General features: G+C 70.6%; 4 protein-coding genes across 4 annotated transcripts in view; 1 reads left to right on the top strand and 3 right to left on the bottom strand.

The window, feature by feature from the left end:
• TMEM255B (transmembrane protein 255B) overlaps positions 1 to 10,786 on the bottom strand; it is a gene marked incomplete at both ends in the record, with an annotated part of 14,780 nt that extends 3,994 nt beyond the window's left edge. Inside the window, 8 exons of the mRNA XM_084234930.1 lie at positions 135 to 278; positions 499 to 658; positions 1,067 to 1,152; positions 1,808 to 1,888; positions 2,511 to 2,600; positions 6,589 to 6,651; positions 7,642 to 7,784; positions 10,732 to 10,786. Of these exons, the coding sequence (XP_084091056.1) occupies positions 135 to 278; positions 499 to 658; positions 1,067 to 1,152; positions 1,808 to 1,888; positions 2,511 to 2,600; positions 6,589 to 6,651; positions 7,642 to 7,784; positions 10,732 to 10,786 (822 nt within the window). The remainder of the gene's footprint in view (positions 1 to 134; positions 279 to 498; positions 659 to 1,066; positions 1,153 to 1,807; positions 1,889 to 2,510; positions 2,601 to 6,588; positions 6,652 to 7,641; positions 7,785 to 10,731) is intronic.
• Positions 10,787 to 19,299: 8,513 nt separating this feature from the next.
• On the top strand, positions 19,300 to 23,101 carry ATP4B (ATPase H+/K+ transporting subunit beta; the record flags this gene model as incomplete). Its single annotated transcript, XM_084234929.1, has 7 exons — positions 19,300 to 19,411; positions 20,284 to 20,412; positions 20,561 to 20,674; positions 20,742 to 20,941; positions 21,694 to 21,750; positions 22,491 to 22,592; positions 22,892 to 23,101. The coding sequence occupies 7 exons, from the start codon at positions 19,300 to 19,302 to the stop codon at positions 23,099 to 23,101; spliced, it is 924 nt and encodes a 307-aa protein (XP_084091055.1).
• A 2,397-nt stretch (positions 23,102 to 25,498) lies between these two features.
• On the bottom strand, positions 25,499 to 27,981 carry TFDP1 (transcription factor Dp-1; the record flags this gene model as incomplete). Its single annotated transcript, XM_084234997.1, has 7 exons — positions 25,499 to 25,646; positions 26,285 to 26,363; positions 26,553 to 26,719; positions 26,783 to 26,934; positions 27,321 to 27,385; positions 27,623 to 27,770; positions 27,868 to 27,981. The coding sequence occupies 7 exons, from the start codon at positions 27,979 to 27,981 to the stop codon at positions 25,499 to 25,501; spliced, it is 873 nt and encodes a 290-aa protein (XP_084091123.1).
• A 13,441-nt stretch (positions 27,982 to 41,422) lies between these two features.
• TMCO3 (transmembrane and coiled-coil domains 3) lies at positions 41,423 to 50,729 on the bottom strand (the record flags this gene model as incomplete). Its single annotated transcript, XM_084234928.1, has 12 exons — positions 41,423 to 41,952; positions 42,455 to 42,604; positions 42,846 to 42,925; positions 43,978 to 44,128; positions 44,264 to 44,459; positions 45,327 to 45,444; positions 46,218 to 46,404; positions 46,972 to 47,064; positions 47,543 to 47,671; positions 48,379 to 48,570; positions 49,135 to 49,314; positions 50,286 to 50,729. The coding sequence occupies 12 exons, from the start codon at positions 50,727 to 50,729 to the stop codon at positions 41,839 to 41,841; spliced, it is 2,034 nt and encodes a 677-aa protein (XP_084091054.1). The 3' UTR covers positions 41,423 to 41,838.
• Positions 50,730 to 67,243: the final 16,514 nt, after the last annotated feature.

Here is a 67,243-nt window from a genome sequence, read left to right as displayed (position 1 = left end):
TCACAGAGGGCGTGCCTCCCCCACGCCCCCCAGCCCCCGCCCCTGCCTCCCATGTCCACCCAGCCCCCGCACCCCACATGGGGAGGGGCACCGTGTGCCAGGCTCCAGGTGCTGTTGGGGGACACGGGGCCTACCTGGAGGGGCAGTGGATAGGACGAGCAGCTGGGCAGGGCGGTGGGCAGCGGGCAGAGGCCTGCATAGGCCAGAAGCTGCGGGGCGGGGTTGTAGAGGGTCTGCGGTGGGCAGGGCGGGCCGCAGGCCAGCGGGGCTGGGGGGGCCTGCATGGAGAACGGAGGCATGGCTGACCGGGGCTGGCCCTGGCCTTGTGCCGCCATGGCGCCCAACCCTCCAGAAGCGCAGCAGGGGCTTGAGACAGCAGCAGGGCCAGAGCCCCAGAGCATGTGGGGCGGGCCCCCCGAAAGTGGGCGTGGGTCCCCTGGCGCCTCCCCACAGCACTGCCCCAAGGTTGGCCAGGCAGGCGCGAGCACGGGCACTCACCGCGTCCCTGAGTGCTCCCAGCACAGCGGCCGTGGCGACGCCCAGCAGCAGCCCCAGCACATTGAGCGCAGCCGAAGCCCAGAGCAGCCGCAGCAGGTGCAGCACCTCCTGGCAGCCACTCACGCCCACGAACTCGTAATAGGCGGGGCTGCGCCCGGCGCTGTGGGGACATGGTCAGCGGTGGCCCACCTGGTCCCACAGGACAGCCCAGCTCCCCCCACGCTCCTGGGGCCCAGGCGGGGGAGGACGGCCAGCTGGCCCGAGGCCACAGAGGGGACCCAGCAGCCGTCCCTGGGAGCTGGGGTGTCCCCTGGCGCAGGGGCCCCGGCGTCTGGCAGGAGGGTCCTGCCCGCTCCCCACACTGCCCAGCAGAGGGCGTGGGCCCACCCAGATGGCCAGGGCCAGCAGAGGCAGGGGGGAGGGCAGACGCCTTCCGCCAGCAGGACATCGCCCTGGGGCAGGGCCCTGGGCTGCCTGGACCAGCCTGAGCCTGGGGAGCCACGGTGGCGTCCAAGCCCCCAGGTGGAGGCTGAGCCTCTCTGGGGGCGGCGCCTGTGCAGCCCCTCACCTGTGGCAGGCATAGAGGTCACAGCAGTAGCAGGTGTTGCTCTTCACCTTCAGCTGGCATTTGCCGTGTGGGGAGTGACATGTGACCTGTGAGCAAACGGTCGTCCCGGGGGGCTCAGGCACCCTCCTTGTCCCCACCCGGTGCGGTTCCCCCCACCCTGGGCCGACCCCCCTCTTCAATCCCACAGCCGGGGCCGGCGCTCTGCTTGGAATGGAGGCTGGAGGCGGGATGCCACCCCAGGGCCCAGGCGGCCGCCAGATGTTGGGCGGAAGGGCCTGCTGGCCCCCAGGGTCTAGGCGGGGACGCTGGGTTGAGGACCCTCCCGCCACATGGCAGCTGGCCCCGGCTGAGCAGGCTGCGCCCAGCACTCCCCGTGGCTGCCCTTCAGGGCTGGAGCATTTGGGGGCCCTTAGGCCTGGAGGCACAAGTGCAGGCGCCCGCCCCGCATGCCCCAAGGCCATGGCACGGACAGCAGGGCCAGCCTGGGCAGGCGCCTGGGCGGGTGGCACAGTGTCCTGGGTTTCGCTGCAGCTAGTAAGTCAATAAAAAGGCTAATCAGAAAGGTCGCGCTGGCCGGGCCAGGACGCCAGAGCCGCTTCGGAGAGGGCGCCTGGCTCCAGCGTAAACACCGCCAGAGTGCTCGCCGCGGGCTGGGAGCCCTGTGCACGCAGAGGACAAGGCGGCGTCCAGGCTCTGCCCAAGGGCATGCAGACTGGGGCGGTGAGGGCCGCACCTGCTTACCTCTGCTTGGTGGGCGTCATGTGGAAACCCCACCCCACTGGTGTAAAACTGGCACCTCCCCGCGACGAGGGGCCTGGGTTCCTGTGACAGAGGGACCTGGTGGAAGTGGACAGCCCCCATCTGGAGCGGCCAGTGCGCTGGGTCTGGGAGCAGGCCACCCCCAGGGCCACAGTCAGCTCAGGCCTTGCCAACCCATGGGCGGTGGCCCTGGGCCAGGGCCTGACAGCTGTCCAGCTCAGGGACGATGCCCCTCACAACGGCCTCGCAGAGGCCTTCCCAGGAGGACACAGGGCCCGGGTGTCCTCCCAGCTGACCCCGAGCAGGCAGGCGCCTCCTGGCACCACAGTGGCTGTCGCAGCACAGGGGGTGGTCAGGATGCAGGCCATGGCTGGCGGGGCACGCGGATGGCGGGTGCAAACTCTGCAGCCTCCGTCCCACCCCACACTCCCTCTTCCTGAGACCTGATCGCTAACACCCAGTGACCGCAGTGTGGGGGCCAGCATGGACCTATGCAGCTGCACGCATGAGCTGTGCCTGTGTGTGGAAAGTGAGTGCACGCGTGTCCCCGTGCAGGGCATGGTGTGAGTGCACGCGTGTGTGCAGGTGCAGAAGCCGCGGGGCCGCAGGGTGGGCCGTGAGCTGCAGGCGGGGCCGGCCGGGTTCAGCCCGGTTCACGGCCAACAGCCGGTAGGGAGTGACTCACGATGTGGCGAGCCGCGAACACGCCGTCCACCACGGCGCAGCAGAAAGCCGCCAGCACGCCGAAGCTGATGAACACGACGGCCGCCACCAGCTGGGGAGACAGAGGCTGGCGTTAGGGCAGCCAGTGCCGAGCGCCCCCGGCTGTCCCCCGCGAGAGTCCACCCTCCCTGCAGCCCACACAGCCCCCCGCGCAGGGCCCTCCACAGCCCCCACAGGTCCCGCCACGCCCCCCACACCCCAGACCCTGCTCAGGGCTAACCTCCCACATGAGCAGCAGCCCCCCGCTGGCTAGGACGGCTGTCTCAGCAGGGCCAGGGGTGGATGCCAAGCACCGCCCCCTGTCGCAGACTGCCTGAGACCCAGGCTCATCCCCCACGTTTCTGGAGGGCTCTGGCAGTGGACAGGAGCCCAGCCTGTGGCCATGTGCCTGGACTCCCAGAGCCCTCGCCGTCCCCACAGGGCTCTGTCAGCCGCACCCCTTGCATCCCAGACAGCACCCGTGTCGCGAGCCTCGGGGCCAGGGTGTCACTGGTGGGGGGCCCACTATGAGCTTCCCTCTGAGTGGGCCAGGGTCAGCCGTGCTGCCCACAGCTTGCGCGCAGGAGGAGCAGCACAAGCAGCATCGCTGGGAGAAAAGCAGACACCTCCAGCTCTCTGGGCCTCAGGGCTGCCGGGAGAGCCTGGAACTGCGGCTCACGGAGAGGTGGAGCGGGCAGTGCCCCTGCAGCTGGACGTGGCTTTCTTGTCTGCCTTGTCTGTGCAGGCATGGCTATGTGTGTGCATGCGTGGCTGTGTGTCTCTGTGTGCAGGTGTCTGTCTCTGTGTATGTTTTGGCATGTCTATATGCACGTGTATCTTGCATGTGTCTGCATGTCTCTGTATGTGCATGTGTGCATGTCCGTGTGCGTGTGCATGTATGGCTCTGTGAATATTTGTCTGTGTATACATGTGTGTCGGTATGTGCATGGTGGCTGTGTGCACACATCTCTGTGTGCGCATGCATGTGCACATGTGTCTCTGTGTTCCCTGTATATCTTTGTGCACCTATGTGGACATGTGTGCCTGTGTCTGTATGTACCCTGTGTGTCTGTCTGTCTGTGGTTGTGTGCATGTGTGCGCACATGTGTGCGTGCATGTATGTTTGCATGTGCATGCACGTGTGTCTGTGTGTCCTGCGTGTGTGCATGTGTCTTGTGTGCATGTGTATGCATGTGTGTCTTTATGTACCCTGAGTGTCTGTGTGTCCATGTGCACGCACATGTGTCTGTGTGCACGTGTAGTGTACATGTATGCCTGTGTGCACGTGCATGTCTCTGTACTCACGTGTATGTGCACATGTTTCCATGCATGCACACACGTATCTGTGTGTGCACGTGTATGTGTACTTGTGTGCCTGTGTGCACTGCATGTCTGTGTGTGCACATGTCTGCATGTGTCTGTACAGCTGTGTGTGTCCGCCTGTCTGTCCACGTGCGCCTCACAGGGGGGCTGGCCCTTGAATGCACTCTGGTCCTCAGTGCCAGTCCACCTGGGGGCCGCGCCAGTGGCGGGGGCTGAGGCCACAGGGCTCAGGTGTGCAGAGGGGAAGCAGTGGCGGCTTGCCATGGACCAGACGGGAAGCTGAGTTGCTCCACGGCTGCGGCCACAGGGGCAGGCAGGGGACATGGGCACCCGACACCGGGCGACAGGTGGGACGGGCGCTGAGAGGGCCAGGCACACTAGGGCGCCCGTTCCCCCCCCCACCCCCGAGGCCACGCTGGAGGGAGAGGCAGTGAAAAGGAATCACAAAAGGGAAGCGTCCTGCGGTCGAAGCATCTAAAATGCCCCCTCTGGACTTGTCCTCAGCCCTGTCTCCAGCAGCAGCCCAGCTATTCTGGCTTCAGGCCCCCCCAGGTCCCCCCACCCTGAGGCAGGGCGTGGACACGGGATCCCAGGAGACACAGCCTTGTCTCCATTTGCCATAAACAACGGAGACAGAGCCAGGGAAACGCCCCCACACTATGACTCAGCAGAGGGAAAACCGAGGGACAGATCCCCCTCCCGGTGCTTGCAAACCCCAAGGCCGCAGAGAGGTGACGCATCTCAGGGAGGACACGGTGTGTGTGTGGCCTGCCCAGGTGGCCCAGGGTGCTGCTTCTCAGAGGAGCATGGGCCCTAAAGCCCATGCAGAGCCCCGAGGCTGCAGGAAGCGGCCACCTGGGCACTGAGGCTGACCAGCAGAGTGCCTGCCGGGCCCGCTGTTGCCCAAGAACGGCCCCCTGTGGGGTGGAGCTGGGTGGACCCCAGGACTTTGGGCCAGCTCAGGCTCCACCCCCCGAGACCCAGGTGTGGGAGGCAGAGACGAGTGAGGGCGGACTGCCCCACTGTGGGATCCCCCCCAGCCCCCCGGGTCACAGCCAGAACAAGGGAGGATGCCCACATCCCCACTGCACCTCCTGGATGCGCGGAGGTGGCAGGCGGCCCGTACCCAGGCCCTCTCCTGCTTGGCGGGGAGCCTGAGGCCCACACATTCGCCCCCCTCGGTGGCCGTCTGAGCTGGGGCCCCTGGAGGCCCTGCCCTGCGCCCAGCGGGGCAGCCGCAGGCGGAGCGGGCAGGCGGGCGGGGGGCATCGGTGTTGGGTCCTGTGCCCACCCAGCGGGCAACAGCCGGAGCGGGGCCACCAGCAAGCACGGCGGCCTCCTGGAGCTCAGGGTGAGCCCCAACTTCAGCAGGTGCTCGCCAGCCCCTTCCCCGGGCGCCTGCTCAGCCGGGCCCTGGCTCCGGGCGTCCTCCCCGGGCGTGGGCCGGGCATGGGCGGCCCCGCGGCCTCCGGAGCCGGAGGGCACAGGGCGCTGGCCCCTCCCTGCGCACCGCCCGCCGCGAGCACCCGGAGGGCCCTGCCCCGCGGCCCCGGGCCCGGCCAGCGGCGGTGCCAGGCGGCCGCTGCGGGCACCCGGCCGGGCAGGAGCCGCCGGCCGCAGCCCCAGCACGTGGCTCCCGCCGGCCGCGCGGCCGCCGACGGGCTTGTCCCGGGGTGGACCCGGCCCGAGCGCTGGCACAACCCCCGGCGCCCAGGGGACCCGGCGGGGAGGAGGGAGGGAGGACCGTCTCCGGCCCCACCCGCTTCGCCCCACCCCACACCCGCCTCCGCACCTCGGGGGGAGCAGTGGGGTGCGCCCGGGCCTGGGGGCGGCAGGGCCAGCGTGTGGGCGGGGCCGGGTGTGGGCGGGGCCGGTGCTGGTAGGTCGGGGGTATGGGCGGGGCCAGGGGTGGGTGGGGCCGGTGCTGGTAGGTCGGGGTGTGGGCGGGGCCAGGGGTGGGCGGGGCCTGTGCTGGTAGGTGGGTGTATGGGCGGGGCCGGGTGTGGGCGGGGCCGGTGCTGGTAGGTCGGGGGGTATGGGCGGGGCCGGGTGTGGGCAGGGCCGGGTGCTGGTAGGTCTGGCATATGGGTGGGGCCAGGTGTGGGCGGGGGCCAGGTGTGGGCGGGGCCTGTGCTGGTAGGTCGGGGTGTGGGCGGGGCCGGGTGTGGGCGGGGCCAGTGCTGGTAGGTCGGGGGTATGGGCGGGGCCAGGGGTGGGCGGGGCATGTGCTGGTAGGTCTGGGGGGTATGGGCGGGGCCGGGGTGGGCGGGGCCGGTGCTGGTAGGTGGGGGGTATGGGCGGAGCCGGGTGTGGGCAGGGCCGGGTGCTGGTAGGTCTGGCATATGGGTGGGGCCAGGTGTGGGCGGGGGCCGGGTGTGGGCGGGGCCAGTGCTGGTAGGTCGGGGGTATGGGCGGGGCCATGGGTGGGCGGGGCATGTGCTGGTAGGTCTGGGGGTATGGGCGGGGCCGGGTGGGCGGGGCCTGTGCTGGTAGGTCTGGGGGGAATGGGCGGGGCCAGGTGTGGGCGGGGTCAGGTGCTGGGCGGGACGGGGTGCGGGCGTGGCCGGAAGGTGGGCAGGGGCGGGGTACTAGGTGGGGCCAGGGTGTGGGCGGGGCCGGTGCGTGGGCGGGGCATGGCGGGTGTGGGCGGGGCCGGTGCTGGCAGGACTCGGCAAAGCTGCAGCACCCCAAGGGGCACCGCTCCCACACCCCACAGTGAGCAAACAATGTCCTCTTACCATTTGCCTTCTGTTCTCCACCAGGTTGATGCCAACAATTCCTAAGAAAGAGCCGAAGCCCAGCTGAGAGCAGAGGAGAGATGGAGAAGGCGCCTGTGAACCCCCCACCCGCACCCCAAGCCCGGGGCCAGGCCGCGCCCCCCCCCCCGCAGGAGGCCCCCACGCAGCGGGGGGCGTCTCAAGCTGGGCCTGAGGCCCGTGGTCAGTGGAGAGGTCCGGAAGCCAAGACCAAGGCCACTGCGCTGGGGGCAGTCACCCCAACAGCAGAGGGACGGGCGGAAGGGGCCGGGAGGGGCTGGGGAGGAGGCGGGCTGGGCCTGGCCCCAGAGGCAGTGACGCGGGGTGGGCCGGCTTGGGGCTGACCCTGCATCAGAATGAAGGGTTGGGGCCGGGCATGGGGTTCGGGCTCGTCGGGCCCTCCCTGGCCTGGGGCCAGCAGACCCTGTGACGGGCGGCTCTGGAGCCGCAGAGGCCCTGGCATCAGACTCACGCCTGAGGCCCAGCCCTGCCCCGGCCAGCCCTGGACAGGACTGGAGCCCTCCTGGAGGTGGGTGCTGGTCTCCACAGGGCCCCCCAACATCGCAGGCTGCACCGTGGCAGTGCCTGCCCCAGGGGGGGCGTGACTGGAGCTGCCGCCCAGTTTGTGCATTTGAAAACGAATCTCCTTCCACCACAAGCGCTGGTGCCTTCCTGCAGCCTCCCCACAGCGGGGCTCCCAGAACCCACTGCTGTCCCCAGTGACCAGACCAGGCTGGGGGGGCGGCCGCACATGCCAGCATCTCCGGCCCGTCCACCCTCCCCACTGGGCTGCTGGAGCAGGCAGGGGCCACTTCCCCGGCTCCTCTGCCAGGCGCTGACCCAACCACCACCTCGGTCACTGGAGAACGCGGCCCTGGCCGTGCAGCTGGCCGTCCGCAGGGGAGGACCCCGGCCTGGGGGCTGCTGCCTGTCACTGCCAGTGGCGGACATTCCCTCACTGGGCCCCAGCGTTAAAGAGTGGGACCGGCAGCCCCCCGCCACGTGACGTCGGCTCCCAGCAGACCCGACACTCACGATGACGCCGGGGTAGTAGCCCCCCACGGCCACGTTCTCCGTCCTGGTGGTGGCGACAAGGCCGACGATCAGGATGAGGACAGACAGCGCCAGCAGAGCCCCCACGAGCCAGAGGGAGGTCTTCTTTCTCTTCACAAACCCTTCTGGGAAGAGAGAGCAGGACTGGTTAGTGTGGGGTGGGGACAGCCGCTTCTGGCGCTCTTCCCCAAGCATAGCAGCAGAGACCTCAGAACCCCACCGCCAGGGCCTGACTTCTCCCTCCTTCACCCCGTTTCCAGGGCAGGAACTCAGGGTCACCTTGCCATGATCTCCTAATAGCGCCCGACCCTCCTCTGTCCCCCTGCCCAGCCCCCCACCGTCCATCTCCTGCTGTCAGAAGCAGGAGCCCCCCCCGGACCCGCGGCCCAGACACGCACTGCCGCCTCTCCGGGGTCCCGGCCTCTGGCCCTCAGAGCCGCTGCCCCAGGCCACTCAGTCGTGGGGCCGCCTGCACCCCAGCCAGGCACCAGCTCGGGCCGCCGTGGCTGCCCCGGAGGCCAGGGTGGCCCCAGGGTGTCGGGGGGGAGGGGCAGTCAGGGCCCCATAATTCTGGCAGCGCCCACTTGCCCCTGTACCTGCCCAGCACCCAGGTCCCTGCTGCCCAGCTCCAGGCCTCATGGACACAGGCCCCTTCCCAGCCGCCTCCTGGGGCCAGCCACAGCGCTTGGCGCCGCCCCGACACAGCCCAAGAGGCTCACCTGCGGGCCAGCCAAGGGGTGTCCCTCCAAGGCCGCGGCCCCCACCGGCCAGAGGGGGCCAGGCCCTTGCACGCAGCAGGCCGACCTGGGCCCTCCACCCCACCGCCCGGAAGCCGCCTGTGCGCAGGCGTCGGTCTCGCTTCAGCACCGCTCCAGCGCAGAGCCAAACGGCGAGTGTGCGCACGCGGGAGGCAGGAAGAAAGCGTGCGGGCGGGCGTGGGGAGGCCCCTCCCCGGTGGTCCCCGAGCTGCAATGGGGGTGCCCCACTGCAGTTGGCACTTCCCATGGGCCTCAGCAAGCCATGTGGGCCAAGGCCGGGCCTGCGGGACCCGCTTCCTGGGACCTGCCCCTTTTGCATTTTCTGTCCTCCCTGCGCCCGGGTGTGAGCGTGAGGGCAGAGCCCAGCAGCCTTCGGCCACGCCGGGCTGCGATTCCAGGCTGCATCACAAGCAGAATCGACTCTGGGCCATGCCCGCTCTTCGGGTGCCCGGTGCAGTCCAGCCCTCTCTGTCAGACTTGCAAAAGCAGTGTCCCGGGGGGCACAGGGGTTAGTCTCAGCACTGCCAAGCGATTGCCGGCCACTGCAGCCTGAGTGCCATCCCCGGCCAGGGAGCTGCCCCACGACACAGCAGACCTCTCCTGTCTCCTGCTGCTCCCTCAGCAGCGTGTGTCAGTGGATCCTCCTGTTCTGCTCCCCGCTCTGTCTCTGGGGAGTCCTCCCACCCCCGCACCTCTGGCCTGCACCCCAGCTGTTGTGTGCATGAATAAATGGGATAAGGTCCGTCTGCTGGACGTCCGGAGTGCCCGTTTCGCCTGCTCCCGTGCCTGTGTCCCTGGCAGGGACAGGGCTCTCTGGGGCTGGCCCACAGTGCCACCCACACAGGGCCCCCCACTCCCACATGGCGTCCAAACCCCGAGACAGGCTCCGAGCCCAGCCAGACTCCGCCATCCTGCCTGCAGCCACACGCCTCTGACTCAGTCTTCAAAGCGCACACCGCGTGTGCATGTGTGTGCAGCATGTGCCTGCCTGTGCGCATACCTGTGAGTGTACGGTGCACATTAGGTGTGCTGCACGGCACACACATGTTGGTGTGTGCTTATGTGGGGGACTGTGTGAATGTGTGTGCATGCATAACTGCGCGTGGCTGTGTGTGGGTATGTGCGCTTGTGCGCGTGCACAGTGTGTGCTGCGTATGTATCTGTGTGTGAACCCATGTGTCTGCACACATGTGTGCCTCTGTGTATGTCTCTGTGTGTGTGCACCTGTGTGTGTGCCTGTGTGTTCATGCCCATGTGTGTGCCCGGGTACACATGTGTGTGCGCATGTCAACAGGGATTGTTGCATGGCTGGCTCTGGGCACGGCACAGGGGACGCCTGAGTAGTAGTGACCGGGTCTCCACAGCCACAGGCTCCCAGAGCTACCTCGGCCAGCACAGCACGCGGCTCCCCGCCCAAGCCGCAGCCCCAAGGACAGGCCACCCCTTCGGAAATGAATCTCAGACCTGCAGACCATGGCGGAGCAGAGCCGGGCGTCCGGACGGAGACCGCGTGTCACCGCTCACCGACCTGGGCAGTGGCGCGGGAAGGACACTTGGCTCCCGGGCCGGGTCAGCCGCACCCTTCAGCTAGGGAGGCGGGTTGTGCTGCTGCGCGGTCAGGCCTCTGTGCCCACTGCCAACCCCACCAGGCCCCGAGGGCCCCACACCACAGCACCAGGGTCGGCCCCAGCCCCGCCTCTGTCCCGAGCCAGCGCAAGCCCTGCCGGCCGGGAGCGCCCAGGCCGAGGACGCCTGCACGCGGGCGCTGTGTGAGGGCGCACGGCTTTGTTCTGGGCCCAGACGCAGGGTCCGGAGCGCAGGAACCCTAACAAGAGCAGCCCCCAAGGCCGACCCGTGCGGCCACCGGAGACCCCCTCCGCGCTGCCCAGCCCAGCAGGGCGCAGGGCAACCTCCCTGCTTGGTCCTGTGCTGCTGTGCCCCAAAATGCCCCCCGAAATAAAGTCTGTCTTTCAAACACAATGAGACAAGTATCTTCATAGATCAATCCTTCTGCCGCCTCTAATTACTCTTTTAGCATAAATTCACGACGCGGGGGCACCGGGCTGGGCCCTCCAAAGCGCCGGGCCTTGGCCCCCTGGGGGAGGACCCGCCGACCTTGCGGGATCCACTGTGATGGGGAATGAGAGAGGGCCACGCCGGCCGGAGAGGGGCGGGGAGACAGGAACGGGGTGCAGGGCTGTGAGGAGGCACAGTGTGGGGAGGAGCCCGTGGAGGACCCCTGCACTCTGGGCCTCACCCCGGCTGGCGCCCATCCCCGACCCCCGTCCCCAGGCGGGCGCCTGCCCCTGCTCACCTGCAGTGTCCAGCAGGGCCAGCGGCCCGGGCACTGGGGGTGCGGGCGGCTGCATCTCCAGGGACCCCTTGCCACGGCCCCGGCTGCTCCCCAGTCTGACAACCGTCAGGGGGCCCACAGTGACCAAGGTCCGGCCTGGCCGCCCCTGCCCTACCGCCCGCCTCCGGCTCAGGTCCCAGAACTCGAGCTCCAGGCGGGAGCCGCAGGGAGTGCGGACAGACCCGGCCGCCAGCTGGGGTGCGGGCCACGGGGGCGGGGCGGGCCGAGGCTGGCTCCACCTTCCCTCTCGGCTGCAGTGAGCTGTTCAGGGGTCTGCCCTCCCGCCTGCGCCCTGCAGTGGACAGCGGGGTGGGCAGAGGGACGGGGTGAGCGGACACACCAATGGGCGAGTGCCTCGATCACTCGTCAGCCATCCCTCAGCCCCGTTCTCCTAAGCACCGCGCTGAATTCTCCGGAGTGAGACCATGGAGGGCGGCTGCGGGGACGCGGCTTTGGGACGGCCCGGCCGCAGCCAGGCATGAGGCGGGGAGGCCGTGACCCTCTAAACGGTGTTTTGAGCGGGCTTCGCGCTCGGCTGCACGGGCTCAGAAGCTGCTCCCCCCAGGCCCCCGGCCAGAAGGGCCCCGGGCGGGGCGGCCAGCAGGGGACGGTGTCTGGGAGGTGGTGGGCGGTGTGGGGCAGTGTCTCTTGAATCCTGACCCCCATTGAAGCACACGGTCAGGTGCGGGAGAAACTAGTTGGGGCAGGGCCGCAGGGTCTGCTCCGTGGGGGCCCCCGAGCCCGTGGGAACACCGCCTTAGGACAAGAGTTGAAGGCACAGGAGGGGCGCTGGCAAGGGGTCGGGTGCCCTGCAGGCTGCATGGGCACAGCCGGCCCCCCGGGCACGGCCCTCAGGAAAACGCCCTTGTCCCTGAGTCCTGGCCTAGCTCCCTGCGGGCCCGGATGCGTCGAGGGGGCCCCTTGCAAGGCCCCAGCCTCACAGCGCCTGTTCCCGCAGCAAGAAGGGTTCACGGCGCCCCACAGCCGTCAGCGGCTCTGAGGACCAGGACGACCAGGCTGGCGGGCAGGGGCTGGGCTCAGGTGTCCCGAGCACGCAGGACGGGCCCCAGCGGCTCCCTGCCCTGGGCATAGACCGTGCACTCGGCTCCCTCGGGAACCCGATCCCCGACACCGAGCAGGGGCTGAATAATGCAGGAGGGGCCCCAGGGGCCTGGGTGCGGGGGAGTCGCTGCGTGGGGAGTTGCTGCAAGGGGGGGTCACTGCGCAGGGCACGGGGGTCACTGCGCAGGGCAGGAGCTGCTCCCGACGGGGCAGAGGGCAGCTGGCCGAGGACAGTCCCATCAGCTGTGGCACAGCGAGAGCCCTCAAGTTGCCCGGGGAGGGGCCTGCACCCGAGAGGCCCCCAGAGCAGAGACCCCAAGGCCATGGAGAAGCCGTGATGAAGAGCTGCCGAGGTCAGCCAGCCCCGCTTTGGGGCCCTGCACAGCGGGGCGCGGCCCAGGCTGAGGGCCCTGCTCCTCCCGTGCCTCTGGCGGCCGCCCGGTGAAGTCCATCCCGGTGCTGACCAGGCGGCCCCAGCGAAATGTTTGTGAAACAAAAGTGAAGCCTCCCCAGGGTCTCCGATGGTGTGGGGGCCTGGGCCCCCCAAGGCGCGATTTGCGGGGCAGAGAGCCCCCTCCCGCAGGCCCGGGGGTGGCTGCCCTACGAGTGTGTCCAGCCCACGGGTCAGGCCCCAATGGCGCAGGTGGCGCTTCCAGGCTGGGCTCCTGGCGCCGGCCCCCCTCTCCCAGTGCTGTTGCCTGTCCACGTAGGCTGGGCGGCCCCCGCCCCTCTGGGCTCCACTCCCGCCCAGCCGCCCCTTCTCCCCACAGCCACCGGGGAGCCCAGCTAGGACAGCAGGCACACCCACCCCAGGTGCGGGCACCTCCCCGGCTGCGAGCCCTGCATGCCAGCGGGCATCTGCCCGTCCGGACACCGTCTCGATCACCTCCTGCCAGGGGACAGGCGGCGGCGGGCAGCGAACTCCCGGAAGAACTCCGAGTCGCTCTGGCCGAAGGCCACGCCCTGGACCCTGGGAAAGGATCCTACATCCTGGATGTAGACGCCTCTGCAGCTGGGGATGAAGGGCGGCACCAGCGTCCCTGCCACACGCAAAAACACACGGAGCAGCTCCTCGAGGGGCGCAGACACCGCCCACCACCTGCAGGCCATGCCATCCCGGGGGTCCTGGGCTGACGGGCGGCACACCAGGGGCTCCTGAGCCCCCAGCCTGAGGTCCCTGGCAGCCCCACCCCAGGATCCCGGGTACCCTCACCCCAAGGTCTCAAGTACCCCCATCCCAAGGTCCTGGGTACCCCCACCCCAAGGCTCTGGGGCACCCACAAAGTACGTGGGTGCTTCTGTGCAGGATGGTGACAGAGGAGACTTGTAGAGTCCGGCCTAGACACACAGCTCACACCCGTGCTCTCCCGGGCTCTGCCCAAACCCGCCTGAAGGTCACTGTGAAGGTCAGTTGCTGTCACCCCTTGCCCACCCCTTTGCAGACCACAACCCCGCTCCCAGGCCAGCCTTCCCAGCACCCCCATGTGCAGGCTGGACGCTTGGTGCCGGACACTCCGACTGAGCCGCACACCTGCTGGCCGGCTGCCCGGGGCTGCTCAGCCCAGTCTGCTCCCTGGATACCGAGTCGGGCAGCCCGGCCCTGCCCACACTGCCCCTGCTGACCGCACTGACTCATGGGAGCTGAGCAGGGGCTGGGGTGGCCCCAGGCCCCACACTCCCCGTCCCCCTGAAGGCTGTCCGGCCTCTGCCCGAGACCTGCCTCTGCGACCCTGGGGTGAGCCACGCTGACGTGGCAGAGGCAGGCCCCCCCCACAGGCCGATGTCCGGGAGCCGGCCACCCCCAGCCCTCCCGCGGGCAGCCGCAACACCGCAGGACCGGCCCCTGGCCGCCGCTAGCCGATGCCCCTGAAGAGGGCTGGTCACGGAGCCGTCGCAGCTCCCGCCGCAGCACCCCAGGCGCTCCTCGGGGCCCTTCTCCAGCAGCTCCTGGCAGAAGTCCCTGCGGGCCTGAGCGGGCGGGTACTGTTAGGCCCCGGCAGGGCCCTCTGCTGGGCTCCTCGCTCTCTGCCTGCCGGGGGCGCCCTGAGCTCCACCCCGTGAGGCCATCGCGCCCCCGCCCGGAGTTGAGAGACGCCCCTCCCGGGGCTGCAAGGGGCGAGGGCACGCATCCCCTCCGCGGCCCAGGGCGGACCTGGCGCTCAGGTGGGGGCAGCTCCGCAGAGGGAGGGTCGGCCCCGGGGCTGGAGGGATATGGTCATGGGGACCGGCCGGGAGGCCCGCCTGGCGTGGTCACCCACAGGCACCTCCTACCTTCTCCCCACATCGGGAAGGGCCCTCTGGCCACGATCGTCGCGTACAGTGTCACCCCAGAGCGAAGCCGTCCACAGAGAGCCGTGCTCCTCCCGCCGGGGGCTCGGGCCACGGACCCTGGCGGAGAGCGGTCTGAAGCGGGGTGCACAGCGGCCGCCCCGGCGGAGGGCGCGTGGGAGCGGGGTGCCGGTGAGGGAGCCACCGCTGGGGGTGGGCGCGCGGGGTGGGGACCCACATGCTGGCCACTCCCTCCTGCCCTGCGGCCACTCGTGCCTGGCTGGACTCCCAGGGCCAGGCTGGCAGCAGAGGATGGGGACGGGGCTGTGACTTTGCTGGCCCCGGCTTTCCCACACCCTGACTTTATTTTTTATTTTAATTTTTTTGTGTGTGTAGAAGAGCTGGGGAGCAGGCCAGAGGTGCGGGGGTGAGAGGACGCCCCAGAGACAGAGTGGGGAGCAGAACAGGCAGACTGACGAAATCCACTGCTGAGGGGAGCAGCGGGGGGACAGGAGAGGTCTGTGCGCCCTGGGGGTACCTCCCTGCCCAAGGATGGACGCAGGCTGCAGCGGTCACAGCCTGAGACTAACCTGTAGGCCACCGGGGAGGCCCATTCCAGCCGAGCCCTTGCCAGCAGCCCTCGGTGGAGGGGGCGTGGCTGCAGCAAAGTCGGGGCGGGGGTGGGGGGGTGCGGGGCACGGCTGGGCGGGCCCCGTGCCTGCACCAGTGGGGTTCATCCTGGGCCCAAACCTCTAGGGCTGACTTCCCGGTTGAGGTCTCTGGGAGGTCCCCCGATGATCCTAATACCCTGAGACACTCGAACCCAGGAGTGGGACCTCAGGGAAGGGAGCCGAGGACCCACGGAACTCAAGACAGTGCCCTCCCTAAAGAAGCAAGGGGGAGGACGGACCCCAGAGGACAGGCCCAGGGGCCCAAAGCAGCAGGACGGGGGTTCTGGGGCACAGAACAGACCGGACGGTCCCAGACCCAGGCAGCGGGCTTTGTCCCCAGAGCCTGTTGAAGGTTTGCGGAGAGTCCTACAGCAGTGCTGGGAAAGGAGGCAGCCAACCCGGGTGAGGCCAGCGGGGCGCCCCAAAAGCAGCAGCGAGAGCCGTGCCCGCAACGAGGGCATGTGGGGCCGCGCTCACCTGACTGCCTGCGGCAACGAGGCAGGGTACGCGGCTGCGGAGGCGTTTAAGTGTACGCACACGCACTGACACGCCCACGTGCACACGGCACTGCTCTCGGCTGGACACGCGCACCGCCCACACGCGTGCAGGAGCCACAACAGGGCAGCCCCGGCACAGCCCCACCCGCACCCGCCACCGCGGGAGGCCAGCTGCCGCGCCTCGGCCCCGGGGCTGCAGGACGGGCGCTCGGACGAGCCCTCTGGCTCCGGCACACGCCACCGGCCAAGAGCCAGAGAAGGGGCTGCTTCCCCTGGAGGTCACCTGCCGGCCCAGCCGAGACTCTGGCGGGGACCTCAGTCCTGATGCCCCACCCTGGCCAGGCCAGCGACCCGGGCTCTGCCACCCCCACGGCCGGCGCGGCAACCCTGCCTCTCCGGGCTCACCTGGGTCCCAGGCCGCTGACCACCTGCACGGCGTGGAGGACACGCGTGGCTCCTCCAGGCCAGGGCGCTCCTCGTTCATGCTGCAGATGTGGTGCCAGGGCGGCTGCAGGGCAACAGGGCGGGACGGAGGCGAGCCGCGGGGCAAGCGTGGGGTGCGGCGTGGCGGGGCGGGGCGGGCGTGCAGGAGCAGCACCCGCCGAGCAGGGGGCCAGCCCGGCCAGGCCGCAGCGTCCAGAACGTGGACAGGGAGTGGAGCAGCGACGTGGGCAGTGCGGTCAGCCCTGCGGCACGGCCAGGCATGAGGCGGTCGCAGAGGGCCTGGTGGGCGTGGAGGAGCGGGCAGCGGGCGGGGCGGACGCCCAGGTGCGGGCTGAGCAGGCCCGGCGGCCGTGCTGCGGCCAGTGCAGGGGGCACGTGGGAAGCGTGAGGCCGCACAGGCAGCGCACGTCAGGAGGTGTGGCCTGGTGTGCCGCTGCCCACCCACGGAAGACCCGCAGGACCCCGCAGGACCCCCAGGCGCCCGCCAGGACCAACACCCTCCTGACAGCGCCAGACAGCTGGGGCTCAACCACTCACTACAGGGGTGTCCTGCCGGCTGGTCCCCTCTAGAGCCCGGCCCGGCCGTGCCCAGCCCCGCCCCAGCCCCGGGCTCGCGGACCTACGCCAGGTCGCCCCCGTTCGTGGTGGTCATCACCGGGCAGAGGCCGGTTCTGGACTGCGCAGGCTGGGGACCCCACAGGCTGGGGACCCCACGAAACTGCTGTGCTCTCTGGCGGCAACTTCCTCTCCACATGGCGGCCCGGGAGGGGGCGGCAGCTCGGCTGGGGTGACGCGCCACGTGCCAGCGCCCCAGCACGCGGGGAGCCGCCTGAGAGGCACGCACACGCATGTGCACACGTACACACACACGCACACACTTGTCCACATGCAAGCACAACCAAACACGCCCTCGCGCAGAGCAGCAGCAGGGAGCTTCTCCGCAGCCCCCGCCGCCCCGCCCACCCCTCCAGCCTGCCCTCTGCCACGGGGCACGCCAAAGGCACGCAGGGGGTGCGGCCAGACACTCGCACAGGGCAGCTGGGCCCGCCCTGCCCACCTGGTGGCCTCTCCTCGTGCTCAGCCTCTCCTTGCTGAGCCTCCTGCAGGCGTGCCCGGCTGGCCCCTTCGCCTGGCACCCCCAGACCTCCCCGAGGCCGCCCCTGCCCAGCACCCGCAGGTCCAGGACCCAGCCCTGCCCCGCGGGCTGTGCCTCCAACCACTTCCCCTGCAGGAAGCGCAGGGAGCACAGGCTGCCCAGGAGCTCCTGGAGGGCGCCCGCCTCAGGGGGCCAGCGTGGCCGTGGCAGGGCGCACAGCAGCTGCTCCCTGTCGCCCCAAGGCCCCTGCCGGGCCCGCACCGCCTTGTCCTCGTCCAGGAAGCATCAGAAGAGCGTGGCCTAGTGGTCCAGATGGGCAGCCAGGATGGCCCGGGCCTTCTGCAGCCGGAGCTTGGCGGCAGCCACGCCACGGTCCTCGACGTACCCCAGAGCCCCAGGCCCGTGTGGGCCTCTCCTCGCCGCTTGGGAATTGCCGGAAGAGCCACCTGCAGTGGGCTGCTGGGCACACACGCTCTCCCAGGCCACGTCTAGGCTGCCCCACCGGGCCTCGCAGCGGCTCGGCTGGTGCTTCCTGCCCTGGGCGCAGCCGCCAAGGCTGCCCCAGGCCGCGATGAGGCCGAGTTGGCCACCACCAGGGACCTGCAGTCCCTGCCGGCACCGGACCCATCAGGCAGGAGGGGTCCTGGCAACGTGTCCTCCGGAGCGGGCCTGGCCTGCTGGCCCTGCCCTCTGGGACACGCAGGACACGTCGGCCCTGCAAGGGTGACGGCGCCGCGTGGGCTCGGGGCCCAGCACTGCCATGGCGCAGGCCAAAGCCGGCCAGGCCAAGGAGGATGCTCGGGCAGCCGGCCGGTGCCCGACACAGACGATCCCCCGACCTGCCCGAGGGATTAGTGGCCGGTGGCCGCCCCCGCTCCCGTGGCCGTCGGCACAGCCGGTCAGGGCTGGGCAGCCGTGTCCGCAGGGACGGGCAGGCTCGCCCCAGCCCGCTTCACTTTGAGGAAACAGCGGGTGACCATGGGGCCTGGGGGAGGAATGGGGACAAAGTGGGAGCCGCGCTGGGGGACCCCCGTGGGAGCTGGTCGGGATCGAGGTCTGAGGCTGGGGCGCCCCAGGCCTGGTAGCTTCGGGTTTCCCTCCCCTCCCCTGGGATATGCCCTGAAGCCAAATGCCAGGGAGCATCAGGCAAGCGGGACTGGGGGCAGCAGTGTGAGGGCGGGCAGGGAGCCAGGCACCCAGCAGGCACACCTCACCTGGGGCGCACCTCACCTGGGGCGCACCTGAGGGACACCTGGAATGTACCTGGGGTATCTCTGGGGATATCTGGAATTCACATGGGACTCACCTGGAACTTGACCTGGGGTTACTTGGGGGGCACCTGGAAACACCTGGGAGATACCTGGCACACACCTGGAGGCACCTCAGGCAGACCCGGGACTCACCTGGGCACACCTGCCTCTCCGCCCCACAGAGGAGGTAGCCCGGCACACACCCCACGTGTCTGCATCTCAGAGGCCATGGGGGGCGGGTTCCAGAAAGAGCTCACATCCCACTCCTGGGGCAGCAGTTTGGTACCTGCCAGGCACCCGACGCCCCGATGGGTCCCGGCCTCCAAGTCCAGCCCAGTCCCAGGCCAGGCGTGGCAAGGACAGGAGCACCTCCCCCGCCCCTGGGCCCACGCCCAGTGGGGCCCATCCAGCAAGGCGGGGTGCGGGCCGTGGCCGGGGGAGCGGGGCCCCGTGTAATGTGCACCGCCGGGAGCGTCCCCGCCCGCAGGGGGGAGACACAGGTGCGGGCCTCATTCCTCCCAAGGAAACCCGCAGGTGGGGCCGGGCCCTCGGGCGGGACGCGGCGGAGTGAAGGCCCCGTCTCTGGGCGCAAGCCCCCGTCGAGGGCCTCAGCTGAGTGTGGCCACCCCTGCCCTCCTGGGGGGTTGGGGCTCAGCTGCTCGGGCGGGCGCTTGCCGGGGAGGAGGCCGGCGGCCGGCCTGGCAGGACCAGGAGCCCACCAGCCCCCGAGCGCCGCCCCGGACGCAGCGCCCCGCCAGCCGGGCCGGGGCCGAATCTGCCCCTGGAAGAGGCAGGCTGGGGGCCAACCCCCCACAGGCCCCGCCGGAGTCCGGGGCGCAGGAGTGTCCCCACTGTACCCTGGGCCCTCGTCTGCCCCCGGGGAGGCCAGAGCCACGGGGGCGCCTGGGGCCCCGCAGGCCCTGGTGGGTCTCGGGGCGCCCCCCCAAGGCAGCACGGACCCCACGCTCGGACCAGGAAGGGTGTGACCTGCCTGGGTCTCACCCCGCCGGAGGAGCCCTGGGCGTGCAGCTCGACGCGACCTTCGGCGGGCGACCTTCGGCGGGCGACCTTCAGGGCGGGCGCGGCTCCCCGGCAGGTGCGGGTGGGGCCCCGATAGCCCAGGGCTGGCGTCTGTGGACACGGGCTGATAAGCCTCGCTGCCCGGCTGTGGCACGAGGGCCTATAAAGGCCGTGGCTGGGCTGTGCGGCACGGCTGGGCGCGGGCTGGGTGCGTGGGTGCCATGGCGGCGCTGCAGGAGAAGAAGACGTGCGGGCAGCGGATGGAGGAGTTCCGGCGCTTCTGCTGGAACCCGGACACGGGCCAGGTGCTGGGCCGGACGCCGGCGCGTTGGGGTAGGCCGCAGCTGCCCTGGGCCTCCGGGGGGACCCCCGCCCAGGCGCGGCCCCCCAGTCCCCCCGAGGCTGCACAAGGGCTGCCGAGAGGCCGCTCCCGAGACCGACCCCTTGAGAGCGCTGGGGGTGCTCAATGGAGGGAGCGTGGCTGGTGCCTCAGACCAGCCGCTCTGCGGTCTGCTGCTCCGACCCTAGAAAGCAGGGTGGGGCCTGCAGAGCCCCGAGGTAGCTGCCAGGTTGTTCCCCAGACAGGGGGACCTCGGGGCTCCAGGTGCTCTTTGCTGGGGCTGCCTGATGCGCCTCAGAAGCGCCCTCCAAGGTGTGACCTGAGCAGCAGAGCCCAGGCGACGCCTGCCCATGGCTGCCCCCAGCACCCTCCAGCAGGCGGCAGACCCTCCCCCCTCAGAGCCCCCCATGGAGGACCCCCCTGCAGAGGACCCCCTCTTGGAGAACCGCAGGGCACACTAGAGGCTCCCACGTCCCTGCTAAAGACGCTGCCCACCCGGGAAGGCCAGGCCTCACTACCCAGGGCCACCCTGTCCACACTGCCCATAGGCCCCTCCCTGCAAGTGGGGAGATGCAGCCCCCCAGGAGCACAGATGGCCTTGAGCGGCTCCAGGGCCCTGAGGGTGGAGGGGGCGGGGTTGCCCCGTCATGGGGTCCAGCGGGAAATCAGGAGGTGGTCCCGGGGGCTGTCGGGGCGACTGGAGGGACAAGGACGCTCTTGAACCGCGTGGGAGCGTGGACGGAGAGCGGCCCCTAGGGTCGCCAAGCCCCACGGGGTCGCCTGAGCTCCACGGGGTCACCTGGGCCCCAGGATGGGGGGCGGCCAGAGCTCTGGGGTCGCCTGAGCCGCGCCCGTGCTCCTGCAGTGTGGATCAGCCTCTACTACGTGGGCTTCTACGTGGTGATGACCGGCCTCTTCGCCCTGAGCCTCTACACGCTGATGTGGACACTGGACCCCTACACGCCCGACTACCAGGACCAGCTGAAGTCCCCAGGTGGGGCTGGGCCACGGGCTGCGCAGGGGGGCTGGGGGCATGTGCGGGGACAGAGCCGGGACCTGGACAGAGTGCGGCCCGCGGGGGCGCCCCAGCCTCCCCTGGGCAGCCTGACCCCGAGACACCAGTGCCCAGTGCTCTCTTCCAGGGGTGACCCTGCGGCCGGACGTCTACGGGGATCGGGGCCTGGACATTTCCTACAGCGTCTCCGACAACCGCTCCTGGGCGGGCCTGGTGCTCATGCTGCGCGACTTCCTGGCAGGTACGCGGGTGCCCTGGGCCGAGGGTCCTGTGCCCAGGGCAGTGCAGCAGGTGCTGTCTGTCCACAGGCTACTCGCCCGCTGCCCAGGAGGCCAGCATCGACTGCCACACCCAGAGGTACTTCATGCAGCACCAGTTCCAGGCCGCTAACCACACCAAGTTCTCCTGCAAGTTCACGGTGGACATGCTGGGCAGCTGCTCAGGCCGGGTGGACCCCAGCTTCGGCTTCGCAGAGGGCAGGCCCTGCTTTATCATCAAGATGAACCGGGTGGGTCTCTGGGGCACGGAGCCTGCCAGGGTGGGAGTCCCAGGAGGCCAGGGTGGGGCTGGAGGTCAGGGCCCCTGCGCCTGCCCCGCCGGACTCCAGGGGCCACTCACTGGATGCTGAGCCCTGCCTGCCCTTCACACATGCCTGGAGCCAGCTCGTAAGCTCACCACTCCCAGACAAATTCAATGCCACCCTCAACCCCTGCGCCCACACAACGCCGGCGGCACTGGACCCCAGCCACCAGCGCACTGTCAGGGGGGTGGACAGGCCAGCCAGGATGCAGCAGGGGCCGCCAGAGTCTGCAGAAGGGTGGGAGTGGGCACAGGGCCAGGCGTGCAGGCCCCTGGTCTGGGCACGAGCAAACCCGGGACTCTGCAGGTGGCAGAGGGGCCACATGGGCCAAATCCCAGAGGGCAGGAGGGACAGGGGTCTCTGGGCACCCGTGGGCGCATGGGAGGCCGCGTGCATGGGCCGGGACAGGCCTGCGTCCAGCTGGCTTCTCCGCTGCAGGCCTGTAATGCCTGGGGGAGGGCATGTGGGGCAGGTGCCGCCTAAGGCCTGCCCGGCAGGTGTGGGGCTAAGAGGGTACGGAGTGGGGCAAGCACACGGTGGCAAGCCCTCCTGTCCAGGGCCTCCCCGTGCCTGAGACCACAGCCCTCAGTCACCGTCCCAGACCCGGCTTCTCCATCCCCATCTGTCCCGGCCAGCGTCCCCTGGCGCTCAGGGCCGCCCTGTTCGCCTCTGCCTTGCAGATCGTGGGGTTCCTCCCCGGCAACAAGACGGTGCCCAGAGTGGACTGTGCCTTTGCGGTGAGTGCGCACCCCAGGCAGTCCCATCCCACCCCACCCCCACTTCCCCTTCCTCCCAGCCCCGCCCTGGGCACCCGCGTGTGCCTTTTTAGCCACTTGGGTCTCGCAGAGGGCTCGCAGCACTCACGGGGCAGTGCGCCGACATGAGGCCCAGGGGAGCTCCCGGGTTCTTGCCCAAGCGCCGCGCAGGCCCAGCCCGGTCAGCACACGGGCCTCCTCTCACCTGCCCTGGCGCAGACACAGTGCGTTCCCCTGAGGAGTGAGGGAGACGGCCACGGGCATCACCCCAGGGGGACGCAAATGTCAGGCCGCAAGTTTGGTCACTTCGCTCGGACTTTGCAAGTGACAAATTACACCCCTAAGGGGCTCAGCGTTGACCAGGAAGAGCAGGTCTGGGTTATGCCGATTGCACAATAGAGTGTCTACACGGCCACCCGCACGGTGCACACACACATGCACACGCAGACACGTGAACACACGTGTGCTTACACAGACACGTGCACACACAGACATGCACACACATACACATGCAGACTCACGCACACACAAACGTGAGTGCGGGACAGCAACACGCCTGCAGACACATGCACACGCCGCCACACACAGGCATTTGTGCAAAGGAAGGCAGACCCCCGTGCACTGACACACCAGCAGGAACGGCCGCAAAGTGTGTGCGCGGGGTCTGCAGACAGGCGTGTGCGGTGGGCGCGCACACTGGCCTGACGAGGCCCTGCCTGCAGGACCAGCACGGCCCGGACGCCGCGCCGCTGCAGGTGGAGTACTGGCCGGCCAACGGCACCTTCAGCCTGCACTACTTCCCCTACTACGGGAAGAAGGCCCAGGTAGGTGGCCCGGCTGCCGGGCCGCCCGCAGCCAGGCTCCGAGAGGACGCCCGCCGGTCCCCTGAAGGCCGGGCGTGGCCCCTGGTGGCCTGCAGGCCTCCCGCCGCGCTGCTCTCGCGGGACGGGCCTCACGGCCCTGCCTCTCCTCAAGGCCTGCCCCAGCGCTCCCGCCCCGCCGCCCTCGCCCCTCGGGGCCACGCCTGTCCGCGGCTGGGCCCGGCCGAGCGGCCCCCTGGCCAGCGAGGAGGCGCCGGCCTCGGGCGCGCGGGGCGGCGCGTGGACAGGTCTCTCCGCCGCAGCCCCACTACAGCAACCCGCTGGTGGCCGCCAAGCTGCTCAACGTGCCCCGGAACCAGGAGGTGGTCGTCGAGTGCAGGGTCCTGGCTGAGCACGTGACCTTCGACAACCCGCACGACCCCTACGAGGGGAAGGTGCAGTTCAAGCTCCGCATCCAGGAGCAGGAGCCCACGGCGGGGCCCACGGCTGCCGGCGCCACGGCCCGGGCCTGAGCCCCGCCCCGCCCCGCGCCAGCCCCGCCCCCGCCCCGCCCTCCACTCCCAGCCCCGCCCACCCAGCACCACCAGAGCCCCGCCCCCGCCCCGCCCTCCACTCCCAGCCCCGCCCCCGAGCCCCGCCCCTCCCGAGCCCGCCCCCAAGCCCAGCCCCGCCCCCCGAGCCCCAGCCCCGCAGCCCCGCCCGGCCTCGGTGCCCCACGTGGGCCCCACGCACCGCCCGCGCTGGGGCTTCTCTGCGCGCCCGCGAGCCGCCCGCCCGGGGCACGCGGACGCCCCGCCGGCTGGGAGACCTTGAGGCGGCTCCTCCGAGGGCCCCGCGCCGGCCGGGGCCAGGGGCGCAGCCGAGGCGGGGCCGGGGCGGGGTCCTGCTGCCCGCGGGGCCCAGCTAGGGCGGGGGGTGCAGGCGGCCACTGCTCGCAGGTGGACACGCGAGGGCCCAGGAGGGGCGGGTGGCGGCGCAGCGAGGGCGCGGCTCGGGGCTGGGCGGGGGCTGCCGTGGCCGAGGCGACCCCCCCCCCCCACTGCACGCCCCCTTGCTGCCTGGACCACGGCCGCCCAGGGCCAAGGCGCAGGGCAGAGGGCAGCGGCTCCGTCTGGGCGCTGTCCCCAGCAGACGGCCCTAGGGCCGGCTGCGCTCTCTGGGGCTGGCGGGGCGCAGCCCTCGGGCCTCACAAGGCCGGCTCCTCAAAGACCCTGCACCCACGCCGCACCCACGGCCAGCTGCCCGCAGGGGACACGGCCCGCAGTGGCCCATTCGGGGACACCAGGACCTGGAGGTCCACAGTGGGGTGAGCCCTGCCTTCCCCCAGGGGCCTGCCCCAGGGCCGCCTCCCGGGTCTCAGCGCCGCCAAGGGCCTGGCTGACCCACCGTCACCCATGAGCCATGCCCCCAGCCCGCCGCCCACCCCAACCACTCACCCGAGACACTCACGGCCCACAGCAGTGTCCAGCCACAGGAGGGACGCACAGTCCCCCATCCACCTGCCACTGGCCGGCCCCTCGCCGGCGACTGCTGGTCTGTCCAGGCCCTGACCACACGCCTGCAGCGTTCCTCTCCCAGCTGCAGCCTCTGGGGCCAGGGCCCCAAGTGAGTGTGGTCAGAGCCAAGGCCCTCCAAGGCCCTCCAGGCCCATCACGCTTCTAGTGGCTGCCTGGTCTCCCCACCCAGCCGCCCCCCTGCTCTGCAGCGCTGGCCCCTGCCCCTCCCATGGAGTCTGCTCAGCTGTCAGCGTGCCCTCCACAGCCTGAACAGCCCTCCCTGCCCTCCCCGCCGTCCATCTGCCAACTCACAGCTTTCCTGAAACCGAAGCCCCAGATCAGAATCTGAGCGTGGGGAGAGGGCGTGAGGGGCGCCCTGGGCCCGCCCGGAGAGGCCCCAGCCCAGCAGACGCGCAGCCCCACCCCGCCGGCACGAGAGACACAGCTGTGTAAAATGCCCATGCGCGTTTTATTAATAAAAACTAACAGTGCCAAGTTAAACAAGTCAAACAATTAAAGTCTCTTTATATTCCATAAAATATTACAGAAAAGTTTATTTGTGTTTCAATAAAAAGACTTCTTCGGAGCAGGCAGCGGAGCGGCCACGGCTGCTGCGGCCGATTCCGGGAGAGAGGCCACCGCCGGTCCAGAAATTCCTCTTCTTTTTGTAAAAAAAGAACTATTAAAAATGATTGACAAATTTTGAGTTAAAAAACTGTTAAAACATTCTCTATATTTAATTTCAACTTTATAATAGATTACAGGAAGATGCTTACGAAACAAAGACGCTTGTTTCCGTATGTGTCTTTAAATGATAGGCTTATATGTAAACAACTATATAATAAAAAGTTTCCAAATGCTGCCTGTAAGAAATCAGGCAAATTTTACCAAAAGCAACAACCATTCCAAGCGTTCCAGACGGTCTGCAGCTGCGGCCGCCGCGGCCAACTCCACCAAACCAGAGACAGACAGACGACGCGGCCGGGCGCTGCGAGCGCTGAGAAAGCGTAAAGCTGATGGAATCATGTGGTCCGTGGTTTAGGGGAGCAGCCATAATAAAATTTATGCTGCTCAGCGCTGTGAGAGCGGGCTCTGCCGGCTCCCGGCTCCCGGCCGCCGCGGGAGGGCCAGGCCTGCCAGTGGGCGCCCGGCCAGACTTGCGCCGGCTGGGTCCGGGGCCCAGAGGAGTCCAGCTTCTTCAGCAAACTCAGCAAGAATTGAGGAAGGGCAAAAACGAACTGAAATTCTTAAAAAATAGCGGATGAACACACAGAACCCTACAGAGCAACTACGGGCCTGCCGGCGGCTGGCGTCCACAGGTGTCCGGGCTGCGCCGACCCTCGCGCAGCTCAACGCCTTCCTGAGGTGCTTCCCCGGAGACAGGCCCCCCTGAGGTGCTCCCCGGAAACGGGCTCAGTCCTCTTCATCATTCTCGTTGAAGTCCTCCTCGTCCTCCTCGTCCTCCCCTACATAGGACACGGGGGTTTCCACCCGGGACCCGCTGTACTGGGAGCCGCTGGAGCTGGTGGCCAGCATCCCGTCCACGCCGTTGGTCAGGTCGCTGCAGGGACACAGGGTAGGCAGGGTCGGGGAGGCAGGCAACACCTGTGGGGAGCGCCTCGCCCATACCCCACTCGCCCAGGCACTTGGAGCACCAGTGGGACCAGCCGAACCCATCTGAGAATCGCCCTCGCTGCCCCAGACTCAAACTGGACTGGGAACCCCACCCTCACATCAGCCCTGTCTGCAGGACCCAGGCTCAACTTGCACTTAAGAAAGCCAGGCGGTCAGTGCCCAGTGCCCAGCAGCAAAGGAGGAGCCCATCTCCTGCAAAATCTGGCACCGAGATCATATTTATCTTAAAGAACTAGCTTTAACCAGCACAGATGGCCTTTCCGGGCCAAAAGTCAGACACCGGTGATGCCCACGCGGCCCCTGGACAGCCCCAGAGTGCGGCCAGAAGGAGAGCTGGACCAGCAGGGACAGGACCCAGCGCCACGGCGTGCCTAGACCAGAGGGGCTCTGCGAGGACCTGGCGGTTAGCCCCCACCACTGCACCTCAACCTCAGGGGGTCCCCACCCGCAAGCAGAGCTCCATGCAGGCCCAGGCTGGGGACTCCACCGGCAAATATCTGGTCCCTAGGGGGCCCTCCGAGCAGGGGGAGCCGGCTGGGGCCCCATCCAGCCCCTGACCCTCACCTGGCCGAGAGCCTCGTTCCATTAGCCGTGGACGCCGACGAGGGGAGGAACACGCTGCCGACAGGCCCCTGAGCCATCTCTGCAGGCGAGGACACAGGGCGCTGACCAGGGCCCCACCCGCGCGGCTCCATCCTGGCCCCGCCCCTTCACCCTGGCCCCGCCCCGCGGCCCCATCCTGACCCCGCCCCTTCACCCTGGCCCCGCCCCGCGCCCCCCATGCTGGCCCCGCCCCTGGCTCCACCCAGCCCCGCCCCGCGGCCCCGCCCACCGGTCACGTAGGGCTCCAGCGCCTTGGGCACCAGGCTCCGGGCGGTCTTCAGGTCCTCGGCGGAGCAGCTGCCGGACTCCAGCCCGCAGGCCATGCCCATGCGCTTCAGCACCTCGATGTCGTCGTGGATCTCGAAGGTGTTGTCAAAGTTGAACAGGTACTCGAACCTGCGGGGACGCGCGTCAGCGGGGGCGCGCGCGGGGCGGGGGCGGGGCGGGGGCGCGGCTCACTTGTCGTTGGAGATGCTGCAGTCGATGACCGTCTTCTTGCTCGTGTTGACGATGATGAAAGGCAGGTGGATGACGGAGTTGGGCGGCGGCGGCCGGCTGGCCTGCTGCTCCGTCTGCCGGTTCCTCTGCACCAGGTTCTTGAAGGCGATTTGCTGCAAGGGAGGCCCGAGGCCACGGCTCGGCCCAGTGGCCACCAAGCGCCGCTGCCCGCGCCCAACGCTGCCCGACGCACAGGTGAGCGTGGCCCACGGGGGTCTGCACCGGGGTGGCCGCTGCGCATGGGACCGCCCGGGAACTGGCACCGGAGAGTGGGCAGGGGCAGCATGCGGGGGGTGGGGGGAGGACACCGTGCAGGCCAGGCAGCAGCACTCTGGCCCACGACACCGCCCTGCCTCGCTCGTCCACGCTGCGCCCTTCCCTGGGCCACGGCCTGGGAGGGCGGTCAGTCCTAGCCTAGGTGCCGCCCACAAGGGGACATGCCCAGTGCCCCGACCCGGCTCCCTGCCACGTGCCCCCAGCGCCCCGGCCCAGCTCCTACCTGAAGAATAAGCTCTTGGAGTTGAGACTGCTTCTGTTTTATCCTCTCGAGCCTCCTCTGCCTCTCTACCTTCAAACACAAACCCGTGCGGCCGTCGTGGGTGTGCCAAGTAAGGGCTTTCCCACCGCACCCCCGCTCTGAGCTCTGCCGCTGAACACTGCAATGACCCCCAGGGACCACAGCTGCGCAACCAGCACGCGCCCAGCAAGGGTGCCCACCCGTGGTTCCTGCCCCAGGGGCATGTGGGGTGGGGTGCTGTGGGGCGGGGCATACGGGTAAGGGCAGGGCGCGTCGTGGCACACGCACCTCCAGGTTCTGGCACTCCTGCGCAGAGTTGGTGGGCAGGCCGATCCACTTGATCTCCTTCTTCTCCTTGGAGATGATGTTCATGGCCATGAGCACGTTGAGGGCGTCGTAGACCCGCCGGCGGATGTTCTTCTGGTCGTAGGCCTGGGGGGAGCAGGCACTGTCCACCCGCCCAGCCCAGCACGCAGCCCTGTCCTTCCCTCGCCCACCCCCCGGCCCAGGCTGGCCGCCGGGGACTCACCGACTCGTTGGGCAGGATGTGGCTGTCGGCGGCGCTGAACTCAGCCACCAGCTCGTCAGCCACCTCGTTATAAGAGGTGGTGCCCTTGCGCTGCACCTTCTCGCAGACCTTCATGGAGAAGTGCCGCAGGCCTTTCCCGTTCTTCTCGCCCTTCCGGTTGCGCTTCCTTCACACACGGGGCGCAGGGCACTGAGCATGGCGGCCGGACCCCACCCACCCACTGCCCAGGCTGCCTGCCCGCCCGCCCCCAGGCCTGGCTGCCAGGGCCGAGGGAGCTGCCAACGAAGGGCCTCGGCGCGGACCCGTGCTGCCCCTGGACAGGCCAGGCTGAAAGGCGTCCTCACTGCATGCGGGGATGGTGTCCACCCAGAGCCTCTACAGCCCAGCACAGCCTGTGCCCCCACCGCGCCCCTGACAGCCGCCCAGCCGGCTCCCACCCGCGTGAGGCTCACCCGGCTGACCACGGCGAGGGGTCTGCAGGCTGGTTCTGGGACACGAAGTGGGTGTTGGGGGTGTGTGGGCTTCCTACCACGAGTGTATCAGGCGCCGTGGGCCTCTGGGGCGTGCCAATCACCTGCAGGCGGGAGACAGCGCGGTCAGAGCCCCGCGTCCACCCATAGCCTGGCACCATTGACCATGTGGGCGGGGCACAGGCTCCGGACGGCCCGCCTCCCCTTCCCGCCCCATGGCCTCTCAGCGGGCAGGAGCATTGGGGCCCGAGAGCAGTGGCTGGACACGGGTCCTCCTACCTCCCCTCAGGGAGGCCAATGAGGACGCGTCTCAGAGCAAACGTGAACTTGGGGTTCACGAGACCCCCACCAGCTGATCTGCAGTGGGAAGCCCCTCCCAGAGGCCCCCACACAGGAGGTGGGTGGGGGCAGCGTGTTGGCCGCCCAGCAGCTGTGCCCTGCTGGCCCCCGGCTCCATCACTCAGCAGAGCGCGGGCTCCTGGACGTGGTCTTCCAAGTCCAGAACCCTCCCAGCGGCTGCCCCTCCAGCCCAGGGGCTGGCCCGGGAAGAGCTGAGCCCCACGTGCTAAGCCAGCCTGGACAGGCTGCGGCCTGGGCCTCACAGGTCCACCTGGGCTATTTCAGGCTAGCACCCTCCTTGGGTGTCCTCCTTAGCGGGCTCATCCCTGCGCACGGGGCAGCTAACCAGGCACTTTGGTGGTGGCCCCGGACCCAGGGCACAGTCCACGCTGACGGGCCACAGCCCTGGGGAGAGCCAGCTCGGCCGGACCTTCAGCCTCTCAGATCACCGCTTCGGGGCAAGGCTTGGCAAGGTGCTCTGGGGCACACGCCTGCCCTGCACGGGTTCCACTGGCTGACCGGCGCCGTCTGGAAACGCAGCAGCTCAGAGAGCTGGGCTCGCAGGGCGAGGACACGGTGACGTGGGGGTCGCCGGGCATTAGCAGCTGTGGGCAGCAGCGCCGGCCCCTCAGGCTGGGGTCAGCACCCACATGCTCAGGCATGCTGGGGCCATGCCCCAAGACGCAGCCAGGGGGCCCTTGGAAGGTGGTCCCGGCCCCGCCGGCCCCTGGCCAGCCGCCCAGGCTGCAGAGAAGCGAAACCCAGTGGGTGTGTGGGGTGGCGGCAGCTCCGAGGCCCTGGGCCAGGCTGGGGGGGGGGTGGCCTTGCCCCGGCCTTGTCCCCACGTGCCCCAGCCTCGGCGCATCTGGATGAACCCTGGCTCCCAGCGCTGGGGCAGCGGGCGCGTCACTCTCAGCCCGACGCCCAGGCTGGACCTCAGACCGACCAGAGCTAGGACAGCCGAGTCCTCACACCGAATTTCCTCCCGACTGATCACAGGGGTGATGAGAACAGATGGGCAGGAGGCTCCCGGGGGCCCGCGGCCACCCCAGGCATGGACACCAACCAGCACCCAGAAGCGGTGACTGAAAGCTGCTCCCTGTGCTGCCCCGGGTGCACCCACCTCTGGGGAAATAGTGCCAGGAGGGCGCCCGCCCCCAGCCACGTGGCAGGGCCCCGCAGAGACGTGGACCTTGTGGGGGCCACAGGAGACAGGTGAGCAGAGCACAGAGGGGGGCGGCGAGAGCACCTCGGTGGGCAGCGCCTGCCTGTCGCCAAGAAGCCCCGGAGGCAGGAGAGGAGATGAGCCCCGGAGGGTCCTGAGCAGGGCGGGGGGCTCTGCCGGGGTCCCCTGGGGAGACCCTTCCGAGGGGAACAGAGAGCCCAACTCCAGAAAAGGGGGCTCAGGCTGGGGCGGGAGGGCGTGGGGAGGGCGTGGGCACAAGGCGGGCCCCTGGCACGGCCGCCCCGGCCCGCAGCGGACACTGGCGCGGGCGCCCCTCCGCGCTCTGGGAAGCCCTGGGGGCCCGTCCGGAGCCGGAGCCGGAGCCGCGGCCGCCGGCCTTACCACTTGCTGCGCGATGTTGACGTTGGGGTGTCCGAACGTCTTGGGCAGGAGCTGCTTCCCCAGCGCGTTCACGGACGAGGGGTGCACGGCCACCAGGGACACCACGCCTGCGGGGAGAGCGCGCTGACCGCCGCCCGGCGCCCGGGGGCACGTCCCGAGGCCGGTCCCGGACGCCCCAGGCCCGCGGCCCCGGAGCGCGAGAGCCAGGCCGACACCCGCAGAGCCCGGCCCGGCCCCCCGCCCCCCGCGGGGACGCGGCCCGCCCGGCCCCCCGCCCGGCCCCCCGCCCGGCCCCCCGCCCGGCCCCCCGCCCGGCCCGCCCGGCCCCCCGCCCGGCCCGCCCGGCCGCGCGCACGGCACCCGCGGGAGCGCGCACGCAAGTAGAGCGCGCGCGGGCTCCGAGGCCGCCGTCTCCCCGGGACGAGCGTTTTCTAGAACGTTTTGGGCAAACATTTCAGATCCTGACGTGACCGCAGGCGCGGGGCGCGGCGAGGGGCGCCCTCGGGACCGCCGGGCTTCCCCGCCCGCCGCCGCCCTCTCGCCGGGCGCCTCCCGGGCCAGGTGTGACGCCAGGTGGGGCCTGCGGCGGGGCGGGGCGCCCTCCAGAGCAGGTGCCACTCCTGGGGGCGGCTCTCCGGCCCCTCCCACCCCCGAGCCCCGTCCTGGAGGCCCACAGGAGCCTGGGGAGAGGCTGGGGCGGCGGGGCGAATGGGGGGCAGAGGGGGCTGCAGGGCTGGAAGAGACACCTGTGCCTCCAGGATCCATGACAAGCAAAGGCGAGAAAGCGGAGCCGGATACATCCTGAGGGGGGTGGGTCTGGGGACAGGCCAGCAAGGGGTTGGGTGGCCGGGGTGCCCGGCTCATCCGGGTCCAGCCACCCCCACTCGGAGGGCAGCGGCCAGGGCGCTGCACAGCCTCACAGGGGTCAGCACACCTGGGCCCCCAGCGCAGGCCCCAAGCTCCGGGCAACCCCAGGGAGAGCTCAAAGAACAGACTCCAAGGGTCCCCTGCACGCCTGAGCTCCGCCGGCCAGTCCGCTCCTCTACGACCTGCACCCACTGGCTGACCCTCTGGACGCTGCAGCGCAGCCACCCAGGAGGCTGGGAGCTGACGGGCCACCCCCAAAGTCATGGCCTTGCCCAAGACAGCAGGGCCTAGGGTGTGGCCTGGGGGGCCGCCTCTCCTGAAGTGCCCGGGCGGCCAGCCGGGGCAAACCCCACAGGGGTGGGCAGGGCACAGGGCAGAGGAAGGCCCAGCCCAGCCAGCACCATCCTGACCCCGGCCCCGAGGGCCAGGCAGGCAGCAGACGCCCAGGGAGACACGGAGTGGTGGTCGGCACCAAGGCCCAAGGCGCCTCCCAAAGTGCTGGGTGGAGAAACCGCAGCTGCACCGCCGCCCGCACCCCACAGCGACGTGGCCAGGGCTCCGTGAGGCAGACCCAGCGGGCCTGTCGTCCGGGATCTCACCACGGCTGCTCCACCTCATGGGAAGCCCGAGGCCGCTGCGATGCTGCGTCCACGGTGACGCTGGACCAGCGGGCACCGCCAGGCCCCAAGGCCATGGCCCGCCCAAGGGATCAGAGCCGCAGCCACGGGGCCGGCCCACGGGGGGACCAGGTGGGTCCTGGCCCTGGGGGCGTGGCGCAGCCGGGACACGGAACTCCAGGCCTGCATTGGCTGGAGAAGGCCGGATGCAGGGCCAGCCCCGGTTCAAGCCCACCACACAGCGGCCCCAAGCGCTCACCTGGGCGTCTCCCCCAACACCAAGTGACGGTTTTATGGGCGAGCGTCACCAGGAAGAGCAGGCCCCCCACTGCAAGCAGAAGTGGGGTGCAGCCACCTGGGTGCCCTGGGCCAGCCTGCCAGCACTGCTTGAAGGAGCCCAGCCGTGCCCCATGGGCCACAGCAGGGCTGTGCCACCAGGCCCCTCCACATGCTGCCCAGACCACGAGCGGAGGGCAGACAGTGCCGCATGGGCGTGGGCGCTGGCCCGATGGTCAGCCCTGGGGCCGCATGTCCGGGGAGGAAGGCCCTGCAGCTGCTGAAGTCCCGGCGCCGTCCTGCAGGTACTGCTGGCCCAGCAAGGGGAGGGTGGGGGGGGCGCCTCGGGGGCCTGCGGCGGCCAAGGGACTTCCTGCCGAGGGGCCACAGCCGCACGGGCGTCTCACCTTTCCCGGGACTGAGGTTCTGGTCGATGAAGACTTTGAGTTCCCCGTTGGCTTCAATCAGGCCGGCCTGCGGGGCAACCCGACAGTGAGCTCCGCGCCCACCACCCCAGCCGCACTGTCCGCCTCCCACCCTGGTCCTCGCCCCCCATGCTTGGCACAGGCACCGCGACAGCACCAAGGTCTTCTGAAGACTCGGCCTCCACAGGCTGGGGCTGGCCGGGCCGTCAGGTGGGCATGTGAGCAGGACACACAGCGAGCTGCGGGCCCCGTGCATGTCAACCACCAGCAGGCTGGCCTGCGAGCTGCACCCACACACGCAGCACACATATGTGCACAGTGCCCGCACACGTGTGAACATGGCCCACACATGGATGCAATGAACACACACCCACATGGGCGTGAAGGTCCAACAGGGGCGGCAGCAGCGGGCGCACAAGATGGCTCCTGGCGGCCTTGGGGTGACTGGAGCACCCACAGCTGAGCAGCAGCCAGGGCTCCTGTGAGGAGCCATCATCCCTCCCACCCTCCCCGCCACCACACCATCTAGCCCGGCCTCATCCACTTGCCCTCAGGACCTCCCTGCGGCCTCACCCCGACCCCTGGCTGGACGTCACACCCCTGCAGGGCAGGACACAGCTCCAGGGACGCCAGGCCCCGCCCAGTGCCCTTGGCCGGCAGCCAGGCTCAGCCACCGGGGACACGTGCAGGCCCAACTGCTGGACCAAGAGCCCCACGGCCGCGACCCTCAGGACCCGCTACAGACCACAAGGAGGGCGAGTGGCTAGCCTTGGGGGTGACCAGAGGGATCCACTTGCCCTGTGTCTACTTCCTCCACCAGAGGGACCTGCAGAGCCCAGGCTACTGGCCCTGGATACCTGTGCACACCCACCCACACCTGCATACCCACCCCTGTGCACGCCCGCAACTGTGCCCACCCCCACCTGTACTAGCACGCCCACCCACACCTGCGCACACCCACACCAGCATGCCTGCCCCATACCTGCACACACCTGCACCAGTACACCCACCCCTACCTGCCCACGGCTACACCTGCACACACCTGCACCAACATGCTCTGCACACCCACGCACACATGGAGTCATACTGCCCAGCACGGACCCCGGGACCATCTTGGGCCTATGCACCATGCAGTTAACCAGAATCCACTGGAAGGCCTGTCCCGGACAGCAGCACCTCATGGGGGAGGCGGCAGCTCCAGGTGACGCAGGTGTCCACGCCGGGGCTGGCAGCCCACTGCGCGCACATACGCGCACACACGTGCTGGTCACACACTTGGGGAGGCAGCGGCCACACTCAGTGCCTCTGAGCGCCCTCCGGATCCCCTGCCCCCAAGAGACCCAGCTGGCCGCACGGAAGTGACGAGGAACACCAGTGACCGTTTGCTCCTCTGGGGCCTCTAACCCCGCACCCCAGGCCGGGCGGGCATCCACTCGCCAACGAAGGCCTCTGCACGCATCTCCTCCAGCTTCTCCCGTCTCGACCCCTGGCAGCTGAGCCCGCTGCTCCCAGGGGTCCCCGAGCACAGGCTGGGGGCGCGGGAGAAAGGAACTGGCCAGGCCCCCTCGTCATGGACGACGGGTAGACAGATGGCCGGGGAGGGTGCCACTCACAGCTAAGCTGTGGTCACGAAATCCTGCACGTGGATGGCACTGGCCGTGGCGGGTGAGCTGGTGGACACCGCCAACAGCAGACGGTCACAGGGAGCCTGGGTGACGGCCGGTTCCTGGTCCACAGCCCCACCGCCCGCTGGCGCCGCGGGGCTGGGCGGCTGAGCAGGTGCAGGGCAGCCTGTGGGCACCGGGATCTGTGGGACCCGCTCGCCCTCAGAGCCACCGCCTGGCGCAGGGGCGCCCAGGGTGCCTCTCGTGAGGGCAGACGGTCCAGGGCGCGCAGACTGCCACAGGGCAAGCCAGAAGTCACGGCAGGGTGATGGCCCGACTGGAGGGACTCCAGCCTCGACGGGCAGCCATGCCCGCAAGTCCTGCCCAGAGCCGCCCCTTCACACTGCAGGAAGCAGCCGGCCGTGGCCAGTCAGGGCCAGCCACTCCTCTCCAGCCCTGCAGCACGAGCAGATAAGCCCGAGGCGCCCAAGTGAAGAGCCGCCTTGCGGGGCCACCCAGCCCTGGGCCGGGCAGCGCCCTCTTCAACCTCCAGCAGTCAGTCCCCAGTGGGCCCTGAACCAGGAAGGAGCAGAATCAGGGCAAGGGGACCCCCACCCCCACTCACCCCCTGCAGGGCCACGCAACACCAGGCCAGACTCTCCACGGACAACACCCCATCGAGGGCCGGAGCAAAGGGCCTCTGCTTGGTCAGGGCCACTGGCAGCACCTGTGCCCCCCCACACACCTGTGCACCCTCACACCTGTGCCCACACACCCGCTCACCTGCGGACCTGCACAACTGCGTACCCTCACACCTGCATATCCATGCACCTGTCACCTGCATTACTGAGCACCTGCCACCTGCACTCCTGCACCCGCTCCCACGCGCCTCAATAGCTCAGCACAAACCCTGTAACTCGCAGCTGACGGCTCCCCGCGTCCGCCACGCCCGGGGATGGCAATGCCCCACCCGCCTGCTGCAGACACTGAGCGGTGACCAGAGAAAGTGCTGGGCCTCTCCGGGCCCCTCCAGGCCCCAGTCTAGAAGAAGTGGGCGAACGGAGGTCCTTGACCTGGGCTGTAGGAACAGCAGCCGGGAGAGTGGGGCAGGTGCACCCCGGGTGCCAGCAGCCGCAGCCCTGGCCCACTGAGCACCTGATCTGGGGGAACTGGGCCGGAGCCCGTCCCAGCAGGGAGGGCCTGACTGTGCTGCTGCCGGGAATGTGGCCCGGACAGTGGTCCCCGTCCATCCACCACAGGAACAGGCCGCCCTCCACGGCAGGAAGCCGTGATGGAGGGCGCACAGGCCCCGTGGCAGCCTGCCTGGGCTCCCTCTGAGCGCGAGCGCCTGCAAGCATGGGGGTCCCTGGGGTCCAGGTGGTGACCCCCTCATTCTGCGGCTGGAAGCAACCGTCATAGGGCCGGGCATCCAAGAGAACCCCCAACAAGGACATTCTCACAAGGCTTCAGCGGCGACCTGTGACTCTTGTGCCCCAAGTTCCAGGAGTGGCCCCAAGAGAGGGGCGGTGGCCCCCGGGCTACCTACTCCCAAGGGTGCCCTGGGCCCCAGCCTGCAGCCAAGGGGTCCACACCGCAGCACCACCTCCCTGCGGCCACAGCAGCGGCCGGCCCCGCAGGCAGCTGGACTCCTGGGAGGGCCTCGCCGGCTGCCAGAGCCCACGCTCCCCGGCGCCAGGAGTCGGGCCCTCCTGCGGCGGCTGGAAGGGCCTCTCCAAGCGCAGCCACGGCTGCATCGCACCCCTACCTTTTAGAAATGCGCGAGCACCAAGCTCCCCAGCATTCTGGGAACAGAGTCTTCAGGTGTGAGGGTGCCCACCTGTCCCTGGACGGGCCCACCTGTCCCTGGTCCTCACCCTCCAGGAACACTGGCCAGCGCCCCAGCCCTACACAGCCCCCGGTGCGGACACCCCTCTGGGCACCAGGACGGTGTGGCGAGCGGCCCTTCAGGTCGAGGATGTGGCTCAGCCAGGCGCCCAGGCCCATGCCAGCCTGCGTGGCCCAGCTCGCCAGCCAGTGCTGCCCACCGCTGCCGACCTGGGCGCTGTTCCTCTCCCGCAGGAAGCGGCTCCTGCCCTTCGAACCCGCCCCGGAGGCCCAGTCCAGCCTCGCCCTTCTCCCTCCCCCTCTGCCTCCTCACCGCACCTGCCCGCGGACCCTCGCCTCCCCGGGTCCTCCTCCCCCAGGGCAGCCTCCAGGGCCCAAGTACAGCCCCGCGGCCATCAGCTCAGCCCGACCTCTCCCCAAGGGGGAGGCCCCCCACTACAGGCTCGAGGAGACACCCCAGGCTCGACGGAAGCCCCACGGCCTGCTGACCGCAGCCTGCACGGCCGGCGCCGCCGCGCCGCCCGCACCTCTCCACACCCGGGCGCCGCGCCACGGCCGGGCTCGACCTCCAGGCCTGACCCCGGCCCTGGCGGCCAGCCCCGGCCCCGGCCCGGCCCCCGCTCCCTCCTGCGGCGCCTCCGGCGGGAGGACGCGGCCCCTCCGGCCCCTCCCGCCCGCCCGCCCCGCCCGCCGCGCTGTCACCGGCGGACACTCACATCTTTTGCCATGTTACCCGGTCCGCGAAGTCCGTGCGCCGGGCGCGCCGCCCGAGAAGACGGGGCTCTCCTGGCGGGGGGCGCAGCGAGTGAGAGCGAGAACAGAAGTGGGGCGACCGCCGGCGGCCCCGGGCCTCCAGGAGGCGCCTCCGTTGAGCCACGCGGGCCCGCGGCCGCCGCTCCGCCGGGCCTCCCGCCGCGCCGCCCCCGCCCCGCGCCCCGGGCCCGCGCCCCCCGCGCCCCCCGCGCCCCCCGCGCCCCCCGCGCCCGCGCCCCCCGCCCGCGCGCCCGCCCGCCCGCGCGCCCGCGCGCTGACAGGTGGCTGCGGCCGGCCTGTCACTAGGCCTCGGCGCCCGCGCCCCCCGCGCGCCCCCGGCCCCGCGCCCCGCGCCCCCCGCGCCCCGCCCCGCCCCGCCCCCGCCGGCCGGGCGCGCGGGGGCCGCGGGGACCCCGATCCCACCGCCGCGGGCCGGGCGCGGGGGGCGCGGGGGGCGCGGGGGGCGCGGGGCGCGGGGCGCGGGGGGCGCGGGGGGCGCGGGGCCGGGCCCGCCCACCTGGTCGCGGGCGGCGGGGCGGGGGGCGCGGGCGGGGGGCGGCCTCGGCCCCGGGGTCCCAGCCTGCGAGCGGCGCCGGGACGCGGGGCTCACCCTGCGAGGAGCGTCGGCGGCGTGACGTGCGCGGCGCGGTGACGTGGGCGGGCCGGCTCCCAGCGCGCCTGCGCGCCTTTTCGCGCCTTCGGCGCCTCCTCCCGGCTCCCGCGGCGCGGCCCGCGCGGGGGGGGCCCGGGGGGGCGGGGGGGGGCGGGCCCCGCGGGGCGGCCTCTGGGGCGCTCGGGGCGGCGGGCGCGCTCGGGCAGGCGCGCCGCGTGCACACGCGGAGGAGGCGCTGGGCGCTGGCCCCGACGCGGGGGGCGTGCGGGGGGCGTGCGGGGGGGTGTGCGGGGGGCGGGGGGGTGGGGGGCGGCACGTGCTGGCGCGCGGAGGGGCGCGGGGGCGGCGCGGGGGCGGGGCCGCCGCCTGGGTGGGCGCTGCTCGCAGGGGCAGGGCCCCCCAGCGCCCCCACCAGACCCGCCCGGGGCCGGGCCGGGCCTCGCCGAGTCCGAAGTCCAGGCCGCGGCCGGGGACGAGCGGCGCCTCGGCCGTGTCTCCCGGGCTCCGAGGCGCGCAGAGCAAAGGGCCCCGCGCCCCGCGCGTCCCCACCCGCCGCCGCCGCCCGCGCTGCTGCCGGGAGGGCGCGGCCGCCGCCTGCGCCCGCGGGGTCCGTCCCGGCCCAGCCCGCAGCCCGGTCCGCGCGCGGCGCCGCTCCACCCTCGGGCGGGCCCGCAGCCCCGTCTCGGGTGAGGTGGGGCCCAGGACGCGGGCCCCTGCGCCCCAAAGCTGGAGATGCCCGCACAGGGCACCCCGGGAGGACCCGGGCGCTGGGGCGGCTCGGCGGGCGGGGAAGGGGCGAACAGGGCGGTTCCTCCAGGACGGCCCGAGCTGCACAGACAGCACCGGTTCTGGACTTTCTCGAGGCAGCAGAACCCCCCAAACATTTGGATGAGCAGAAACACTCTCCCCACAGCGGGGCCTGAGCGATTTGCCTGAGCTGCAGCAGCAGCACCGGAGCCGCTGCCCACGTCCAGTCCGTGTCCCGTGCCAGGCATCGGGGTCAGCGCGGCTACTGGGACCCTGCTAGGGAGCCCCGCGAAGGTGCGAGCCACAGCCCAGCCCGCCAGCGTCACCCTCCAGCAGTGCTGGTCCGGCCGTGTCCTCCCCCGGCTCTCTCTCTGGCTGCTTGTCTGGGGGGGCTGCAGCCCCAGCTCCCTCCCCCTGGAGCTCTGCCCCCCTTCCGCCCCAAGAGGCCCCGGCAGACACCTCTCTCCCGTCTTGGGTGGAACGCAGTAGAGGTGCCTGCAGAGGACGCCCTGCTGACCTGAGGGCCTAGGTGGGCGCCCATGCCGGCATCCGGACGCCTTGTCCACCAGAGCGCCCTGAGCCCAGCACCTGCCCCTCCAGACGGCGGGGTCCCAGGACCACCCGCAGCGCCGCCTGGGTCTGCAGGGTGCGGGCAGCGCAGATGGCCTCCCAGAAGCAGATGGCTGCCCCTCCTTTTTACCTCACCTGGGGTCTCCCTGCAGCGGGGTGACCCCCGCCCACCAAGGCCACCCACAGGCCCCTCCTCTGGGGTCCTGGCTGCCCGCAGGAGGCCGAGCGTCTGAGCAAGCCCAGGAGGGAGCACCCTCTTCAGCCAAGACGGGTCCTTCCTGGCCAGGGGCTGTCCCGGCCCCCCAGGACGGCACCCGGCTCTGCTCCGTGGGTGGACCTCGAGGAGCGGCCAGCATGTGCTGCCAGGGAGGCGGCCGCCCCAGTGCGGGGAGGCCTGCATGAGAAAGGGGAGACAACCAGCCACGTACCCTACACAGCAGAGGCCCCGCGAGCAGACAGAGGCTGGAGAGGAGATCACCTGGCCAGGAGGCTCGGAGCGCCCGTGTAGGGCCGGACGCCAGCTGCTGGCTGTCCCTGGGCCTGGCTGACCAGCCCCGTGGTGCCCAACGCTGGAGTGGTCTGGAGCCAGAGCCCTGCACAGCGGCCTCCTGGATTCTCCAGCTTCGGGCGGGGCTTCCAAGCAGCAGGTGGCACCGCAGACGCCAACAGTGGAGGCAGAGACCCTCTGCCACCTCAGGTGCCTGCGTGGCTCCAATGCAGGCCGCCCCAGGAGCCCCCGCGTCCCCTCTGGAGGTGCTCTCCGGGGCCCCTGGGCCCAGCAGGGGTAGCTACAGCCAGCGCGGGCAACTGAGGAGCTGCGTGGGGGGTCAGGCCACAGGATTGGGGCAGGGGCTGAGACTCCAGCTTGGGACGGCCGCTCGCTGGGCGGGTGCTGCTCTCGGAGCTGGCCGCTGCGGGGGGGATGGAGTCAGTGGTCAGTGTCGGCATGTCCGTGTCCGAGTGGACGTCTTGAGCTGGGTCAGGGTGCGGGTGGCTCCCCCCTACACCCGGCAGCGGCCGCGGGCCCTCTCCGCACTGCCGTCTGTCCAGGCCCCACCTGGGTCCGGGCTGCGCTCAGGAGTCACACGGAGCCACAGCTGCCGCCCGTGAAGACACAGGACGCGAGTCCTCCGGAGCAGCCCAGGGTGGGGCCAGGAGGCACCGGGCCACCTTGCACCCGAGACCAGGAGCCCCCGCGCTGCCGCCCACCCCGCCCGGGGCCCCACCTTCCAGCGGGACCCGAGGGGAGGCGCCCACACTGCGGCCAGCTGACATCCACGGGGACCAAGGAAGCCCTGACCGCCGGGCCACCACGAGGCCCAGGGCCAGGTGGGAAATGGCCTGTGGTGCCGGCCTGAGCCCAGGGTGTCCTGGGGTTGCCCTCCAGGGCCCCAGGGAGGGTCTGCCCTGCTCTCATGGCCCCTGGGGACACAGAGCCCGCCGTGGCTGCACAGGCTGCATCAGGGAGGTGGACCCTGGCCACCCGCCCTCTTACCCCAGTGCTTACAGGGTGGCCTCTCCCCCCCAGGCCCCTGCAGGGCAGGGCCCACGCCTGAGGCCCAGGGGTGTTGGCCTCCCGCCCCAGCACCCCCAGGGGGACCCTCCTCCTCCCCGCACAGGAGCCCCGGGGCCTGCCCACTCACTCCCGAACTGCGCGCGCCGGTCCCGCTCCTGGTGGACAACCCTGCCCTGGATGAGACTGAGTGCCCTCCCCAGGCTCTGCAGTCGTGACACCCTCGGCCCTGCCGGCCGCCCAGACCAGCCGGTGCCTTGCCAGTGCGCCAGGCACTGCTCCAGGCGAGCTGAGGGAGCCCCAGTCTCCCCGCCTGGTGCCAAACAGCCCCCTGCACCACCGCCCCCGGGACACGACTGTGTGTCCACAATAGACAGGGCAGGTCCAAGGCAGAGCAGGTGTTGCGGCAGGGCCGCCCTGGCTGGGGGCCAGCTGACCCTGCTCACCAGCAGGGACCCGAGAGGCGGCTGGGGTGTGGGAGGGGGGTGAAGAAGTCGGAAAGTCTTGGGCCTCCCGGGTGGCGCAGCGGTTGAGCGCTGGGTTGCAAAGCCTCTGCGGCCTCTGCGGCGCCGGTTCGATCCCCGGCTGCTCCCCGGCCACCGGAGGAGGGTCCCGCATGGCGCGCAGACCTCTCCTGCCGCCCGCTGCTCCCCTCAGCAGTGTCCTTCGGTCCTTCTGCCTGCTCTGCTCCCCGCTCTGGCTCTGGTGAATTCTCTCACCCTCCCGCGCTTCTGACTGTACCCAGTGCTTGTATAAACAAACAAATAAATAAATAAAAATTCATGCCTCTTTAAAAAAAAAAAAAAAAAAAAAGAAGCCGGAAAGTCTCAAGTCAGAAGGCAGGTGTGAGACCGGACCGCACAGGTGACTCCTAAGGGTGGCGGAGAAACCCCACCATCCGCCTCCGGCACCTGCTGCTTGGGGCCCTGGGAGCATCTCGAGTGAGGCCTGGGAGACTCTGGTCTCAACCGTTGCCCTCCTGGGCGTAAGGGACACATGCCGGGAGGACGGAGGCAGGTCACCCACCGGCTCGCCCATGGGCATCACCCATGGGCATCACCCGCAGTCTCCCTGGCTGGAGCTCAGCACGCTCCACGCACAGCTGCCAGGAGGCCGGAGCCAGGCCGGGCCCCCCACACAGCCAGACCTTCCCATGACTCAGAACAGGCAGTGTGTGGGACCAGTGTGTCCACCCCTGCCCACTTGTGGCCAGGCCGAGACGGCTCCCACTGGCCTGCAACCCCAGCAGCTCCGGCTTCTCTGCCAGATCCCCGTCCAGGTGTCGGGTCCGCAGAGCCCTCCCTGAGCGTCCAGCCTGAGCGCTCTGGGGAAAGCTGTGTGGATGCAGCCCCGGGGAGGAGCTGGACACTAGGCCAGCACGAAGCTGTCACTGGACAGGACATCCAGCAAGTTTCCATTAACTCCGAGGCCCGAGGGCACCGAGTCTCACTGAAGTGTTTCAACTCCTGTGGTCAAAGTGCGAGAGGGTCGTGCCCAGCGAGAAGAACGCGTGTTTTATTTAAACTGTTACAGTGACGAGCACATGGATTTCCAGAGACGTCCGGCCTTGGGGGGGCCTGCAGCCTACTGAGAGCAGCTGGGCAGCAGGCACGGTGCTGGGGTGCACGCTTGCACTTGTCTGGCAGGCGCAGTTGGGTGGCCTCGCACCATCGGGCGAGGTCAGGTGTCCCATGTCCAAGCCCCGGGGAGGCACCCCAATGTCTTGGCCCGGCCGCCCTTGGTCTCGGAGCCGCCGGCCCTAGGGTCAGAGACTGGACCGCCGCTCCTGGCGGGGCAGGCAGTGCGTGATGGCCGCTCGCCACAGCACCGGTGCCAGCAGCAGGCTCAGCGTGGTCACGCTCAGCACCAGGAGGTACACCTGCAGGGGCAACGGGTGGGCTCCCCTCAGGCTGGGGCGCCTGCAGCGGGGACAGACTCGGGGGGGCAGAGCCACGAGGAGAGAAAGCAAGCACAGGAGGAGGAGGGGCCTGTGCGGGGCCCGAGGGTGGGGTTTGGGCAGCAGACGGTGCAGGGGTGAACACCAGGGCCTGGCAGCTGTGGGGGGTGGGGGGGGTCTCGCCCGCATCCACGGCACCGGCTGGCACCCGGGGCCGAGCAGCCTGCAGATGGGGCTTCTGCAGGTGGTTGCACGGATCTGCAAGCCCAGCCCGGGGCTCTGGGGCAGTGACCGCCCCAGGGAGACGCGGGCCTGGCCGGGCGGTGGCACGGCGGACTCCGTGAGGCCGGAGGACGGCAGCCGCTACTTGGCGCCCCGTGGGCTTCATAGCAGGTTCATCTCCGCGGGGAGCATCGCAGGACATGCGTGGCGGGGCCGCTGCCCCCCGGCCCCCACCAGCAGCCCAGCACAGGCAGGGACTCACCTCCCGGGAGATGATGCCGGCGCGGCGTGCGCGGCTCCCCAGCACGAAAGAGAACTCGCTGACCTGGGCCAGCCCGGCCGCCACGACCCACTTGATGTGCTGACTGGCCTTGGGCAGGAGGAGGGACAGGACCAGAGCTGCCAGGACAAACTGACGCGGGGTGTCAGTGGGGGCGCCAGCGTGGGGCCCCTGGTGGCCGCTACACCCACTGCTGCACCCCAAGACCAGGGGAGGCGCCTCTGCTCACTGAGGGCAGAGCCCACCTGCTCGCAGCCCCAGGGCTTGACACACATCCCGACTCAAAGGGAAAAGGCCCTCAGCCGCCCCAACCCCGCGGCTGGGGTGTGGGGGGCCCTGCCGGCCCCCCGCGCCCCAGGACCCACGCACATACCTTCACGCCCACCACACACAGCGTGAGCACCAGCAGCACCGTCAGCTCATAGACCACGAAGGTGGGGAACACGTGCAGACCTGGCAGGAGGACGGGGGCTCAGGACCCTGACGCCGGCCCCCGCAGGCGCACAGACCACCCCGGGCACTTGCTCGTCCACGGCCGGATGCCCCTCACGCCCCGACACCCCAGGCGGCTGCCTATGAGACTTTTCGGCCTGAAACACTGGCCAAGGGGCGGCCTGGAGGGCGACGTGGAGGGGCCCGGCCTGCCACCGCCCCCCACGGCCCAAGGGCCCCCTCCTTCCCGGTTTTTATTTGCCTCACGTGTAGAGCAAACAACAGCAGCGTCTCCTCCTGGCCGCTCCCCAGCCATGTGCCCCCCCAGCCGGCAGCTGGGCGCCTGACCCCAGCACTCGCCAGCCCGTGTCTACTTCACAAGACCCCGTGCCCAGGGTGCGGGGCCCCGGGCTTTGGAGCCGGCTGCCATCCTTACAAGTCCCCCATTGGCCTCCTGAACGTGCCCTCTGCAGCCAGCCCCAGTGATGGACACAGAGGCCTCGGGGCAGCTGGCATGCTGGCCCGGCCCCGTGCAGGCCGGCAGTCACCAGCCGCCGCAGCGGTGACAGGGGTGGCTCAGGGCAGCTGCATCCTCACGCCCACCCAGTCCCCGCGGAGAGACGGGCTCTCGCAAAGACTCCCAGAGCAACCAGGGCTGAATGGGGTCGAGAGGCAGGGCCTGGACCCCACCTGGACGCAGGAGCAGCAGTGTATGCACAGAGGCGCCTCCCCAGCTCCCCTGGATTGGGCCAGCACCAGAGGGAGGCGTTCAGTCTCCGCCTGGGGGACGAGTGGACCCAGCCTCACACCACCAGAGCCACCTCCCCTCACAGGCGCGACCCCCCTCAACTTCTGAGGTGTCAAATAAGTGTCCTTCCGACGGCCGTGTCCACGCTGAGCTGCAGGGCCGGACCAAGGGCAGCGCCCACGGCCCCCGCCACACTCCTCACTCAACAAGGGTCCTCGACGCTGACCCCGCCACCCACCCCGGACGCGCTAATAACCGGGCTCGGGGCCGCTCCGCAGCGCAGACACCGGTCGCGGCGGGCGGGGGCCGCGGGGAGGGACGGCACCTATGGACGCGAAGAAGAGGATTGCCAGGAAGTCGCGGATGGGCTCCACGCAGGACAGCACCTCCTCCGCCACCAGGTGGCCCTGCGAGGACAGCAGCGCGCCGGCCAGGAAGCAGCCCAGCTCCATGGACACGGCCAGCAGCTCCGTGGCCTGCGAAGGGAAGGGCCAGGGGTTGCATGCGCGTGTGCCCCACGTGCACACACCGTGGGCCCCGTCTCTGCCCCGGCAGGCGCCAGCTGCCTGCTCCCCACCTGCTCCCATGTGCGCCGGCGCCGCAGGCCTCACCGTCAGCATGAAGAAGACCAGCGCACACACGCCCAGGACCAGGGCCTCCCTGCCCGCCCGGCTCTCTGCGTGCAGCTTCCGGCAGTACGGGCCCAGCAGGTACGACTTCAGCCCCAGGCACAGCAGCAGCCCGGCGGCCAGCGACAGTAGCGTCTGCCCCACCAGGGCCAGAAGCCGCAGCGTTTCCATGACGACACTGGGGCGAGAGGGGCCGGTCACGTCCAGCCGCTGCCCCCGACTCCATAAAGCCTCTGCCCCTCAGCCAACAGACCACGCCTCGCGATCCACACGCACGTTCACTTCCAAGTGTCAAATCAAGCTCCAGCACCCCGGGACGGCCACTGGGACCCCAGGGAGAAACAAGTGGACCCCAAAGAGGAAAAGCCAGAGAGGTGTGGCCAGCACTGGGCCTGCGTGAAGCAGGGGCGCATCTGCCAGAGCCACCGGAGCCGTGGTAGGAGGTGCAGAAAGCGTCTGACAAAACCCCACATCTGCTGGAGATCGGGGGCGCCGACACCCACGACCTACACGGCAGGCACAGGGGTCCTGGCCAGCGCCGCCAGGAGAGGCAGGACACAGGGCTGCGGGGGAGGCAGCAGCCGGCTCCTGGCGCTCAGAGCAGTTCCTGGGCCACTGTTACGCTTCTCGGTCCCTTCTGACCAACGGCGTTGCTGGGGCACGAGGTGGCGCTCTCTGGGAACGCAGACAGCGGACACTAAAGGGGCCGCGCCAAGGCCCCCACAGGCCCTGGCCAGGCTCCCCCACCCAGGCCACAGCCTGCGTCGCCCAACTTGCTTCTCAGCAAACGAACTTATCCCGTTTGGTTTCTCTTCACGCGACTCCGAGACAGTGTAGCTCAGGGTTCGTGGGAGAACAGAGGAAATGCGGGGTGCAGCAGCCAGGACGACAGCTCGCACACACGCAGGCCCACGCACATGGGTACACACGCTGCACACGTGCCCGTGCCCCACGCGTTCTCTGACCTCAGGAGCTCGACGCCATCAGTGCCCAGGGGCCCGCCCCGCCGTCCCGGGGAGCCCGGCGTCCCGTCAGCGCGCCATACCTGGGGTGCGAGCCGGCGCCAGCCTGGGCGAGCGTGGGCACAGCGGCCATCAGCAGGCCCAGCTGCACGTCCTGCGTCACCAGCATGCCCAGGAGCACAGCGCTGTAGTCCAGATCACCTGCAGGAGCAACCGCCATCGCCCGTCCATGCAGAGCCCAGCCGGTGGGCCCAGGTCTCCCGCGGACCCTGATTCCCGGTAGCTGACCGGCCACTCTCCTGCCTGTTCCAGCGTCCGGGCGCTGCAAGCAGGGTCCTGTCTGCCAAATTCATGAGGCCCTATTCCTAAGTGAGTTTGGGGTTTGTGCCGCCTGGGTTTTAATCAGGAACACCGAGTCCGCGACTGCGGGGAGGCGAGTGTCTCCTCCGGCTGTGACCCCGGCCCCTGCACGCGGCTGATACCCGGTCCCGAGCAGGGCCCAGACTGCAGGCCACGGACACCGGCGAGCAGGCACCCAGGATCGCTCAGTGTCCAGCCTCAGGCACAGGCCCTGGCCAAGTGGGGTGCGAGCATGGGGTGGGCTGGGCTCTAGGCGCCCCCTGCGGGGTGGCACGGCCCCTCTCAGGCAGGTGGTGGGGGTCCAGGGCAGGGGAGCCAGATTGGCCAGCACGGCCCGCAATTCATCCCGGGGAGGGGGGCACGGGGGCCTGGACGTGGCTGTGCCGTGGGAGGAGTGCGCCCCATGCTCGGGCCTGCTCCTCGCAGATGAGCGCTCCGGCTTTTGCCACCCCAGAACATGCTAGAGGCGCTTTTTTTGCCAAAGTGGAGGTGGGAGGCCCTAGACTTGGGGCGATTCAGCTTCCACGGGCACCTGCTCAGGGCCCAGGACTGTGGCCGCAGCTACAAGCCTCAGGGAGCCCCACGGCCCCACCGGCAAGTGCGCCCAGACCCACCTTCCTTGTCGGCCCGGCCACTGCCCACCAGGAACCTGGACACCAAGGGCGTGCTGGACAGGGACAGGCAGGCGGAGAGAAAGACGCTCTGAGAGGATCCGAGCTGCAGCAGGCGCCCCCAGAGCAGGCCACAGGCCGTCATGAGCAGTGTCATGTAGCAGGGGCCCTGCAGGGCGACGCGCCACACCTGGGAACACGGCAGGCCTGAGCCAGCGGCCAGACCCAGGCCCTCCAGTAAGATACCCACGTAGACCGCTCCTCCCAGTCCTGGCCGCCCCTCACTTGCTGAGTTTGGAAGAGCTGAGGTCGCCAGGGCCGTCGGCGCAGCACAGGGGACCCACCTGCTCAGTGACCGTGCCGGCCAGTGGCCACATTGGACAGACACGGAGTCAGCACACAGCTGCGAGGGGGGTCCCAGAGAGCTCACCCCCAACCCCAGCTCTAGACAACAGTGGCCATGCACGGTGCTGAGGGGCTCCCGGGCCCAAGGGGTGACGGCAGAGGCACAGCGGGACAGGAGGCGTGGGGGCTCCAACAGCCCTGGGCGAACGCAGGGACGGGGCCCCGAGCCACCCGCCTCTCCTGTACCTGCATCACAGCGCCCGCCAGGAGCTCCGCCAGGGTCCTTCCACCCCCAGAAGGCCTCGGGTGGGCGCCCACACCCAGCACCACCCCGGCCCCCATGGGATGGCTGGCTCAGCGGAGGCGTGCAGGGGTGGAGGGGGGGCAGCAGCAGGCCGGGCTAGGCCTTCACCTTTCTCAGCTTTTCAGGGGAAAACTCCAGGCCGACGAGAAAGAGAGTGAAGAACACGCCAAACTCCCCCAGGGTCTCCACTTGCACGATGGACTGAAAGACGAGCATCACCACGTGGCAGCCCAGGGCCAGCTCAGGGCCACCGCGCCCTCCCGGCAAGAGCGACAGAGCAGGGACGGGCTCTGAACTCCCTGCAGCCGAGACGCTCGGGCCTGGACTAGCCGGAGGGCGCCCACGCACCTCCCCAGAGTGCAGACGGCCTGGGCCCTAGCTCCACCTCCCTCGCCCCTCCTGCGTTGGGCTGGGCGCAGAGCCCTCCTGCGTTGGGCGCACCTGAGTGTGGCTCCCACAAGCAGACCCTGTCCAGCCGACCAGCCCTCTGCCCCCCACACGGGCTCTATCCAGGCGGTGGCCATCGGGTCACTGTCCTGGCTCAGAGGCTGGTCCTGCCCCCACACTCCCTGAGCCTGTCGGCGCATCGGCCAAGATACCATGGCCCGCGAGGTATCTTGACCACGGCCTCACTGACCACGGCCCCGGAGGCTTCTCCTCTGGCCAAGCTCGTCCTCACCTTGATGCTGTTCAGCCCCGAGGGCCCGAGGAGCACGCCACAGACGATGTAGCCGAACATGGCGGGCAGCCCCATGGCCGCGCACAGCCAGCCGCAGGGCAGCGAGAGCATGCCGATGGTGACGATGTCCTGCCGGGGACAGGACGGGCATCAGACGGCTGCTGGCAGGCAGGGTGGGCAGACTGCGCACAGCAGGGCTGGGCAGGCACAGTGTCCAGGCGCCGTCCTCCTGCCGCGCATGGGGTGCTTTCTGTGTGCGCGAGGGTCTCCGACGGCCTCACAGCCGCAGTGACAGCCCGGAGGCAGCGCGAGGACACTCAGTGTTTTCTGGCCCAGGGCCCTGGGAGAGCCCCCAAGTCAACAGACCAGCAGCGAGAGCCAACTCAGGAGGGCACTGCCAGAAGCCAAGTCCACCAGGACAGGACACCCGTGTCTTGAAGCTCCTCCCAACACGCACTGGGGCGCAGGAAAGGAGGCTGGGCAGCAGGCCTGCCTGCCCTCGGGCCCCCACCCCACCCCTGCAGGGCACCAGCGCTGGCAAGTCCACCCTGGCCGGTCGGTCAGGGGGATGTGAACTCGCCCTCAGCAGGGAAGGCAACGCTGAAGCCAACCGTGCCTGTGAGAAGGACGAAGCTCCGTGGCTACAGGTAAGCCCGTCATGGCGGGCGCCCCGTGTGGATAGTTCTCCAGACCCATGGAGTGCTTTTCATTTTAAATATTGAAATTCTTCACTCCTTCGGGAGCAGGAGAAGGGGTTCTGAGCACACGAGGCGGGAGCCCCGGTCATGTGTCTGGAGGGAGGCCAGGCCCGGAGCCGTGGGCAGGCGGGGGCCCACCTTGATGAGGTGGTGGTCCGCGCGGGGGGTGGTAGCGTCGCGGGGCCGGGCCAGGATGTACTGGTTGCTCTGGGAGTCGATGAGCATGCTGAGGCCCAGGCCGCCCTCCGCCTCCCGTCGTGTGAGATTCTGCCTGGAATCGGCCTCTTCCTCCTCCAGCCTCAGAACCGCCTCGAAATTCACCCCTTTGACCTGCGGGAAGAACCAAACTGTGTCTTCGACACCAACCAAGCTCTTGGAGAGCACTCGGGGCCCAGGAAGGTGGCCTTGGTGTCCTGCCCAGAGAGACGGGACCGACAAAGGCCAATCAGACACGCCAGAGATTTTCTTCCATTAAAGGAGTGACTAAAAGGCCTCCCTGGTGGTGCAAGGGTTAAGGTGCAACCTATGAAGCAGTCCGCAGCCACTGCAGCTCGAGTTTAATCCCCGGCCAGGGAGCAACCCACATCACGCGGCAGACCTCTCCTGCCTCGCCCGCTGCTCCCCTCAGCAGTGTACTTGGGTCAGTCTGCCTGTTCTGCTCCCCACTCTGTCTCTGGGGAGTCCTCTCACCCTCCCACGCATCTGATAGCATAAATAAATAAACCTAAAAAAATAAGAAGTAACTACAGACAAAACCATTTAGGGTTCCTGTTACTCCCAAACACGTGCTCTACTGCTGGGGAGTAGCTGGCGCAGGGCGAGGCCTGCTGCTGGTCCAGGCGTTGCCCCCACCATGGTGAGCCCCTCCCACCGTGAGCCCCACGGGCCCCTCACCGACTTGTTGTCATCAAATGCGTGCTCCTGGATCTCCTCCTCTAGGCGGTCGGCGGCCCGGCGCACGTCCTCCAGGACCTCGTCCAGCACGGACAGGCTCCGGTTCTGGTGCTGCGCGTGCTTGAGGGCTGCAGCCTGATGCTTTTCGGCGGCCAGCAGCTCCACGTACTCTGATTCCTCCTGCGTCGGGAGATGTGAAGCATGAAGGCAACCAGCGCAGCCTCCCCAGGGCGCCCGCCGCCAGGGCCACTCGGCCCAAGTGTCCTGGCTGCTGCACGTCGCCGGCCGTTTTGCAAAGCATCCAGGAAAAGCTTCTGCCTGCAGCAGCACCCATGCGTGGCTGCCCCGCGGAGCCCACTCACTGAACAGGGCCAGCGCCTGCCACGGGCCCTGGCTACAGCGGGCCTCACACTCACTCAGCTCGACAAGTAGGCGGAGTCACGCTGCCTCCAGGGGACACAGGGACTCTGACCGGTTAGACCTGGGTGGGGTGGCCACTAACGGAGTTTAACGCACGTACCAGTGCGCCCGACCTCGCCTCGGCTGCTAGACGCCTACTCGCGCCCGAAGGGATGGGCAGAGGGCCTCCCCCCTCACCCTTTGGCCAAGCAGGCTTCCTGGTTCTTCACGGCAAGCCACTCTGTCAGGGCCTGGGTACCCACTGATGCCCAAGGAGCACCAGTGTCCCAACTGTGGGAGCCCCCGCCTCGGGGCCAGCCCCAAGCAGGCAGCACACGGGAGCCACCGCCCCACTTTGGCCCCCGGCACGCCTGCCCGCCTGTCCTTTCTGTGGCCGGAGGCCGAGCCACCTGTGGCCTCAAAGTGCCGGCACGTGGGAGGTGGCAGCGGCAGCAACATCCCCCCGACTGGCATGTGGAAGAAAGTGACCCGTGCCAAGATCCTCAGTTGGAACGTGCAGTGACATAGTTTACTGTGGCCGAGTGAGCGCTGGAGAAGCCTCGAACCTCACGCTGACGGGAATCGTGCCAGAAACTCAGAGTTGTTGGGAGAACTGGAGCAACGACCTGACTCACAGGGACCCACCAGCGAGCCACGGGTAGACGCCAAGATCCTGGGCCCACCCCGCCCCCACCTCCGGGCCGCATCCCCCCACTCCGGCCCCCTGTCTGCGGGGAGCCGTGAGGACGGACCTTGATGGCCGCCTCCCGCAGGGCCTCCAGGCGCTGCCGGCTGCTCTCCTTCATGTTCCCCAGGTCCCTGGAGTCGCCCTGCAGGGCCCGCTGCAGCCCGAGAAGGGCCTGGAATACGGAGTTTTCGCTCTCATCCAGCTCCTTCTGGAAGATCTCCAGCGTGTGCACCTGGAACAGCTTCTCCTCAGCGGACAGGCGGGTGCGCTGCCCCACGGCGGCAACGGCCTCCCTCAGCCTGCTGACTGCCACTGACTTCTGGCGCAACAGCCCTGACAGCTTCCTGCAGTGGCCCAGGGTCCACTGGCGCCGCGAGGCAGGGGCCGCTGCCTGGCCACGGTCCAGCTCGATGGCCTGCTGGGCAGCCTTGGCGTGCTCCGCAGCGCCAGCCAGTGAGTGCAGCACGGGCAGCAGCGCCCACAGCAGCGTGCTCTCCAGGGCCCTCATGGCCGTCGCGGGCGCCTGCAGTGCAGAGCGCACATCACGGGCTCAGCTGGAAGGGAAGAGAGAGTTGCTGTCAGGGGTGTGTCGCGACTCCTGGGGCCAGTGCCGAAGCAGCAGTGAGCAGGAGGCAGCGGTGAGCGTGAGCCCCAGACGGGCCCACAGCTGCTCGCCAAGGCCCAGCAGCACCCGTGCACCTAGGCGAGCCTGTTTCGGGCCGTGCCCCCCAGGCCAGGGCCGCGGGCCTCTCCCGCACTGCCCCAGGCTGCTGTCCGCTCTCCCAACACCACCGAATCGCGAGTCGAACTACGAGCCACACACGCAAGGCCAGGACGGATGTCTGGAGCAGAGCACAGAGGCCCCCAAACAAAGGACCCAGGGGTGCAGCCTCCACCCTCCCCTTTGGCGTCTGCCAGCAGGGAGGAACCCGGATGGGGGCGGGCGGGGCTGCCCTGCAGTGTTAGGGGCAGGTGGAGGCCAGCACAGGTCACCCGGAGTGACCCGCAGCAGGGCCCGAGCCTGTGAGCCGGGCGGACCGTGGGCCTGGCCGCCGCGAGGCCAGGGAGTCCCGGGAGGGGCGCGGCGCAGAAGCCCCCTCGGCTCTCCTGTCCGGGGAAGCGCGGGCCTGGCCCCGGGGCCGCCCGAGGGTCGCGGACAGGGCGCGGCTGCTGCGCTCACCCGCCTCGGCCTCGCTGGAGCCCGTGGCGGGCCGCGGACCCCGGGCCTGGCAGGGGCGCTGCCCTGGGGGCGAGCGGCGCGGGCGAGCCGGAGCGGAGCGGCCGGGGCCGTCTGTTCTCCTGGGAAAGGGAGACTGATGGGAACCGCAGGAACCGGCTTAGAATCGAGCTCCCCCCGGCCCCGCGGCTCGGCCGGCGCGGGCTGCGGCCCCGGGGCTGCGCGGGGCCCGGGAGGGCCCGGGAGGGGCCGGGAGGGGCCGGGAAGCGAGCGGGCGCCCGGCCCGACCCTCGCCCGCCCCGGCCCGGCCCGCCCCGCCCCGGCCCGGCCCGGCCCGGCCCCGGGAGACGCTCCCCGCGGGGGTCGGGACACGCGGCCCAGCCCCAGGGACGGCGGCCGCGCTGCCCGGCGGGCCCGGGCGCCCCGCGCAGGCCGGGGCGGGCGCGGTTCCGAGGCGCGCGGGCCGCGCGGGGCCGCCGGGGGCCCGGGAGCCGCAGCCGGAGCGGAGCCCGCCCCGCGCCCGGCCACGTCGCCCCGCGCCGCCGCCCCGGCCCGCCTACCCGCGGCGCCGCTCCCGGCCTCCACGCGGCGCGTCCTGGCGGGCGGGCGGCGTCCGCGCCTCCCCGCCCCGCGGCGCAGGCCCCGGGGGGGCGGCCGGGGCACCGGGGGCCGCCGCGCTCGCGGGCACGCCGTGTCGGGGGCGCGGCCCCTTTAAGAGGGCGGGGCTGCGTCCCGGCGGCCCCCAGGCGGCGCGGGGCACGTCGGGAGTTGGAGGCGGCGCGGGGCATGCTGGGAGCTGGAGTCCGGGCCCCGGAGCGGGGCAGGGCGGCGCGCGGCGGGGCCGGGGGCGGGGCCGGCGCTGGGGCTCGCGGACGGGTCCTGCCGCCAGCGGCTCCGAGTCCGCGGGGAGCGCCCCGCCGGCCCCTGGCCTGGTCTGGCGGCGCGGCGTCCGCGCGGGGCCGGGGCGGCGGAGGACGGGCGCTGACGCGGGCTCCATCCCGCGGGTCCTCGCGGCCAGCCGCGGGGAGGGACGTGCCGAAACCTCCGTCCGCCGCCGTGTTGCGCGCGGTGTCCGTGGTCACCGGGGTGTCTGTGGTCACCGGGGTGTCCGTGGTCTCCGGGGTCTCCGTGGTCACCGGGGTGTCCGTGGTCTCCGGGTGTCCGTGGTCTCCGGGGTCTCCGTGGTCACCGGGGTCTCCGTGGTCACCGGGGTGTCCGTGGTCTCCGGGGTGTCCGTGGTCACCGGGGTGTCTGTGGTCACCGGGGTGTCCGTGGTCTCCGGGGTCTCCGTGGTCACCGGGGTGTCCGTGGTCTCCGGGGTGTCCGTGTTCTCCGGGTGTCCGTGGTCTCCGGGGTCTCCGTGGTCACCGGGGTGTCTGTGGTCTCCGGGGTGTCCGTGGTCTCCGGGGTCTCCGTGGTCTCCGGGGTCTCCGTGGTCACCGGGGTGTCCATGGTCTCCGGGGTGTCCGTGGTCACCGGGGTGTCCGTGGTCTCCGGGGTGTCCGTGGTCACCGGGGTGTCCGTGGTCTCCGGGGTGTCCGTGGTCTCCGGGGTCTCCGTGGTCACCGGGGTGTCCGTGGTCTCCGGGGTCTACGTGGTCACCGGGGTGTCCGTGGTCTCCGGGGTCTCCATGGTCACCGGGGTGTCCGTGGTCTCCGGGTGTCCGTGGTCTCCGGGTGTCCGTGGTCACCGGGGGCCGCCGCCCCTTTGCCGAGGCCGGGGCCGGCCCCTGCGTGGAGTGCGGACCCGGATGGGGTGAGTGACCCACAGCGGGGCGCGCCCGGCAAGCGCCCAGCTCTGCCTCCGCCTTGCGGTGCTGGGGCGTTGCGCCCTGGCCAGGCCGGGCGCGCGTGGGTGCGCTGAAGAGGCCCTGCTCCCCCGCCCGTGATCAGCCGGGAAGTGACCACTGCCGAGTGTCAGGAGGCTGAACCAGGAGCCCCCGGAAAATAGCCTGGCCCCATGTTCTTATGTCCACACAGAAGGGACGCGCCCGACACCCCAAAGCTCTCTATGGACACAAGCAAGAACAGGCGTGGAGAGACAGCAGGCTCAGGGGACACCGTGGCCAACGCTGCATCTCTGGTGTGGACGAACCCCGCGGGGCCAGGCGGGCCAAGGGCTGTCCTGCCACGTGTCAGGCGGGCACTGAGGAACCCTAACTCTGCACTGCTCCCCGGAGGCTCCGCCCCTTCCTTCCCATGGGGACTGGGGTGCTGCCCCGGGGACGCTGGCCCTGGACACACAGGGATCCGCCCTCTGTTCAGCAGTAGAGCGGCTCCACTGCGAAGCTCCCCAAGACCCCCGAGATCTGGGTGGGGGTCAGACCTGACGGGCACCACATGAGGCCAAGGCCCGTGGCCGGAACCTCCCACAAGTGTCCGTTCCAGCAGTCGGCTTTCACCAAACCAGCGCCCGCAGGCACTGGGATCTGAGATGGAGGCTCCCTTAGGTGCTTCCTCATCTGGTTCGGAAACACATGAGACCTCAGTGAGCAGAGAGGGGCCCCCGAGCCTGGCCCTGGCACCCGCACCCACCACCAGCCAGGTTCCTCCGGGCAGCACCTCCGGGCCCTGGGCCGTCCAGTCCACAGAGCCACCTCCGTGCCAGGGTCACACACCGGCTGGAGATCGCCCTAGGAGCCCTGGCCCTCTGCGCGAGAAGCTGGGGCCCAGCACCTGTGTGGCCCCTCTGCCTCAGAGGATGCTCGACTCCGCCCGTGGCACCTCCCCACCAGCTCCCGGGGTAAGGCTGCGGCCTTATCTGTTGTGCGGGCAGTGACGTGGCACAGCAGCCAGGCAGCGCCGTCACAGCAAGTGTGTCTGTGAGCGGGACTAGGGAGTGATGATTCACACGTCCGGCTAAGGCAAAGGAAGCCTTTTTAAAAGACATTGACCCAGGGTCATAGTTAGGTCACACACACCTTGGGGACATTCCCACAAGGATCAGGCCTCCCGTTACTTGGAGCTGAGGCCGGAGCTTGCCGGTGTCGGCGCGCGAGAAGGGGCCGGAGCTGGCACCGAGGACAGATAATCTGCCCTTCCCGCGTGTTTGCCGCCTGGGCTCTAGCGTTACCCGCAATGGTTAAGCTTGCAGATCGCTGGCTTCCCTCCCTCTGCTTCCCCAGCGTGCCCGCAAGGCGGGCCGTGCTGTGCCTGGCCCCAGCGGGTGCCCCGCTCACCTGACTGGGCCAAGTGCAGTCCCCGGAGTCACCCATGTGACCGGGCAGTTACACAAGCGTCTGCAAGTGCGACACAAGCACAAGTGTGTGTGAACACGTGTCCGTGCGACCGGCAGGCATGAGGGCGCTGGGGCTGGCGCCGGGAGCTGGGTGTCTGCGGGAGAGCGAGGGGGCGGGAGCCCGGGGAGTGAGAGGCGGCGGAGTCACAGGGACCGGCAGCTTCGGTATTTCTGGAACATTGAACAGGAAGGTATTTTTAGAAGACTGTCCCATCCCCCGCAGGAATGCCCGGTACGTGGGGACAAGTGCTCGCGTGCCTGCCGCGGGTCCTGCGGGTCCAGCTGCCTTGGAGCGGGGGGCTAGGCAGAGGCACCGTCTTCTGTTTGACCGGAACAGGCATTTGTGTGTCCTCATCGGAAACGTCCTGTTCATCTTGTTTTTAAATAAGTCTCTTCCCTGAGAGGCCTGGGCACCAGCGCCCCGCTTAGCTGGCCACCGTCCATGGTTGGGGTCCTGCCCCCCAAGTGCTGAGCCGCCCGGTGCCCAGGGTCCCAAACATCACAGAAGATCCATCCAAGAGCACTGGACGCTTCTGCTGGACTCGAGATGTGGCTGCAGGGGAGTCTGGCCTGGGTGGGGGCGAGGCCATGCGGGGCAGTGCCATGCGGGCCAACCTCTGGGACACAGCCCGGCCAATGGGCCTGCGACCAGGTGGTCCTGCCTCAGCCGTAACGACACTTGTGCCCACTCTGGTGGGCACATCTGTCACAGAGAAGCAGTCTTCAGTGTCTGCAGACCAAGAAGCCGGTGCTCACAGAGTGCCCAGGGCCAGGGCACAGGCCCTTTCCTGGCAGAAAATGGGCTCAGGAGGGGATGGGTGCCGCATCGCTGGAGCAGAGTTGGGCTGGGCCCACGCACAGGACCGTGTATGCTGTGGGGACCATTGAAGGAGGGGGGCTTGGTGGCCGCCTGGCCGTGCCCCCCTCCCGCGGGGCAGGTGCCCCCACACCTGGCTCAGCGCCTGTGTTTGCAGGGACGGTGCTCTGAGGGGTCCCCGAGGCTCCGTGTCCGAGGCAGACACGCTCTGCTCAGAGCAGGGTCTGCAGGTGACGGGCCTGCCACGCGCTCACATGCGGGCTTACGTGGAAACAGGAATCAAACGCGCCTGACTAGACAAGCCTCCTCCAAACCAAAGCCGGGAGAGGACCGTTCCCGGCGAGCGGCCCTGCCCGTCCACCCATGCTGCTCGGCCTCACCCGCACCGCCTGCACCCAGCCCCGGCCCTGCCCCGCCACAGCCTCCAGTGTCTGTGCCGTCTCCTCGCGCTGACGAGCACGCGGGCCGGGCAGCACGTGGGGCACCTGGACTTGCACCTCGCCGGCCGCACCGTCCCACCGTGGGGTCCCCGCGGTGCCCTCTGTCTCGGAGGAAACTGCGGCCCTGCAGCAGGTGCAAGGACCCTGGAGCCGGGCGGCCCGGCCACGCGGCGATGCTGTGTCCCTGGGGCTGCGGTTTTGTGTCACCGCTGGTTCCCCACGCCGCGAGGTGCCCCCTCACCGCAGGGCGGGGCCCTGGGTGGCCTCTCGGGGCGCGGCTCGGGCCTCAGCTCGCATCTGGCCTGGCGGTTCTCGGGGTGGTTCCCCTGGAGCCTCCGCTGCGGCCCCGCCAGCCTCTCCCTGGGGCCGGCGGACTTGGCCTCCACACTTGTGCTGCGTTTTCCATCACGAACTCTTCAGTCACCAAACGCACGCTCCCCGAACCCACCGCGGGGTGTGGGCGCACCCCAACCTCACCAGGCTGGAAGGGCGCGCATCGGGGCCGCGTGGCCCGGGCTTGACATTCTGGGAGAGGCGGGCCGGGCGGGGCGCGCGGGCGGAGGGCGGCGCGGGGGGCGGGGGGGGGGGGCGTCGCTCGCGGGCCCCGCGCTGAATCCCGGCTGCGCGGCGCCCGCCTTGGCAGGGCGCTTATCGGGGCCCCGGCGGGCGCCTGCACAGGCTCCCCACGGCCCCTCGCGCCCAGCCGAGCGCGCCGGACCCCCCCGCCGGCCGGGGGCGGGCCGCGAGGAGCGCGCGGCTCCCATTGGTGCGCCCGCGGCCGGGGCGGGCCTGTCCCTCCGGGGCTCGGGCCGCGCGGCCGGCCAGAGGTCAGCCGGGCCAGGTGCGGCGGCGGATGGAGCGCTTTCAGGCGGCGATGCTGCTGGGGGCGGCGGGGGACGCCCTGGGCCGCGGGCACGCGCGCGCGGGCGACGCCGGGCCGCGGGAGGAGCTGCGGGGCGCCGGGGGGCTGGAGCGCCTGGCGCTGTCGCCCCAGAAGTGGCCGGTGAGCAGCAACACCGCCCTGCACATGGCCACGGCCGGCGCGCTCACCGCAGGTAGGGCGGGCTCCCTGCCCGCGGCGCCCTGGAGGGGGGGACGTCCGCCCCGTCGGGCGCGGGCCCAGCGGCCGCCAGGGGCTCCCCGGCCTTCCCACGCCGCGCCCCGCGGGGATGCTGTGAAGTCGTTGGGCGCGGCGCGAGGGGCTCCCGCGGCGGAGCCAGGGCCCCGGGCGCGCTGCGGGCGGCTGCGCACGTGCGCCCGGCCCGCGGCTCCGCGGCCGCCTTTAGCCCTGCGGTCAGCGGGCAGGAATGTCCGCCGCGGCCCCGGCGGCGCGCGCCAGAGAGACGGTGTCCCCGGGCGGGCGGGCGGGCGGGGCGGAGAGACAGTGTCCCCGGCGGGGCGGGGCGGGCCGGGGCGGGGCCGGAGAGCCAGGGTGTCCCATCGCGCGGGGCGCCGGCGGGCGGGGCGGGCCGGAGAGAGTGGGTGTCCCCTGCACTGGCCCGCCTGGCCCGCCTGCGGACCGGCCCTCGTGGGCGCCCACCCCTCGGTCCGCAGGCTGCAGCTCCAGACCCGCCAGGCGGCCGGGCCCAGCCTCCTCCCCAGGCCAGCGTCTGGCCCCCGGCACACGCCTGCGGGCGCGCCCTCCCCTCCCTTCAGGCTGAGGGGCTCCCGGGAGCGGCCGCCCCCAGTGTCCCGGCCGGGCGGCCTTCCTGACGCCGGGCTCCGGGCACCGGCTTGGGGCAGACACTCCTGTCCCTCGAGGACGCCGGCCCGGACCCACGGTGCCCACACAGGGCAGGCAGGGGCGCGGTCTCCGGAGGCGGGGCCTGGTGTGGGTGCAGCCCCCGGGCGCAGCACCTCCAGGAGCCCAGGAAGGCCCGCCTGGCCCCGGCGCCTCCAAGAGCAAGCGTTTCCCCCCCACGATAAATCGCGGCTGAGATTCCATCTGCCTCACTCAGCCCCACCTTTCCCTTTAAAAGACAGGGTGCCCCCCCCAGCCTGGGGTTGAGTCTCATCACTGCCACCTGGTGCGAATCCCGGCCACGGTGTGACCCCCAGGGCACAGCAGCCCCCTCCTGTGCCCCTGCTGCCCCCTCAGCAGTGGATTTCAATGGACCTTCCTGTTCTGTCTCTGGGGAGTCCTCACCCCCCCCCCACAGGCCTGCACCCCAGTTCTTGTATGCATAAATAAATAAAATATTAATAAGTATAATTATTACGTTTATTATAAATATAATAAAAGTAAATGACAAGACACAACCCATGAGATGTGACAGCTGACCGCCACCCCCACAGGCCCAACCTGACCACACCCCCTCAGGCCGGCAGTCGCCACACTCAGGGCCTCTTGACCCAACCAAGAGTCACCGCGAGGCCGGGGCAGACGGCACATGGGCAGTGTCCGCATCCAGCGGGCAGCAGCGGCCAGTGTGCTGCAGCCGTCCTGCCTGAGTGTGCCCAGGCTTCCCGCGCGCCCGCTGGGCCGGCCACAGGGACCAGGGACGCCGCAAGCATGTCCTGTCCCCTCCAGCCTCAGGAGGGCCGGCGGCAAGGCCCATCATCCTGTAGACCGGCCAGGGCGGGGCCTGGGCAGAGAGACCAGCTCTGTTGCCCCTGTCCTTGACTGCCCAGGCCCATGTCTGGGACTCTGAACACACAGGCGGCCGGCTGGGCCAGCTGGTGCGGGCAAGTGCCACCTCTGCACCACTGGAGCCTTGCCTGCGGGGACGGAGCAGGCGCAAGGTGGGGCCTGGGGCAGTGGGAGGAACACCCTCCTCCTCCATGCAGAGCCAGTGCAGCTGCACCCCTCCTGGCCCCGAGGTAGCAGGACCCCAGCCATGGGAGGCACATGGCCAAGCCCCTTCCTGGGCAGGGTAGCCGGAGCTCTGGCCAGCCCTCTGGTGGACCTGGACCCCAGGGCCTGCTGAGCGCAGGCCAGGGCCATACCCTGCTGCCCCCCATGAAGGGCGGAGTGCCCAGGGGACCAGCGCGTGGGCCCCCCAGATGGCCGGCCAGCAGCAGCCCCAGGCGTCCCAGCCTTCTCCAGGGGCTCCCACCACAGCGGGCTCCATCCTCGGCCTTCAGGGCCCAGACTCTCCCCTCGCCAGTGTCCCTGGACAGCACCTGTGTGCGCGGGGGTGGGGCGGGTTCTGCTCAGGGGTCCTTGCTCAGAGGACGTGGGGTCGCCTGATTCCTGAGTGTGAGGAGGGCGACAAGCATGGCACAGGCAGGCTCCGTCACCCGCCTGCCCTCCCGCCCCCAGACTACCGGAGCCTGGACGACCTGTACTGGGAGATGGTGCGGCGCTACGTGGATATCCTGGAGAAGCTTCCGGAACTCCGCACTGATCCAGGCACTATGGAGGGCTGCTCGCAGCTGAGGCCGGACAACTACCTCCTGGCGTGGCACACACCTTTCAGCGAGAAGGGTAGGGGTCGCCCGCGCAGGCCCGCCGCCCCAAGGCCCCGCTCCCAGCCTCCATCCTGGTCCCAGCCTGCCCTGCGGGCAAGAGGCTCCCGAACTCGAGACAAGGGCCTGGGCGCACACAGGGTCCACCACTGCACGAGGACACCCTGGGGCCCGCTGGGCCCTCAGCCCAGGACTGGCACGCTGCCCCCGTGCCCGGACCCCAGCCTTCCACATGATGGCTGAGACCCGACCGGGTATCAGGGGCTTCCCCAGACAGCACCAGCGCCTGCTGGGCCTGTGGGGAGAGGGGACACCCACGCCGCCGTGGCCTGCAGGGGGCGCCATCCCGAGCCACGGCAGACCCTGCAAGGGGCCGTCGCCCTGCCAGCCCCTGCCCAGCGCGGCCATTGCAGGGTCTCAGGAAGAGACGGCTCCTTGGGGCTCTGGTCTGTGCCCCCGGGGCTGGGAGCCGGATCTTCCTGCTCAAGAACAGCCAGGTCCAAGAGGTGGCGGGGGTGATGTGGCTAGCGGGCAGGGCCGGCGTGGGACCGTGTGAGGCCCAGTCTGGGTCCAGGCAGGGCGGGGTGGGCAGCAAGGCCTCCACAGGCCACCAGGGGACGCACTTGGAGCAGACATGCTGGCAGGCGGGGAGGCCCAGCAGCGACGCAGACGCAGGGCCAGGACAGAGGGGAGGCCCCGCACATGCTGCCCAAGGGCCCGGCGCCTCAGCACACCCAGTTCACCCCAAGAAGCCAGGAAATGGACAAATCTAACAGAGGAGAACCAGAAAGGAAGCAGCAAACACGGGCACGCAGCCGTGACAGCAGGAAGCCGCCAGAGCCCCCCCACCGAGGCCACACGCGCAGCTGCGGCATGGAGGCCCCGGAGCGCAGGCCCCGGTCCTGGGGGCGTCCCAGAAATATCGTGCCGTGAAGGTGGCTTCATGAGAGGGCCAGACGTCCCAGTTGCGTGAAGGAGACGCACAGGGAAACCGGGCAGGGCTCGCGAGCCAGTCTGCAGACAGGCACGCTGAGAAGCGCCCGGCGCCCACCCCAGCAGGGGCAGCTCGGACAGGCGGGCCCACGAGCAATGCGGGGCCGGGCCGGGGAGGCGCGGCGGGGAGACTGTGGTTCCGGCTTGGGCACCGGTTCCCGGCTGTGTGGGCCCCACCTGCCGAGGGGCCCTGCTCAGCCAGGGCGGGCAGCCAGCCGGCGGCCAGGGAGCCGCTCCCGGCAAGGGGGCAGACGGCTCTGCTGCCTCCCGCCCAGCAGCAGCGACATGCGACGCTTGCGGCCACTGCGTGCGGCCGTCCGTCCTCGCCCGGGGGACAGGCTTCGCGCCCGCGCAGCACAGGCGCCCTGGAGCTCGCGAGGTGGGTGGCGGGTGGCGCCTGAGGCCCTCGTGTCCCCCAGGCTCGGGATTCGGGGCAGCCACCAAGGCCATGTGCATCGGCATGCGGTACTGGGAGCCGGAGCGGCTGCGGACGCTGGTGGAGGTCAGCGTGGAGTGTGGCCGGATGACCCACAGCCACCCCACGGGTAAGGGCCCTGTTACTCCGGCCCCGCCACTCCCGTGTCCCGGGGCTCGGCCTGGGGAGCTCAACCTTCGCCTCCTGCAGGGGCGTCCAGCCCGAGGGCGGCCTGGCGATGGCGGGGAGCCGTGGAAGCTGCGGGAAAGACTGGGACCAGGGCAGAGCAGGGCCAGCTGGCGGCATGGGGCCTGGGCTGCCTGCCACCTGCCACCTGCCACCTGGGGTGGGGAAGGGAAGCCTCCCGCTGGGCTTGCCCAGCACTGGGATCGGGCAGGCTGGCCCCGGGGGTCCGTGTGTGGCCTGGAAGCCCGGAGCCCCCAGCCTCTGCGGGCCCACTCGGGCGTGGGTGCCGGGCGTCTGCAGGGCTGGAGGGTGCGCGTGCGGGCGCAGGGGCTCTGCTCCACCAGGCAGGGGCCTGGCGCAAGGGGACCAGGCCCGGGTTGAGGAGCAAAGAGCCCCTGTTCCGAGGGGCCGGACGCCCTGCGCCGTGGCCGCCCCTGGGAGTCACCGTCTCGTTGGGCAGCACCCAGGCTCAGCCCCCCGTACCCCCCCGCCCCCAGGCTTCCTGGGGTCCCTGTGCACCGCCCTGTTCGCGGCCTACGCGGCCCAGGGCCGGCCGCTGGAGCGCTGGGGCCAGGACATGCTGGGGACCATGCCGCTGGCCGAGCAGTACTGCCGGCGCGCCGACCCGCGCCTGGAAGGTGAGCGCCCGCCGCGGCCCCGCCCGCCCGCCCGCCCGCCCCGGCCCGGCCCCGGCCCCAGCCCCGGCCGCTGCCCACTCCCGCCCGCCCGCCCCGGCCCCGCCCGCCCCGGCCCCGGCCCCGCCCGCCCCGGCCCCGACCCCGGCCGCTGCCCACTCCGTCCGCGCCCGCCCGCCCCGGCCCCGCCCGCCCCGGCCCCGGCCCCGGCCCGGCCGCCGCCCACTCCCGCCCGCCCCGCAGAGCGGCAGGAGCACTGGCTCTACTTCGAGGCCAAGTGGCAGTTCTACCTGGACGAGCGGAGGATCGGCCGAGACGCGCACGGCCCCGCCGCCTTCCCCGACCGCGGCGCCGAGGACAGGGACAGGGCGAGTGTCCGCCGGGGGCGCGGGTCCAGCGCGGGTCCAGCTCGGGTCCAGCTCGGGTCCAGCTCGGCTCCAGAGCCGCGCCCGCCGCGCGGGAGCCCCCGGAGCCTGGACGCGCGGCAGGGGGCGGGGCCGCGCTGGACACGCGGGGGGCGGGGCCGCGCTGGGAGCGCAGTGCAGGGGCGGGGCCTGCGGGGCGGGGCCTCCGGGGGCGGGGCGGGGCCTGCGGGGCGGGGCCTGCGGGGCGGGGCCTGCGGGGCGGGGCCTGCGGGGCGGGGCCTCCGGGGCGGGGCGGGGCCTCCGGGGCGGGGCGGGGCCTCCGGGGCGGGGCGGGGCCTCCGGGGCGGGCGGGGCCGGCTGGACCTCGTCCTCCCGAGGGCCGCAGACGGGCGCCCGGGCCTTTGGAGCTGCGGTTCCCGAACCCTTCGCCGCGGCTGCGCGGGGCGGGCACAGCCGTGCGGGGCGGGCACAGCGGGCAGGCCCGGCCCCCCGCGCCCAGCGTTGGCCCCGGCGGCGGCCGGACCCCGCGCAGCGCGCACCCGCGGGCCAGGCCCGCCCCGCCCCGGCTCCGGCTCCGGCTCCGGCTCCGGCTCCGGCTCCGGCTCCGGCTCCGGCCGCGCCCGGCGGGCACCCGCCCCTCCCCGCGCCGCGGGCCGGGCGAGGCCGCGCTGACCCCGGCTGTGCTGCAGACCTACAGGAGGTGGAGCCCGGAGGGCCGCGCGGGCCGGCGGGGCCACGACGCCCCCATGATCGCCTACGACGCCCTCCTGGGGGCCGGGGGCAGCTGGCCCGAGCTCTGCCGGCGGGCCATGTTCCACGGAGGTGAGCGCGTCCTCGCGCGTCCTCTGCCCGGCCCGGCGGTGCGGCTGCCGGGGAGGCCGAGCTCCAGGGGCCCGGCGGCCGCGGGGCCAGCAGCTTCCCATCCGGGCGGCGAGGCCCGTGCCCCCTGTTCTGAGGGCCACGCCAGCAGGAGCCCCCCTCTCATGCCTGCGCCCCCCGCGGGCCCTGGACCCAGGCCAGGGCTGGAGTAGGGGTGCGCGGGGCTGCTGGGAGGCGCGGGCTGCGGGGCAGGAACCGCACCACAGGGGCGCCCATTCCTGGGGCCGCTTTCTCTGTGAGGGACGGCGGTGGACAGGCGCTGCAGTCTCACCGGCACGACAGGCCCTTTAGCCGAGCCGGGCACGGGAAGGGGGCGCTGGCACCTGGGCAGTCTGGGGCTCTGCTGGCGCAGGACGAGGCCAGGGCAGCGGTGGGTGACCCTGAGGTCAGGGTCCGAGCTGATGGAGGACACGCCTGCCCTGTCCCAGGACAGCAAAGCCGCCCGCACCCAGACAGCAGTGGGGGGGGGCGAGGTGGGGGCGGCGGGCAGGCTGCCTCTGCCTGGCTCTGCCAGCGCCTCACGGGCTTGAGCGGGGGCTGGTCAGGCTGGGCCCGCTCTGCCCCGGGCCCTGAGCGCCTCATCCTTCCAGGCGAGAGCGGAGCCACGGGTTCCATCGCCGGCTGCCTGTTCGGGCTGATGCACGGCTTGGACGCCGTCCCTGCCGGCCTGTACCAGCACCTGGCCCACCGGGCGCAGCTGGAGCACCTGGGCGCAGCCCTGCACCGCCGGTCCACCCAGGAGAAGTCAGTGTCCCGCTCTCTCCAGGGGCCACAGCCCTGCTCTCCCAGCCCAGGCCTTGCCAGGCCCCGCCTACCCCACCAGCTCTCCCGGCCCCCACCACCCCGCTCTCCACCCCCCCCCCCCGCTCCCCCAGTCCCGCACCGGCTCCCCCCACTGCACCTGGCTCTCCCACGAAAAAGCTGCTATGATTGGGGGCCCCAGAGACTGATCCCCTGCGGCGACCATGGCTGGAGGAGCTGATGGCCAGGGCCAGGGCGCTGGGCCTCGGCAGGCCTGCAGGGAGGTGTGGGGCAGCTGCTGGGGGGCCGCAGGCGGGCTGGGCTGAACCTGAGGGGCCAATGGGGACTTCTGAGGGGCTGAGCTGACCCTGCTGCCAGCCTCCCCTCAGGCACACTGGGTGCGGCTCCCAGGGCGCCCTGGTGCATCAGGGTTCAGGGACACGGAGGAAGAGCGTCCCGGATGCTGCTGCTGTCCTTTCCTCAAAGGGGGGGGCTCCTGCTGGGTTCTGGCTCTGGAACCACCTCGAGTCACCCCTCCAGGACCAGCCCGGAGCACAAGGGGTGCTGCACCCCTACCGCTCTTTTACACGCATCTGTGCACCTCCTAACGCTGGGGCTTTTCTGGGAAGTGTATTACAGCCCTAGAGAAGAGGGGGCGCTCCCCGCCGGGGGCTGGGGAGGCGCCTCCAGGAGGGAGGCCCCGCTGCGGTTCCCGCAGAGCCCACCTTCCTACTCCGAGGGGCTGCCCGGCGACCCCCACCTGCTGGCCTGGGCTCTCCATCCCCTTCAGACAGCAGCCCCCAAGCACAGCGAGGGCACAGCGGGGAGGGGACCTCGGCGCCCACAGGCACGACCTGCCCAGAGATCCCTTCACGCTGGCCTCTCCCTGCCTGCACGCCTGCTGCCCCCGAGGCCTCGGGCCCCTGCAGACTCCACCCTCTGTGGCCTCGAGGCCTCTCCGCACACCCCCCCCCCCAAGAGGGCCACCACCAGCAAGGACAGGGCAGCAAGGCCGCACCTCAGCCTGGCCGGGGCCGCCCGGCCCCGCTCCCTCAGCCCTTTCGCTGGAAGCTGGGCACCCGCGCTGGAAGGGGTCCACAGGGAGTGTCGGGGGCGCCATGGCAGAAACGAGCCTGTAGCCCCTGACCTTTCCTTACAGCCCCCCAGCCGGCCAGGCCTGCAGCCGCGGGGCGCCTGACCTCCAAGCCCTGAAGAGGAAGGTGTGCAGGGCGGTTGTGCACCCGGCCGTCCACGCTGTCCTCAGCAGCCTGCTGCTCTACGCCACCCAGCGCCAGGCCCAGGCCAGCCAGCCAGGGGGCAGGAAGGACACGGCCAGCTGCCCGGCGCAGCCCCAGGACAGGCCCCGGGGACCCACACGCTTCCAGCTCCTGCGGGCCCGGTTCACGGGGGCCGGCCGGGAGCCCCTCAAGAAGCCCAGGGAGGTGGGCAGGCACAACAAGCAGGGTCCCGGCAGGAGCGTCGTGGCCTCTGCCATCGACAAGCTCCTGGAGAAGACCAGGGGGGTGACCGGCGGGCTGGGGCCAGGCCAGGGGCCTCCCCGCAGCGAGCAGCCCCAGCGCGGCCATCCCCCCGGGAGGAGCAAGGTGGGGGACATCCTGAAGGCGCTCCTGGCCATGGAGAAGGGTGCAGTGCCGGGGAAGCCCCCAGGGCCCCCCAGGGCCTTGGGCAGGGGCAGCTCCGTGCTGAGCAAGCTGCGGGACAAGTTCCAGCAGCACTGCCTGCGCTCCGAGGCTGGGGTGCTGCCCCTGCGCCCCGGGGGTGCGGGGCGGAAGCAGAAGCCCCCGGCCAGGAGGGCGCCGCACCGGCCGGTGCTCCGCCTGCTCTGCACGGCCACCAGGGCCGGCTCCTGCCTCTGGGCGCCGCCCGCCCGCTTCCTGGCCTGTGCGGCCGAGCCCCTGCCCGCCTTCAGCATCGCCACCGTGGCCAGCGCTCCGGGGAGCTGGTGGACCCACTGCGCGCAGAGGAGCCCCGCCACCCCGCAGACAGCGCCCCCCAGCGCCGTGCCCCAGCCTGTGCCTGAGCCAGGCCTCTCGCCTGCCAGCCACCGGGAAGGGGCCCTTCCTGGGCACGCGTCAGCCCAGCCCAGGCCAGCCAGCCCAGGGGGCGCGGGGGTGCCGGGGAGTGCGGGGGCACCGGGAGAGGTGGGGTTGGCAGGGGGTGCCAGAACTGTGGGGGTTCCTGGGACTTTAGGGAGTGCTGGGACTGTGCAGGATGCCGGCATTGTGGGGAGCACCAGGACTGTGGGGAGCGCTGGGATTGTGGGGGACACTGGGGTTTTGGGGAGCCCTGGAGTTGTGGGGAGCTCTGGGATTGTGGGGAGTGCTGGGATTGTGAGGGACACTGAGGTTGTGGGGAGCCTTGGGGTTGTGGGGAGCTCCGGGATTGTGGAGAGTGATGGGATTGTGGGGGACACTGAGGCTGTGGGGAGCCCTGGGTTTTTGGGAAGTCCTGGGGTTGTGGGAGGTGCTGGGGTTGTGGGAGACACTGGGGTTTTGGGGAGCCTTGGAGTTGTGGGGAGCCCTGGGGTTGTGCAAAGTGCTGGGATTGTAGGGGACACTGTTGTGGGGAGCCCTGGGGTTTTGGGGAGTCCTGGGGTTGTTGGGGGCACTGGGATTGTGGGGAGCCCTGGGGTCATGGGGAGAGCCACAATTGTGGGAGACACTGGGGTTGTGGGGGTCACAGGAATTGTGGGGAGCACTGGGGTTGTGGGGAGCCCTGGGGCTGTGGAGAACACTGGAATTGTGGGGGGCGCCAGGGTTGTGGGGGGCGTGGGAGTTGTGGGGAGCCCTGGTGTTGTGGGGGACACTGGGGTTTTGGGGAGCCTTGGAGTTGTGGGGAGCCCTGGGGTTGTGTGGAGTGCTGGGATTGTAGGGGACACTGATGTTGTGGGGAGCCCTGGGGTTTTGGGGAGTCCTGGGGTTGTTGGGGGCACTGGGATTGTGGTGAGCCCTGGGGTCGTGGGGAGAGCCACAATTGTGGGAGACACTGGGGTTGTGGGGAGCCCTGAGGTTGTGGGGGTCACAGGAATTGTGGGGAGCACTGAGGTTGTGGGGAACCCTGGGGCTGTGGAGAACACTGGGATTGTGGGGGGCGCCAGGGTTGTAGGGGGTGCGGGAGTTGTGGGGAGCCCTGGTGTTGTGGGAGGCACTGGGGTTGTGGGGGTTGCCTGGACTGTGGACCCCCAGGTGGGGAGAGCGGCAGAGCGCACCCCCGGGGCGAGGGGGGTGGGGCTGGGCCTGCATCCTGGGCCTGTGGGTGAGGGGGCAGGGGCGGCCCCCAAAACCCCAGAGGGGGCTTGCAGGAGGGAAGCTGAGGCAGGAGGAGCTGCGGGGGGCCGGGGCAGCCCCCGTGCTGTCCAGAAGATGCTCCCAGGACAGGCGGAGCCGGCGTGCGTCCCCCCGCTTGGCGAGCGGGCAGCCCAGGCCACACGGCGCGCACAGCTGGCCGTCGAGCCCCCCCCGCTGACCGTCACGCCCCCTGTCGTCCACGAGACGCCCACCCGGGAGACACAGGACGGCGCCGCTGCGGGCAGGGGACCCCCACGTGGCCGCGGGGCCCAGCCGGGCGCCCCGGGTGAGGAGCCCCCCGGGCTGCAGGCCGAGCAGTGTCAGGGGCCGGCGCCCCGTGGAGAGCCCCCCGCGGAGAACGGCGCTGCAGCGGCTGCACCCCAAGACAGACACAGCCGCGGGAGCTGGGCCTGGATGGGCG

Source organism: Talpa europaea (assembly GCF_964194135.1).
Source record: "Talpa europaea genome assembly, chromosome: 6".
Classification (NCBI taxonomy): Eukaryota; Metazoa; Chordata; class Mammalia; order Eulipotyphla; family Talpidae; genus Talpa; species Talpa europaea.
This window is presented reverse-complemented; position numbering and strand designations above follow the sequence as displayed.